This window comes from Coptis chinensis, chromosome 6, assembly GCF_015680905.1.
Source record: "Coptis chinensis isolate HL-2020 chromosome 6, ASM1568090v1, whole genome shotgun sequence".
NCBI lineage: Eukaryota > Viridiplantae > Streptophyta > Magnoliopsida > Ranunculales > Ranunculaceae > Coptis > Coptis chinensis.
In genome coordinates, this window is record NC_141461.1 from 48,535,547 (window position 1) to 48,607,635 (window position 72,089).

The following is a 72,089-nucleotide window of genomic DNA, read 5'->3' on the forward strand; positions in this document are numbered from 1 at the left end:
GGCGACTAGTGGAAATAATTTTATATAGGTTTGAATTTCTGGCTATATCGATCCAAAGAGAGCCTAAATTCTCGCTTAGGATATGGTATAATGATCAAGCAAGTGGACATGTGATTTCTCTATTCAGAATTTACTTCTCCCTTGTGTCATTTCTCAAATATTTCACTCATATAAGGTTTTAGGCTATATTCTCACAGGATTTGTAGAATAAGTACTCTAGCTTATATTTCAGAAACTTACTGTCAAACAATCATAGATACTCATGCAATATATTTATAGAAAGATGCAATGATTATTACCTACATATTAACCTAAATTTCTAAAAACAATTCTAATATAAGAGATACTGTGAAATATCTAGACTATTATCATTATAGAGAAAGAAACAATACTAATATTCCTAATTGTATAGCATAAACTTTTTATTTATATTTTTGAATTTTGAATTTTTTTTACTATAAAACAAGTGCATATTATACATGTATTATCCTAATCGGTGTATTAATTTATACGTGTTTCTATGTCACCCCCAAACAATAACATGCTTTAATTTGTCCTCAAAGTATTAAAATAAGAAGGGTAGGAAATACTATGGAAACGCGTGAAAATTGAAGAACACCTGCAAAACAAATTTAAAACATACTAATATAGATAAATAAAAACAGACACAACTCTATATGAGTTCCACCCGTTATGGGCTTAACAAGAAGTAAATTGCTTGGGACATAAGCAGACACTAACAAAAATAAAAACTTACCTCATATCTTGCATTTACTCGTCGTCGTCCTCCTCAATAAAAAATTGAGGTTCCTTGGCATCCTGCCACGCCATGATAATTTGTCAGGCCTCACGCCATTTATCATCTACAATTGCTAACCGGTTAAGCGCCACTTGGTCGGATGGGGTGTAAGGGGCAACCCAATTAGGTTGTAGCCTCCACCCCGGCCAAGTCATTGCATGGAATGAGCGTATAATGCAGTTGGTGGGTTGCACAATGTCAACCCCAACCTAATCCATGAAACGGGCACAAAAATCAGGGAAAAAGAAACGCATGATGCGGCAAACTAAAATAGGCATAAGAAGATACTTATGCCTCATACTGTGGGCTCGTGCTAAACTAGAAACTAAGGTCCGGGGAAGGTCATAGAGCATACGTCCCGTGGCTAAAGCAAGGAAGACGTTGCAAGTGGTGTCATTCACAGAAGAAAAACGCCATTCTCCTAATATATTTAGCATGATAAAAAAACATCACCATGCCTACATTAAGGGACAAGCTACAAAGGGATACGTTATATTGCCCTTGGTCCTCTATACGGAAAATTCTTGCCCCATAGGCCTCATGCAAAAATGCATAGGTGTAGACATACATATTATCTACCCAATAGCCCCATGGGTCTTGAATTTCAGTAGGCATGGACAGTCCAAGAGCAAACACCAATAAGAACTTGGTTATATCCATTGTTTCATCCTTAATGGTGACAGAGAACACATGCTCTCCATCTGGTTTTTCAAAGAACGTACAATGCTCATAAAAATAAGTTGTAAGTGCAGGAGAATATAGTTCATTAGAGCTTACCATTAGAGGCTGCCATCCTGCCTGTATAATCACTTCGCGGAACCAAGATCCATACGTGTCACTCGCGAATAAATCTTCGAATGACATCTCCGGTATGATTTGAGGAGACTTCATATCACACAACACACTCTAGAACTGTTGGAAATAACCATGAAAGAACCTACAAAAAATCAAAACTGGAAGTGGTTGTGGAGGTGAAGGACGTGAGCGTGGTCAACTTTGTTTGTGGGAGGACGCGGGCGCGCTCTTGCCTTGCTCGAAGTCCAGTGATTTGAGGGCGCGCGCGCTCTGAGTATAGGCAAAATAGAAGGCATGCACGCTCCGAGTATGATGAGTTCTATGAAGTGAAAATTCAAAGGCAAAGTGAGAGATGCAAAGTGAGAGGTGTGATGTGAACTAGTTTCTAAGTTCCACAAGCTTCCCAACTAGTTAAGGCAACATGACGGAAAAAGATATTTCTAAAACCAAAATAGAACTAGAAAAGAGGAATGCTCCAAAACCAAACCAATAACTTTTTGGCTGGAATTAAAATAGCAATTATCTAGTTATGACTCCTTGAGGTTGCACCAAACAACACTTGCTAATTCTAGCGACACCAATTTAGCAACATTCTCACATAATTCAATCATCATCAAGCCGACAATAATAATTTGACAAAAATACATGGATATGATTAGAGGTATTTCTAAATAAATAATTCCACCCCCAAACAAGTTGAAAGAGTGGGATTCACGATATAAAACATAGCATATGCCAAAAACTAAAATAACTTCAAATTAAATTAAAAAAAATATCAATTACAGAATCCAAATATTAACAACTTAACTAATAATTCGGAAATAAAATCTATGAAAAAAAAAAGTCTTAACCCAACAAGAATACAAAATAAACTAGCCATGCAAGGATGATAGGCCAAAGTCATCCGTCCTGCACCGATGACGCTCATGCCTCACAGAGGTATCAGAAGAAGAACCCTCATGAGGTGGCAAGCGTCGTATAACTTCCACTTGGAATCGGCGTTGTTGGTCCATAAATGCATTCATGGTTCCCCAACGCTCATCTTCACGCTGGACTAGAGTCTCCATGTTAGCCCGGATATCTCGTTGACTATTGCTGATCTTCTCAAAATTCTCATGAATTGTAACTTGCCTAGTCCGAAGATCCTCACAGATGGTATTAAGAGAACGCATGCCACGATGCAATAGGGAGGCACATGCTTCATCCGTAGTAGCCTTTTCCCAAACTCTGGCATCAAAATATGACGTCTCATCCTCATCCTCCTCACTTGATTCTGTCTCAACACCCCTATCCTCAGGCAATTTCCACTTCCTCTGAATATAGTCTTTATAAATCCGTAGATTTGAATGCAACTTCAACATAATCCTATCAGTCTTCGAAACACAGCCCCAATGCATCATAATCTTTGTAATTAAAGTAGGGAAGGGTGCATTATTATTACCAACGCATCGAATCTCAGCTAACAAAAAGTCGAGGACGCAAAAATCATACCTCTTCTCCTGCAAGATCCAGAGAACGTGGAGACTGTTCGCATTAATGTCACTGACTTTCGTAGTGCAATAACATTCCGTCCAATCCACTAAGCTACAACCAGCTGGTTGGTTCTCAGAGACGATTGTCGAACACAATGTGATTTTGTATTGTACTGCCCTTCTAATACAGTCTCTCGCATCAAAGCCTCGATTCCTCCAAACTGAGATTCTTGCAGTGTCAGTGTGAGGCGTCTTGTATCAATGCCAAGAATATTACCCAACACATATGTACACAATTCCCTCCTCTTACCATTCACTCTCACAAAAATCTTCCGTCCCTCAATCTCACTCTTCTTATAAAAACTTAACACCAAATGAGTGTGATAAAAATCATTTACCGAATACCACAACCCTTTCCACCTCCTACTAATCATCTCGGTATCATAAAATGGTGAAAATTGTTTAGAAATAAAAGCTTGTTCTGGAAGAATTTTTCGGTTTTGGGTAGCCATTGGGGTTTGGAATTCGAATTTGGGTGGAATGCAAGGTGGGGAAGAGTTCTAATTGAAACTCTATTGAAACAAATTGGAGTGGGTCGCGGTGGCTTTTTGGATTTCTTTATTTTTTTTAATTTTTTATGGTTCAAACTATTCTTGGAGGCGTGGAGAAGATGAAGAACATGAAGGGGTTTAAACGCGTGGGGTTTAACCAGTTCGGCCCAAGCCTAGAACAAATTTTGAAATACCCATTCCGTCCTATGCCACGTAAAATTAAAACTAAAATTCTCGAGTCGTTAACAGTTTGATTTTTGCGAATGAGCTATGAAAACGATCATCAAAGAGAGTACAATCCAATGATCTATAAAAAAAACTCAAATCTAACTATGGTTGACATATAAGAAAATGGAAAACGCCTCAAAGTACGTGTATGACATAAGTTATGTGAGCAAAATGAATTTAAATTCATAGATAGTGTCAACCCGAATCAAAATATGACTAAACAACATAAATAACAAGAAAAGGAAGTTGAGCGAACAAGAATGGAAAGACCAACACCCCACCCCCAAACAAATTTTGAAAATAGTGTTTAGAAAAATTTGTTTAAACACGTGGGTCTTTTAAAGTCAGATTTCCGAGACTTGCTAGATTACAATTTTTATGGTTTTCTTTATATTTTACTTTTTATGAATACGGATTAATATAAGGGAAAACAATAAAGTAATAAAGACATAATTTACACTATAGAGAAATATGACTCAAAAACTGAGAAAACATGCAAGAGTGGAAAACGTAAATTATGTTAAACGTGGACTTAGGATCTGGTACTTATAGCCACACACTCCAAAGGGAGGGCCCGGTTACCTGAATGGTGCACTCACCAATATATGGAAATGAAAGGAAGTACACTAACAACAAAGGTCAGTCCTCATAGATAGGGTCCTGTAAAAGGACATCCTCCACATCTGGGGACATTAACTCGTGAAAATGTTTTAATCGTTGGCCATTAACTTTAAAGGTATTGTTGTCCTTGAAATTTAACAAGGTGATTGCCCCGTAAGGGTGACTTCAGTGACCAGAAAAGGACCAGACTAACGGGTTTTTCATTTTCCAGGGAAAATGTGCAAACGGGAGTTGTAAAGCAAGACCTTTTGACCAACCACAAACTGCTTACGCAAAATTTGTTTATCGTGAACACGTTTCATGTTAGCTTTATAATCTTTCGCGAGATCATAAGAATCGCTACGGATTTCTTCAAGCTCATTTAATTGCAATTTGCGCTTGACACTTGTCGCATCATAGTTGAAGTTAAGACTTTTGATAGCCCACATAGCATGGTGCTCTAATTCAACAGGCAAGTGACAAGGTTTTCCAAACACAAGTCTAAAGGAAGACAGACCTATAGGAGTTTTAAAAGCAGTCTGATATGCCCATAAGGCATCAGTAAGACGCTTAGACCAATCTTTCCTATCAGGATTTACTGTTGTTTCTAATATTTTCTTTATTTCCCTATTAGAGACTTCTACCTGGCCACTAGTTTATAGATGATAAGGAGTTGCCACCTTATGGGTAACTCTGTACTTTTTAATTAAAGAAGCAACAACTCTGTTGCAAAAATTTGTTCCCCCATCATTGATGATAGCTTTAGAAATGCCAAAATGATAGAAAATGTATTCCTTAACAAAATACACAACTGTCTTATGGTCATTGCTACGGCAAGTCATGGTCTCTATCTATTAGAAAACGTAGTCCACAATAACAAGAATATAAACCAAATCATGGGAAATAAGAAAATCACCCATGAAATCAATGCCCCAGACATCAAAAATTTCTACCACCAAAATGGGATTTAAAGGCATCATATTATGTTTCGTAATACGCCCAAGTTGTTGGCAACGAACACACATCTTGCAATGAACTTGGGCATCTTTAAAAAGGGTAGGCCAATAAAAACCACACTGAAGAACTTTAGCCGCCGTTTTCATACCACTAAAATGGCCTCCAAACTCTTTGTCATGGAAGACGGATAAAACCTCATTATATTCCCACTGGGGAATACAACGACGAATAATCTAATCCGCACAATACTTAAAAAGGTAGGGCTCATCCCAATAATATAGCTTAACTCTAATCATAAACTTCTTACGTTCATTTATGGACCAAATATCAGGAATAATATTAGAAGCTAAGTAGTTCACATTGTTGGCATACCATGGTGCAGAAAGAAATAGAATAAAGATGCTCATCAGGAAAAGAATCATGTATGGACTCTGAATCACTAACACTGTCATTAGTAAGTCTAGATAAGTGATATGCAACCACATTTTCTACCCCTCATTTATCCTTAATTTCTAGGGTAAACTCTTGTAGGAGAAGAATCCATCGGATCAATCTCTATTTAGCATCCTTTTTGGCGAGAAGGTACCTAAGAGCTGCATGGTCGGTGTAGACTAAGGTCTTAGAACCAACCAAATAAGGGAGGAATTTATCTAAAGTATAAACCACAACTAAAAATTCCTTTTCAGTAGTAGTGTAATTGCGTTGAGCATCATTTAATGTTTTACTAGCATAATAAATTACATTTGACTTATCATCTAGTTTTTGTCCTAACATAGCACCAATAGCATAATCACTAGCATCGCACATAAGCTCGAAAGGTTTAGACCAATCTGGAGGCTGTATAATCGTTGCAGATGTTAAAGCGGCTTTTAAAGTTGCAAAAGACTGCTTGCAGTCAAAATTGAAATCAAAGATGGCATCCTTTAAAAGCAGATTAGTTAAAGGCCTAGTTATTTTCGAAAAATCCTTGATAAAATGCCTATATAAACTTGTATGGCCTAAAAAGGCTCTAATGTCATGGATAGTCCATGGTATAGGTAAAGACGCTATCTTATCCAATTTAGCCTTATCTACTTCTATGTCGTCACTAGATACAATATGACCTAGCATTATCCCTTTCTTTACCATAAACTGACACTTCTCCCAATTTAAAACCAGATTTTTCTTCTCACATCGTGTCAACACCTAGGAAAGGTTATATAAGCACTCACTAAAAGAGTCTCCATAGATAGAAAAATCATCAATGAAAACTTCCATAAAGCGCTCCACCATGTCACTAAAGATATGAAGCATACACCGCTAGAAGGTACCAGGAGCATTACAGAGACCAAAAGGCATCCGTTTATACGCATATGTTCCAAAAGGACATGTGAAGGTAATCTTGTCTTTGTCATCAGGATCGATAATGATCTGAAAATAGCCAGAATAGCCATCTAAAAAACAATAATAAGCATAACCAGCTAGACGTTTGAGCATCTAATCTATAAAGGATAAAGGAAAGTGATCCTTTCGTGTCATGGAGTTTAAGCGTCTGTAATCAATACAGATCCTCCATTTTATAGGAACACGCGTGGAAACATATTCACCCGCAAAGCATTACGAACAATGATAACCCCCGATTTCTTAGGGACTACGGTGTCACACCCCGAATTTTGGATGAATTGGGAAAACAATATTTGTTCCCGACTCTTCTTCGATCTTGAAGTGTGACGCACTCTCAACTCCCAAAAACCCATAAACAGTTTAAATATGCGGATAATTAAAAACCAATAAAATTTTTAACTTAAACAAAAGTCATCTTCATTACAAAAATTTACAAATGAAAATACAAATAACCTTCTCCCAACTGAAAATCTATATCACCTCAAAGGAAAACAAAGCCTATCTTGAAATGCGACGCTAACGCAAACCACAAGCAGCAACCAATCTTCTTCAACACTAAACCTGTCAAGACTTATCAACTATGTTCATTTAATGAACACACCCGATAACCAAACATGCAAATCGGGTCAGCATTATAAAAATGCTGGTGTGAGTAGCTTTAAAATACAACACATATTTATACATATACAAACACAACCCATAAGGCAGTTAGTTCCTCCACCGAGGCGCCTTAACTCCCAACAACTAATACGACATTCTTAACTACAATAGGTAAAGGGTGTAGTTCCTCCAACCGGTTTTAACTTCTAACAACTATTACAACAAACTATACGCATAATAAAATAAGGCATGTAGTTCCTCCATCGAGGCGCCTTAGGTTCTAACACCTAACAAATAACCAACCAAGCATATTATATACGTACCGCATTTCATGCTCAATTACAGAGTGGGTCGTCTCTGCCCAAGTAATTAGTTTGACCCACACTTCTGCAAAACCATATACAATCATCTATCTAAAGATACATCAATAACCCACATATTACCATAATTATATTATTTAAGGCTTTCTTTGCGTGTCCCTAAAATCACGTCGTATCTATGTCTTACCTAGTTTCCCTGGCTACCACAATCGCTTCCCAACGCCGAATATGTACATCCATATGCCTCCCCTTACATAATGAACCACTCCGTGTGTAACTACCCTGAGCGGGATGCCGCACACCAGGTAACCCTCACACGGAAGCCATTATGTAAGTACTGCCACTATTCGGCATAAAATATCGCGCGTCTCGTTCTATTTTTGCGAACGGAATAATCAAGCCATTATTCGGCTACGCCAGAAGGGCCATTCAGATTTACTGAAACGCCAGAAGGGCCAATCACATTACTTACGCCAGAAGGGCCAATCATTCAGATTCACTGAAACGCCAGAAGGGCCAATCAAATTACTTATGCCCGAAGGGCCATTCAGATTCACTGAAACGCCAGAAGGGCCAATCATATCATATGAGTTGTGGTAGCTAGGTTCTAGGATTTTCGTTACGTAATTTATTCAAGTGTCATACATTTATGACTCATAATAATTCCACTATATCACGTGCAGGTCAAATACCTTATTGCACTAAGCCACAATATTTAGAAATATCTCAATTATATCTTATAACCACTTTCATTCCTTCACGTGCCAATATATTATTGCACTACGCCACACTCCCGTGGGAAATATCTACGAATACTCTACTAGCATCTCACAGATAAAATAATGGAGTGTTTATACATTTATTCTTCCAAAATTATTGCATTTAATATATATATCCCAACATATTATATAATATCACAATATCAACGTCAAATCTTTTTTAGATAATGACAACCAAATTTATACAAGCTTCCACAGCATTTTAGCATTTGATTTGTCCATACAATTTACAACATAAAACGTAGCACAATTAAACAGTCCACAGTCCACAATCAAATCCCCAAAAATCTAAAGTCCATGAATCTAAGTCCGTATATAATTGAATACTCATAAAAACATATATATCTAAGTCTTGTTATCATAATTCCCCTCTGGTTACGTGCCAATATTTATATGCTTTACGCACTACTTACGTCAAATCTTAATTAGATAATGACAAATAAGATTATACAATTTTCGACAATATTTTATTACTATATTTGTCCATATTCTTAAATATGTGAAAATCTGGAAAAAGTCAACATTCCACAGTCAACTGTCAAAGTCAAAGTCAACACGTCATGGTCAAAGTCAACACATCATGGTCGAAGATAAACTGTCATTTCCATGTTCAACAGGTTCAGGGTCATAGCCATGGTTCATAGCTAAGAGCAAAGGTGCATGGCTCATGGGCTCATAACTAAGGTAATGGTTAAGGTCATGGTTCGGACCCACTAGCCAAGCCCAAACCCAAACCTTATAACCCAAAAGTTTCAATGTTGAAAGACCCATTTGGATCTCTATTTTAAGTCATATGGACTGGCCCCAAACAATCAAGCTAAACTGGCCCAACAACTTAAAACAAAACTGGGCCCAAAGAAAACTAATTGGAAAAGGCCCAAACAAAATTAAAAGAAAAGAATCCGGCCCAACCACTAAAGTTAGATTTCGGCCTAAACAAAACCAAAAGATTTAGGCCCAAAGCCCAACCGAAATAGACTTGCACTAGTGAGATGGGGAGCACTGGATCTCTCCCTCTGTCATCTCCTTCACAGCCACCACCAGCTGCCAAAATCGGCCACCACAACCTCACCTCCTCCTCACATCGGTTTGACTCCCCCTCCTAAACCAACCAACTTTAACAAAGGTAACAACCTCAAATGCTTAAATCTAGATTTCACCAAAACTAGATCTGGAAAGAATTTCGGGCCACCATTAATGGCTTCTCTAAGCTCCACTCGACAGCCCTCACGCACCCTCACTACCCCATCACCAACAATAACCAAACAAATCTAACCCCACCACAAAGAAGTTCAAAACCAAACGAGGAGGATGGGCGACGCCATTAACACTGTCGAAGCTTCAAGCTTCCAACAGTACCCAAATATCAATCCCGATGTCCAACCCTTAATCAACCAACAAGATTTAATATCTAACAGTTTCCAATCGTATACAAACAGTCCAAATCGTATACAGGGCGACTGTTGTTTTGGCTCGCCGCCATTAACGAAACTCCAAAGCTTGAACCGTTCCAACAGTTTAATGAAGGGCTTCAACAGCCCAATAATCTAACCGGTTTTAACAATAACCAGCGGAATGAACACAAACAATGAAGAGCAGAAAACTTAAACAGAAACCTTGTACTCTAGTAAAACTGTTATCTCTGTATAGACACTATATACTATAGACGAGAAAAAGAAGAAACCTAAACTACTCACCTGTATCGCAAATAAGAAATATACGATAAAACCACGCGAGAACCAATCCCAAGCTAACTCGCACAATCCCTCCTAGTCCGAATCGTCGCGCTCCAACGCTCTTGCAATCCAGCCGCCTCCATTTTTATTATATTTTATTCTCTAAAACCCTATTCTCTAGAACAATGTGATTATATACTTAAGTTTGAAACCCAAGCCCAATACAGACTCAGGCCCAAAAACCAGGCCCATGTATTCCAAACCCAATCCGATCTAATTTTAAATAAATAATTAATTAATTAATAAATATGTATTTTAAATACGGGCGTTACAACGTGAATAGGACTTACCCATTCACTATCGGAGATGGGATATATGATCCCCACATCGAGTAACCGTAAGACTTCCTCCCTGACCACCTCTTTCATGGTAGGGTTCAAGCGACGCTGAGGTTCGCATGAAGTCTTCGCATTATCCTCCAAATGTATGTGATGCATGTATACACCAGGGTCAAACCCTTTAATGTCGTCCAGGGACCAACCGATCACGGAAGGATGTTCCCTAATCACCTTAATCAAATGTGCTTCTTCATCAGCAAATAACTGAGAAGATATGATCACCGAATGACTACCATCTGGATCAAGCTGGATAAATTTCAACTCAGCAGGAAAAGGTTTGAGCACAAGAGTGGGAGGAATTGGCAAAAAGGATTCCGGAGGATCCTCATCTTGAGTAGTAAAGACCTATTTAGGTAAGAGGTCCTCAAACTCGGACGGTGGAAGGACAGAAGGATCTAAGATAGGGGCAGACTTGAAAAGGGCGCTGACTTCCTCTAAGTAGGAGTCATCGTTGAAGTCAGAACTACCGAAGGAAAGGAACTGGTGCATCTAATTTTCTGGAAACGTATTGTTGAAATAATCTTGAGCTAAGCTCTCGATCATACTGACTTCCCCATCTATAGATGAATCTGGTAACTGTTTCATCATCTTGAAAACATTTACCTCAATGGAAAAATGACCAAAGGACATGGACATCGAACCATCGCGGCAGTTTATGAGCGCGATGGCAGTTGCCAAGAAAGGACGCCCTAAAATAATAGGAACAGAGTCGTTAGCGACTTCTGTGTCTAGGATAACGAAGTCTGCTGGGTAGTAAAAATCTTGAACCTTAACCAGCATGTTTTCAACAACACCCTTAGGATACTTAATAGACCGATCAGCTAATTGCAACGTCATTTTAGTAGGTTGCATCTCCTGTAGACCTATTTGTTTATATAAATAATAAGGGAGTAACTTAACACTCACCCCCAGGTCTAATAGCGCAGTTGTCGTATAGGTATCCCCCAAGGTGCATTATACAGTAGGACGACCTTGTACTTAACGATTCCATTATGTTCAGATAGAGTTGGGAACTGTTCAGTTAAAAAGGCATCTTTTGGGGTAATTGTCTTCCGCCTAGTAGTACACAACTCTTTTAGAAACTTAACATGTTGTGGTAACTTTTTAATAGCGTCAAGAAAAGATAGGTTAATCATTAGATTTTTAAAAACTTCCCTAATCTCATCAAAGTTAGTACCCTTGTGTAACATGGCTAGTCTCTAGGGAAACGGTGGGTTCTCTCTATATTTAGCATATGGATCAATAGGAGTTATAACCTTGGCCATTTTCCTCTTGGGTTGAGGTTTAACTGGTACCTCTAAAGGAGTAGGATCATCAGTTACGACTTTGGTATATAGTAAAATATTAGGTGTAGGGACCACTGGTGGGGTAACAATAGGCATAGTTACGGCATTATCAACCACTTTGCCAGAACGGAGAGTGGTGACGACATTTAGCTCACCTACGTTGATATTTTCATTACTAGGATTATCGGTTACTTCAAAGGTTGTGTTTGGCATTTTAGGATTAGGTATGGCTTGACCTGGAAACACACCTTTTGGTGGGGCTTTCTCTTGGGCTAACTGTTGGATGGAATGATTAATGGATTGTAAAACCTATTGGTTAGAATGATTAATGGATTGTAAAAGTTGTTGGCTAACCTGTATGAAGGCGTCGAGACAATCAGGTTGTGAAGGTGTAGTGGGCACAAGTGGTGTGACTGGAACTATCTCACGTTGATTAGTAACTGGTGGGTTGCGATAGTTATTAGTAACTGGAACAATACCTTTATTAGCATTATAATTATTATTATAATTATTACAATTACCTTGTCCTTGTCTCGGTGGAGCTTGGTTGTAATTTGGAACTAGCCTATTAACATTTTGATTATTAAACCCTGGAGGTGTAACTTGATGATTATTTTTCCAACTGAAGTTGGGATGTTGTCTCCAAGGTGTATTAGGTTCGCTATTAATGGAATAAACATTGTCTGGTTGAGCGGATAATTGTTCATAGACTAGAGGACAATAGGAGTCGGGATACTCAAGGCTGTAACAGAAAGTACATGGAAGAGTGTTGACGTTCATGACAGAAGTAGGTTGTTGTTGGACAGAAATGGCTTCTACCTTTTTAGTGAGAGATTCGATTAAAGTTTTCAGCTCAGGATCAGATTTAACCTCAAACATACTGGCAGCCTTAACTGTGAAAGAAGAATTACTAGAGTGGGGATGTCATACCTGATTATTTTGACATTTAGATTGATCTTCCAAAAACCTATAAGCCTCATAGGCACCTTTACTAAGGAAACTACCCCCAGTCATTATGTCAAGAACCTCTTTATGGTGATGTAAAAGCCCTTTGAAAAAGACACGAACAAGCGTGTCTTTCGCAAGGTTATGATGTGGACACTCGATGAGAAGATCAGTGAACCAATTCCAAGCCTCTGAAAAGGATTCTGGCTAAAGAAATGAACCTTTTGAAGCATTTCATATGTCTTTAGCGGTGGGTAAAACTGTTCCATGAATAATTGAACAAGTTTGGCCTATGAGTCCACAGAATTAGACGCTTGGGCAGTTAACCAAGATGCTTCCTTATCGGCGAGGGTGAAAGGAAACACCCTCAATTTAATTTGCTCCGAACCAACGGCAAGATGATGAAATGTGGTAAGAACTTGTTCTATCCTACGCATATGCTGATAAGGCTTCTCATGGTCTAACCCATGAAAAATTGGTAATAAATTAAATATATTTGGGGGGATTCGAAAATCCCCTACTGGGTCTACAAGAACAATGAAAGACTTAGGGCTATCGTTAAGGGCCTTATAAAAATCAGAGAGAGGAGTCTCTGTTTTGTTAGCCATTGTTGCAGGTGCAGTGTGTGGTATTCTAGATAGGTGTGTGTGTTGATGTTTGCGATAAATAACAGAAGATGGTTTACTAGTACCGGACCTTAATCTTATACAAGGCTAAAGCCAATAAGAAACAAATTACGAACAAACAATCAAACAACCCTAATATGCTAGAAAAAATCCTCTAACAGAAAAGGCGAGGAGTGGAAGCAGGAGTACCTGAATGCCTCCTTGCTACGCGTTTGAATAGCGACTTGTATACACGATCATAGTGTATTCACGAAGTAGAAACACTGAATAACTTCAACGAAGTGAGTTGGAAACGAACCTCTGAAAATCGGGCTAATTCAGAAGTGGGCGCGCGTGCGCTTAAAACTAGGTGTAGAAAGGCACGGGCGCGCTTTTGCCTGAACCAATGTCCAGTGTTTTTAGGGCGTGCGCACTCTCAAGATAGCCTACTATGGGCGCGGGCGCGCTCCGTGTAGAATTCTGAAAAAAATATTTCGGAACCAAACAAACACAGTCAGAACCAAACAAGGGTGGGTGGGTTTAATGGGGTTTTGGTAGGGATGAATACTAAAGGAAACGAATTTAAACAAAATTAAGATGGCAACGACGCCATTTGATAGAACGTAAAACACTAGTTTTACCTACTCTTAACTATTTATGCTATGAATAAGTAAAACTAAATGTTTTTCTACTGCTAGATTATCAAAGTTATCTACTCTCGATTATTGTGAAATATATGGAGTAGAGAATTTGTTCCACTCCTAGTCCTTTAAACGTAAGTTTCCACTAGTTTAATCGATCTTAACAAAACAAATGAGAGTGATGAATTGAAATTATACTAATATGGCAATTGAACTTAAATAAGATGTATTAACTTATACTATGATAATTGAATATTAAAATGTGAATATAGAGAAGGAATTAGGGGGATTTGAATCCACTTGATGTACTCATAATATACTAGTGTAGATTATTGCAATCCTAATCAAATAAGATTAAGAGTTTGATCCCTAATTCTCATGACAATCTCTGCCAACTAATAATTAGCATGTGAGAAAGTCCAACCCATTCTCATGGCGAATCAACTATCCTACTAGAGTGAAACTCTTAAAAGTAATAATCATAACTAATACATCAAGTCTTCATCAAGTTTCATCAAACCCCTCTAATGGAGGTTTAGCTATAAGTCATTAGACTATCATAAACATATAAATAAGAATAAGACATAATGAAGAATAATAAATTTCTTTTATTAATCTAATGAATACTGAAGAACAATAACTAACTTAAGTTTAAACTAATAACTAAGTCTAAGTTATAACTATTTATCTCTAATTAATTATATCTATCTAAGTCTAAGTATATTGAGAGTTATGCCTTAGTCCTCTTTATATAAGAGAGGCTAGGTTTACAATTTTTTGTATGGGCAATCAAGCCCAAAACCTAATTACATAAGTCCAAAAAGGGTTTCTTTAATAGAAATTACTATAATAACCTTTTCATCCACTTTTTCTCCTCTGATTGGGTTAAGGCCTGGACAATTAGAAAGCTCTTTCCGAGCCAGTCGTTTTGACATATAATAGGCCCAATTCTAAGGTCTGAGTCCAAAGATACGGCCTGCGGAAGTTCTATTGACTTTTCTACTCTATTTCTGCTTGCATTGACTTTGACTTTTTGGCTTTGACCTGGCTTTAAAAAGGCTTTTTCTCCTTGAATCTTGGCCTTTAATCATAGAACTTCTTAGCAACCAACCTTTACTCCTTTATCTCGCAAAAATGACATGTTTCTTTACATATTTGATTCCAATACCTGAAATACATAAATGCACGTAAATAGTATTAACTCATATTTATTATACACATAATTGGTCTAAATGTAATGATATTAAGGGGTTAAAACTACAGTTTTGGGCTCTTATCATACATTTAAAGCTAGTGGTATTTTTGAGGTGATAGATGTCCTCACAACTAAGCAAGAAGACCAAACCCCTCATCCTGTCATGAACATAAATACCTCACCATGAAATTTTTGTCTAAGCTTAAATTATATAGATGCCACCTGTCCCTTGATCACAAACCTATCATCACTTCAATGAGAAGAAATATGTGTTTTCAATGTACCAACTGCACCATGGAGACAACATCCAAACTTCGCATGGACTAACATTCCACAAAACCACCCACCTCCAGGTTTCAACAAACCACCAAATACATTTAGACAAGGACAAGGACAAGGTACCTATAACAATCAGAACAGAGCATTGGTTCCATCCCATTTTAACTAGAACTACCGAAACCCACCTATCAACAACCAATGAGACCTAGTTTCCATTACACCATCAACTAGCGTCCAAACAGAAAAGCCCACCGAAATAATGCTATCTATCATCCAACAACAAACCCAAATCCTAGCATCTATGCAACAATCTCTGAACTTGTTAGGCCAAGATAAAACCCATAAAGGTGTGTTCCCAGGTCAAGTTATTCCAAACCTTAAACCAACAAACACAGCCTTTGAAGCAACAAGTGACGTGAACGAAGCTGGAGTGCTAAAAACTCTTTCATGATCATCCCATCTACAATGATTAAATCTTCTTTTTCGATGTATTCCTTTCCCATTCCATTTTATCTTTTACTTTAAGGGAATACATCAATAAGGTAACCAGACCCTCCATTTGGAGTGTGTGGCTGTAAGTGGCGAAGCCTTAGTCTATGTATATCTCACATATTCTTTGTAAAACACTTTTTACTCATCGTTTGAGTAAGTGTGAACCTGTGGAGCGAGTATACAATTTTTCTTTTCTTTATTTTACATTTCTTTTCTAAAAGTAGTTATTTTCTTTGTTCTATTAATGATAGATTCTCGATACATCAATAGTTATATGATTGTTTTTTTCAAAAACAAAATGGGCAATAGATTTTATACAGACCAAACCCCTAGAACAATGCAATCTAAGGGCGGTTTGAGATCAGTTTTGCTTACTAAGGGTTGCCTATATCACCGAGCTATTCGCCCGAGTCAGAACATTCCATGTCTTGCGCAGTAAATCCCCCAACTCGCGTAGCTGAAGCTCTGTCTGTCTAGATTGGGTTCGTTATAAAGTCGACACGAAAGTTGCCTGAGATTATCTGTTATGGTTTGTTTTCAAAAAAAAAAAGTATTAGCGTCTAGAATAATAGATTTTGAGTACGAGTTTCTTAAAACATCTCTCCATAGTTTTCAAAACAAGAGGATATAAAAATGAAAATTATACGCCCCAGAGTATCCAAAATGATACAGGATTCACATTTAATTTTATCTTCTTGTCAAAACCTCTATATGTTTAGAGATATATTTTGCTTGAGAAAACCAACTGGAAAAAAAAAAAAAAAAAAAAAAAAAAAAAAAAAAAAAAAAAAAAAAAGGCTTCTCCAAATGAGAATTAAACAAATAGAGTAACCCAAAGTGATACTATTCTCTATTTAATTCTATCTTTTGTCTCCACCTCTCTATTTTGTCTCGAGAATCTGACGTTAAAAGACTTAAACTTGTACAAATTTTCAAAATTTTCCTTTCTTAAAAATCTTTCCCCTTTCTTTTAAAAATCTTTTCCCCTTCTCAATCTCTCTTTCTAAAAACTGTTAAAAACTTTCAAAAATGTCTCTAGTAACGAACCAAAAACCCTCCACCTACCAAGCCAAGATGGATAAGTTTCAATGATCACGTGCAAGCACTTCCTAGAGAACTACAGCTGAAGATATGGACACATATATCGAAAATCATTCTTGGTTTAGGTAAGAGTTCATACGCACATAAGAGACGAGCTATGAGAGAAAGCTGGTGCTCGAATTGTCAAACAACAACTTGCCCTGGTCTTCAAACTTATAGTGAAAATTCAGTTTTCAAAGTTTTCATGTGCCAACCATCTGCTCATTGAGCACAGCTGAGGAGAGTAATCCAGCTATCTGGTTGGGATTGACTCAAGTTTTCAAAAATTTCAAGTCTTGGGAATCTTACTTAAAACGACTCACCTTTTTAAAATTTCTGACAAACTTATTCAAAACCCAAAAAAATTTACTAAAATTTTTCTTATGTTGTTTATACATATTTCCCTACAGTTCCTTTTCATTTCTTTCCATCATCTGATTTTCATCCACCATTGGATATGAGAGTACCCTATATCTTTGCGTGAAATTTTTTATGCTGATCATTTTGGTACCTCATGGGTCAAGATTGCACGAGTAACGAAGCACGAATTGGCTCTTGAAGTTGGCAAAGCACTGAGGACAAGATCGGAATTTCTTGATTTTAGTTGGGCTTGGGCAAAAATTTCATTTTCACTTAAAAGGCACGTGCCATAAACCCTATTTAGCCCATGCGACTACCCAACCTCCCATCTTCTTCCTCACAAAATTCTAAACTAACCCTAGCCGCCCAAACTAACTCGCGACCGCCCGCTCACCCATACACACCACCACCTAATTTTTTCACAGCCTTCTCCATTTTCAACCCCCATTCCAACTAGAAACCTAATTTATCAATCTCTACTTTAAATTGCTCGAGTTCTTAAAATCGTGTCGAAGCAAAATTTTCAAAACCTCTTCAATTCCGATCTATTTGAAGTGCACTTCAAGACTGAGATTAGTAGAAGAGGATGGGAACCCTTGGTTTTGTTGGAAGGTGCAACTTATTCTCCATCTCTTACCCTTTCATTTTATAACTGTATGCTTAGAGGGGAGGATGACAGCATCACGATTGTTAAGGATGGTCGCTCGCTTGAGCTCACCAAGGATATGGTGAGTGGAGTTTTGGGGATTCCTCTTAAGGCTTATGTTCAGATAGAACAGTCCCCAGACAACAAGATCATCGATGTGATGATGGTAGAGACACTTCTCAAGGGGGTAAAAAACCCCAAGTCTCACTGCGCGTTTCAGAGTTCACTACGAAGGAATCAGTTGGCAATATCTCAGTGGACAGCCTACAACCTGCTAGGCTTAGCCAAGCCTTCTGACATTAGAAAGGCGATGCTCCATAATCTATGGATTCTTCAAGAGCAGAAGAATAGCTTCTGCATCGTCACCTTCGTTTGGGAGCAACTCTATAAACCCAATAAGTCAACCGCCACTTTACCAATGCTGGTCACCAAGATTATTCAGCACTGGGGGGGTTCGAGGCCACAGATGCCCTAGTGGAAGTCAAGGACGCTACCACAGGTCCTATCTATGCCCAATGCGTCCAGAAATTCTTGCTTCCACCTGCCGCCAAAGCCGCCGAGCAAACACGCCCGACTGAGATAGTGGATTACTTCGCTAAAGATGCCACTCAACAGTTCACTCAACCTATGGATGGATTCACTTCCTCCATGGAGGCCAGAGAATTTTTCATTCGTACCTCCACTAGCTCAGGCAAACACAGGGAGTCATCATAGCAGAACAACAGACCTTCAGAGAGGCACAACAGACTCTCAGAGAGAAGCAGCGATCCTTCCAGCAGGAGCAGCGATGTTTTTAGCACAGTGTCACTAGAACACAGCAGAGCATTAGAGATGCACTCCCATATAGTGATAGACACGTTAGGACCCAACGCCATTAAGGAGAAGGATCTTCTCAACGTCGAGACGAGTCACGCATGGATTCTGACTAGGCAGCTCCCTAGTGTCCATATAGATAGTTTATAATCTTTAGCTGTTGTTTTATTTTTCTTTATTATGACGTTTAGTATATGTTTAATTATATATCAGGAACTTCTCACGATAGCAAATGGTCTTCAACTTGCGATAGCGCAAGGTATCTCCAAGTTAGAAGTGAACTCGAACTCTTTAGGAGCTATCCACAGCATTCAGGATTCAGGCCAAAGCCCATGGTACTGTGCAAACATTGTGGCCCAAATAGCTTTTCTAAGCAGGCTTTTTGTTAAATGCACTTTTAAGCATGTATATAGAGAGGGTAATCAGGCAGCTGACTATCTTTCAAAGTTGTACAAATCTCAGGATGAGCTTGTCATTTCTTTTACTCCACCTCTTGATCAAAAGTTACATAGTATTGTGGAGGAGGATAGAAAAGGAACGATGTACTTGAGATTTTCTTCTAATACAAGTTGAGGTCTGCCATAACCTCTAAACTTTTGAAAAAAAAAATTATATGTTTAGTATTATATATGTTTGTTTTATTGTGGAATTTGCTATATGAGTATAAGGTAATATAGATACATCATGCCAAATTTTTCCATTTTTCTTTCATGCATTTCATATATGTTTTCAAAAATATAAAAAACCCAAAAAGATTTCATAGTAGAATAATTATCACTAGTATAATAAACCATGTATTTCTCGTTCTATATCAAACAACCTACGCCCCAAACTTATTTGGGGGTGGTGTATTTTCATCATGAAGAACAAAATACAGGTATATCGCCGTTTTTGCTCATGTTCCTATGGTAATATATTTCCTTATCTCTTCATACTTTGAGGGCAAAGCATAGTTCTATTTAGGGGTGGTATAATAACATTTGGCAAAATCTAGGCATTTTCAATATAGTATATTTCTTCATTTCTAAAAAACAATTTCGAAAAAGACCAAAAATATTTTTCTATTTAGTTTTAAAAAGTCTTGTTTCCTTTTCTATGATGAATAAAATGTTAGAAGTCTCATTATAGCAATAGAGTAAGGACTTGTTCTTCGTACTTAGACTAATATATGTACAATAGTTTTTGCATCTTTTCATGAATGACATACATCAACATTTGTTTGTATATAGCAATGAGTTTCCAAGACCAAGGTTAGAACAATTAAGTTCCATATCCTGTGAGAATCTAGCCAAAAGCCTCATTTGAATGATTATTGAGTGATGATACAAATGATGTCCGGATAGAAAGACCACACGTCCACTTGCTTGATCACCGTGCCATATCCTAAGAGAGAATTTAGGCACTTTTTGGATCGATATAGCTAAATAAATGTTAAATTCCCAAAAAGATAGTTTTCCTCTAGTTACCCCCCTTGAGCCTTCACCATTTTCTAAAAGCCTTTTTATTCTTCACCAAAAATTCATAACCCGTTACAACACATAATAAAAAGCTTACCCAACTGACGAGTTGAGAACTAGATGGATATTAGAAAAAGAGAAGAGAACCTTGTACAAAAACAGATCAGTTAATTGCTTTGAAAAGAACAAAAAATAAAGACCCATCAAAAACCGAAACTCCAAAAAAATCGAAGGAATAAAAAATCGAATCTTCTTAAAGTTCAAGATCAAAAGGAGACGATATCATAAACAAAAACAAAAACAAAAAGAAACAAAAGAAAAGTTAGAACTCTCAAAAATTTAAAATCATATGGAGTCACAAAGCCAAAGGGCTAAAAGAATGTATCACAATTTGGAGGCAAAAAATAAAATGAGGTTATTCTCTGGTTACAAGTATTTTGAAGACCCAGTTTCTTAACTTATCAGATTTTGGTTTTCCCTTCTTTTTTCTTTCTAAACTATCACCCTAGCCCCGTAACTCATAATAAAAGACCTCTCGCTCAATTAGGAATAGGATGGTGTGATAGTAAGTGGCAAGCGTGATCAATCCCCGGTTTCTTTGGATGTCAGTTGAGTATGTGAGGAATATAAGTGCTCGTTGCACTTGAGAGAACGAATCTTGAGTGAATCTATCAAAGAGTTGTGATTGCAACATGCCCTGTGAGAACCCACCTTAAGAACGCTCTCCAAAAGTCTCGGAAACGACTTTACTTTTGCATTTCATTGCTCATGTTTTGGGTATTCATCTTTAGATGATTAAATTACTGTGCATATGTTATTCAAAGTTCAAAGGAGTTTGTCCTTATTCCCCGTTAATGAGATGTATGGACTTCTAAGAATAAATAATTAAGGAAACAAGACCCTTTGTACTAAATAGAAGAAGTTTGTGAGTACTTTCACTGGAAAACTCTCACGAGGCTTAAAGCTCGTCTACTAGGGAATTCCTAGTGGTTTAAGGCCTTGTTGCATATGGTCAATGCAATCGCACTTAGTTTTTTCTCTCATCCTTGCTTAAGGACAAGTAAGATGTTATTTGGGGGTGGTGATCAGCTCCTAAATGTGTATTTTATTACCCTTATATTACTACATTACAGCCCTTCTTATATTTAATGAAAAGACAACTCATAGTTTTTATTGTCTTTTTCAGGTTACAGAGAATTTTAGACCACTTATCATAAAAGCTACGTCTTAGCACTAAAAGGAGCCTTAATCACACTTATTATGAAAACCAAAAGCTGCTATGAAAAAGTGCTGAAAAAGTCAAAGTCAAAGGTCAAAGTCAAATGTCAGTGTCAAAGGTCAAAGCCCTCAACTCAGAAGACCAGAGATGGAGGTCCTTATCACTAAATATGGCATTCTCTAAAACCTATCTTGATCAAGAAGAAATAAAAAAAAGCAAAAGCATAAAGTAAAGTGTGAGGTGTCTCAATTGTAATGGAGAAGGGCAAATCAGTAAAAAACTAAGTAGGGGTATATAAACTATAAGTTAGGGAGAGAGAATGCACCTAGACTTAATCTAGTGTCATGTAGGATTTATTTTTCTAGTCTTTTTTCTTTCAAGTCATTTTACTTTATTGTTCTTCATTTCAATCTTGTTATTTTGCTTTGTTATTCAATCAATCAATCAATCTTCTTTTTGTTGTTCTTTGTTTCAATCTTCATTTCAATCCTTTCTTTCAAGTTTAAGTTTCAATGTTCTTCATTCAACTAGAAACTAAACAAGTTCTAAACTAAGAGTCTACCTTCCTTTTTTCAACTCCTAACATTCAAACTCTAAACAATATAGGATGAACCACATCAAAATCTTTGAGATACTCTTAACTAGTCAACTTCAATAGCTAATATTATTTCGAATAGGATTAAGATTGTCATCAATGACTTAGTTCATGTTAATCAATCAGCTTTCATTCCTGGCAGATCAATTCAGGATAATATTTTGTTATCACATGAACTTCTCAGAGGATATGACAGGAAGCATGGAACTCCGAGATGCTCAATCAAGTTGGATATAAATAAAGCGTACAACATGGTCAGTTGGGAGTCTATTATGGATATCCTCAAAGTCTTCAAATTTCCACCAATAATGAACAAGTGCGTTGTAACTCCTACCTATTCAGTTATGATAAATGGAGCTCCTTAAGGATATTTTGGTGGTGGGAGAGGTCTACGTCAGGGAGATCCGCTATCCTCCTTTCTTTTTGTTATAGTGATGGAAATCTTAAGTTGTGCTCTAATTCAAAGAATCTCACAAAGATCAATTTCATACCATTCAAAATGCAGGAAGGTGAAACTTTCACACCTCTCATTTGCGGATGATGTGCTTATGTTCTGCAAAGGTGAAAGTACTTTAGTCCAAGCAATCAAGGTATGTCTAGAAGAGTTCGGCAAACCTATGGCAGTAAAGATTAAAAACATAAGACTTCTCTTCTGGCCGGTTCCTTAAATGACCAAGATGCATCTGCTCTTGCTGCCATTCTAAATGTTGAATTGATTAAACCTCCAATTAGATACCTCAGACTTCCTCTCATCTCAACAAGATTGGGTATTCGAGAATGCCAGCCTCTAGTAGAGAAGGTCACACACAAAATCACAAATTAGAGGTCCAAATTGCTATCCCATGCAGGAAGGCTGATCCTGATCAACTCTGTCCTATTAGCTTTTCATATATATTGGGCCAGAAAATTTATTCTCCCGAAGACAGCTCTCGAACCGGTGGAAAAAATGTGCGCTCAATGTCTTTGGACATGCACTATCATGAAAAAGGGGAACCATCAAGCTAGTTGGAACTCTATATGCCTTCCAAAAGATAAAGGAGAACTGGGAGTAATGAATTTACACAGATGGAACATAGGAGCTTATTGTGGTCTAATCTTCAAGTTAGTTACAACTTACAAGGGAGGACACGATTTTGGTAGATTGGACATGGAAGCAACATATCAAGGATCAATATTTCTAGTCGATGAAGATTCCCAAAGATTGCTCGTGGACATGGAGAAGTATTTTGGGAGCTAGGAGGGAAGCAAAAAAATTTATCAGATACGCAATTGCAAATGGAGAGGATACCCTTTTATTGCATGATATCTAATGTTCTCGTTCCCCGTTGATTGAAGACACAGAAGCCAAGGCAGAATGGACATTTCCACTGAATTCTAAGGTGAGTGCTAGTATCTCTCAAGGAAAATGGAACTCTGCAGTAACTGATATGAGGTTTCAAACCTTGAAAGAGGTAGTTATGGCTGTAGAAATTAACAGGCATCTTTCTTTGGACAACATTGTATGGACCCCTCATCAAAGTGGTCGATTCACATCAAAGAGTGCATATACAGCCCTTTCTCAGGTAAAAGAGAAAACAACATGGCACAGTATGGTTTGGGGGAGATGGGTTCTACCACGCTATTCATTCACTACCTGGCAACTCTTCTCTAATAGTATACCCACCCAGGATAGGCTGGTCCAGAAGAAAATCATTACCCAATCTTCTTGTTGTTTATGCAGTAACAGTAGAGAGTTTTCTTCTCATCTGTTTCTGAATGTTCTTTTTCGAGGGTTATCATCACTAGAGTCAAACAGTTGCTTGGAATAGTAACAGACAATTGAAATGCCAATAGAGAATGGACTTCACTAATGAGGGCATGTAAAGCAACATATGTGGGGGATATATACAAAGTATTCATTTGTGCAGCAGTGAATTGTATTTGGCAGGAGAGGAATGCACGTAAATTTCAACAAACGAATAAACCAATTGAAGTCGTGTTTAACAAAATGGTAAGAGACTTGAGGAACTATTTGCAGGTGCTGAAGCCAGATGTTAGAGACACTCATACATCGAGAAATCTAATGCACAGACTAAATATTGAGTTTTAGCTAAAGCAACAGAGTATCTCAAAGTGTTCATAGATGTCGCCTCAAGAAGGAAGAATCAATGTGAACACAGATGGGTCTTTGAATAGTAAAGTCCCAAGACATGGTGGGGTGATGACAAACTCTGAGGGAAGAGTGCTGGCTTGCTTTAGTGGGAGTGATGGGCTCAAATCGGTGATTTTTCAGGAGCTAAAAGGGATAGAGATTTTCCTAGGCAAATGCATTCTGGAAGGATTCAAAGAAGTTGAGCTAGAATCAAATTCGTTGAGAGCTATAAATGCATTCAACAAGGTCGAGAAACCCCCGGTACTGCAACGATATCCTTGCTACCATAGAATTAAAGAAGTCTGAATTTTGATTCATTTCTTTTGCCCATGTATTTTGTGAGGTCAATAGAGTCGCATATTATTTAGCTAGTCTAGTGCAGGAAAATAGTCTTTGTACAGTCCAATTTGGTCATCCTCTCGATAAAGAATTACAAGCCTATATAAATGAGGATGCTAGTGGACAAGTGATGTAATGAGACATTGATATATTAATACAGGTGACGGACTGCCTAACCCTAGCTTATTTGTGGAAAAAAAATGCTTCAATCTAAGTTTGTTATTCATACAAGTTTCCATTCAAGTTTGTCATTCAATCTTTAATCTAAGTTTTCATTCATCAATATAAGTTTTTCCATTCAGGTTTTAGTCAAATTTCAATACAAGTTTTCATTCCTTGAAAACGAGTCATGGACTTTAAGAATACTACCTTCTCACCTTTATAAACTCCCATCAATCTATCTCTAAAAATCTTTGGTGAACCTCAACTAATCCCTTACCACTATGAAACAAACTTTAAGTACCTCTTGGGGAAGAACTGATTCTTCCCGTTCATCTCATAATGCTACTCCAAAAGCCACATCTATGTTTGAAGTCAAACCTGATCCAGAATTACAAACTCTGATCGAGTCCCTGCCCAAGAAAGTAGATGCTTTTTCCATACAAGTGAATGATAAAAAAAAACTACAGCAAGTCATGAACATCAACAATTCCCCATGTTACCTTTGTTAGAACCTTGACCATGCTGAACTCTCTTGCCCGTTGCTCTATGAATCCAATGAACATCAACCTGAAGAAGTTTGTGCCTTCAACATTTTTAACGCACCTTAGTGACAACATCCCAATTTTGCTTGGCATAACAACCAACAACAGCTAGGACCTCCAGGTTTCACCAATCAACCCGTTAGGCCACCTCCAAACTTCAATTCATATTTGCAAGGATATAATCAGCAATTCCAGCAAGGGCAAGCCCAATTTCCGAGCTCTTATAACTCTAATATCAACCGCAGCCTAGTGCCCGTCAATCCAAATTTCTCATATCAACAACCCATCAAAAACTATCGTTATCTCGTTCCTCCAACACCACTAGTGCATTCGTCCATTGATAAAATTAGTGAAAATTTTCTGACCGGCCTACATGAACCAACAATCTCAAATCCTGACATCCATTCAACAATCCCTTCAGATGTTAGCCTAAGACAAAATTCAGAAAGGCATGTTTCCTGGACAAGCGATTCCAAACTCGAAGCACACCAACACAACCTTTGAACTTAACAATGCACCAAGTACCAGTAATCAAAATCAGGGTGAAGTGAGCACAGTCTACACTCTTTAATCTGACAAAACTGTAGACAATCAAATCCTTATGCCAGATATTCGCCAAACTGAAGCTGAGAAAGAAACTGCACCTGTATCTGAACAGGACCCTAGAAGATACACCGTTCCATACACTTTGGGAGACAAGTATACCACTACTGCACTTTTAGACCTGGGAGCAAGTGTCAACTTACTTTCCTATTATCTGTTCCAACATCTAGGTTTCCATGATCTCAAACCTACTACCATGAAATTGCAGTTAGCAGATTGCTCCATCAAACACCCCAAAGATGTTGTGAAAAATGTCCCCGTCAAGGTCCAAGATTTTTCCTACCATGTTGATTTTGTCATTCTGGATACCACAATTGTTTACGATTCCATTCCTATCATCTTAGGGCGCCCCTTCCTCACAACTACAAAAAGCCATCATCAACTATTGCGATGGATCAATAATATTGTCTTTTGGGAATCAATATGTTGAGATTAATGTCTTTAAGCTGATGACCCAATCACTAAGTGAAGAGATAAAAATGGTCGATAGTTCGGACAATGTTTTAACTCCATCATTGGTTTCAACACCGATGGTGGACGAAGATAAGGATCACAAGTTTTATGATGACATGACTGAAGATGAATTTCTTCACCTCTATCCAATTAATTATTCTGATCCAACTATTGAAGATTGCATCGAGTATCTATCAGTTTCTAATGATATGGATCTCTGTGAACTAGCTAAGTGTTATTCCAACATGTTACAACCTCTCGAAAACTCCCATTTCCTACCACCAAGGTTTCACATCCTCCGCCATTTAAAAAGAACCTTGCGGTTGGACTCGACTTTCTCACCTCTCCCGTTCTTCACGAGTTTCTCAATCCTTCTGGCGAGAACGTCATACCCATGAACGAACTACGGGAGCATTTCATTTTCAAATGCAAAATAGTAGAGCCCCACTCATTCAAAGAGTTTAGTGTTAAACCCATTTGCTCATTCCTTCTGAAACCTCTACATCCTAAGTGTTCATTCTGAGCATCATTTTTCTCATCGTCATTTACTCGAATATCATTCCGTTTGAGAAAAACAAAAGTGCATGCTCGTTTAAGTTCTGACTCTATATACTAACCCTTGAGGTAAATAATCTTGGTGTCTGAATCCGTTTGGGGGTGAAAAACATGTTAGTTAGACAGACCCACAACTTTTTCAGTTGTTGATATATGATAAGATGTGTAATAATTTTTTAGGACCCACACAGTTTGATTAAAGTCTTGAGAATGTGACTTTAAGTGACTCATCTTTTACTTTCGGTGTACTCCTTTCCACTCTTATATAAAGGGAGTGCACCATTTTGGTACCCAAGCCCCAATTAATTTCTTTTCTTCTCTCAATATTATCTTGGAGTGTGTGGTTGCAAGCGCCGGAGCCTTAGTCTACAATAACTCTATTTCAAAACTGAGTATAATTGTCTTTTGATGTTCGAGCAAATGATATTTTTAGCACATGATGGGTGCCCAAAATTTCACCTCCTTCATTCTCTACTATTTTCTACTCTCTTCCCACCGACTTTCAACTCCTCATTTGGTGTAAATCATACCAATCAACTTGGTTCTAAACTTCTTTGTCAATTAATCTCAAGAACACTAGTTACACTCATTTGAAGCATCAAATGAGTATGACTTGGTGATAAAGTTATCTCATTTCCTCTTATTGTCTTTCATGTTTTAATCCTACACAACTTCATTGTTTTCAATGTTTTTCCTCTCTTAACAACTAGTCTTTCAATAGTTTTTTAGATTTAGAAAAGGTGAAGAAGAAAAGTTGACAAAGTTCTTGTTTTCATTCATCACCATTCCTCCCATCTTAAGATTTATGATGAACTTCAATCTCCTTACCAATACATACTCACCACAATACTATTACTTCAAATGGCACCACCATCATGGATCTAAGCTTGGGAAGAAGATGAACACAAACAACCATTTCTAAACTCTTCTTCTTCATTTTTTTTCATTTCTTTTTAAGTTTTTCAAGTTTTATGTTTTAGGATTTACTTATTCGTGTTTTCTTGTTTTATTGCAGATTCAATCAAACGGAACCAACCATTGGAACATGGCAGAGATCCGGGAGAAGTTGTCGAAAGCTCGAAACAAAAGGTGAACAAAGACCCACGCCCGCGCCATTTCATGCTGCGCTCGCGTGCCGCATCCGCGCTTTCTCACTCCCACGACCGCGCCGGACTACAACAATTTTATGTTTTTACATCACCGGAAAAGTGATGTTATAACTATTTCACATTACTTTCAAAAGTGATGTTAATAGCGGTGACGTTAAAAGTTTGCATGTTTTAACTTTTAAATTGATGTCTAGAAGTGATGTTGTAACAATTTAAATCACTTTTGGAAAGATGTCGTAGGGGAAAACATAAGACATTACTTCTTAAAGTGATTTCAAAAAGTGATGTTGTAAGAATACAAGTCACTTTTATAGTGACGTAATATTTATCAATTTGACATCACTTTTAAAAAGTGACGTTAAAGAATGACTATTGACATCACAAAAGAACTGACGTTAGAAAAGGACTATTGACATCACTTAAAAAGTGACACATCATTTAAAAAAGCACATCACTTGAAAAGTGATGTGAAACACTTTTCGAATCACTTTAAAAGTGATGTCGTATTGCTCAGAAATTTCAAAAAAAAAAATTATATATTTAGCCTAGTATACCATTTTCCTGCTCATTAATCATCAAATAAAAATGAAATGTATACACCACTGTACATCTACATATATCACCTAAACTCATCCCCAATTACAAATACATATGACACACTAATATAGTCCTCCATTGCTGATGATGTGACTCAAATTCTTTGGAAGGAGTTAAATCTTTAGCTGCACTCTAGGAAATATACTTCTAAGCTCGAGCAACCATGACATGTCATATGATTCTTCCCAACTACGATGTTGTCCAGTAACGATTCACAAGCATCTTCAAGTAAATCTAATACCTGCAACAACTATTAATATCAAGTTTACTGTCCAATTCAATTGGTTTCAGTTCTACCCTAGGGACTAGTTCATGACACACAATGTTCCAATTCAACATTGTAAGTAAATCTAATACCTGCATGCTCATATATACAATGCCCATGGTACCAAGTGATTTCTCTTATGCTCAGAGCTAGATTGTGTTTCCAAACAAAGTATATTCAAGCAATATACTTGTATATATCAAGCATTGTCTCTCCAGTGCGCCAAGAAAAGAACAAATATATTCACTGAATTATAAGTGGTCACAAGGCAAAAAGCAGCAGTGGTCTAACATATCAGCAAATAACTATGTATATAGGTCACATACTTAACAAACCATAAAAGATGTCTGAATCCAGAAATACTAATATCACAAAGGCACCAACTGTATTTGTATCCCGCTGTTTAAGCAATCAAGCCTAGCTCGCAAGACGAATATACTGCAAACGCCCTTGACAAGTCAGTAGCTTCAGATGTAAGTGTCCATGTTGCCTAGACAATGATAATCAGTACAGTAGTAAGGGTAGACAAAAAATTCAAGAAATGCTCACTTCATCTACTTAAAACAAGCAAATGGGTGATGGGGCAATTCAAGTGAAAGTAACACTAAAATTAATGGCAAACAAAAAAGCTTACGGATTCAGCTCGCCATCCATGTCCAAATAAAAAATGCACTGGTTCCAGGCCCCTGTAGCTGAACACCATCAATGGTGCAGAAATCCCGCCATGGGCAGTTGCAAGCATCAGCGGATGACCACGGCATAGGATCCTCATAATAGTCCCTTTCCTCGAACACTTCAAAATGAATAGATTAATTAATAGAGTCAGACAGTACCAAACAAATATGTAAAGATAGCTATGTTATCCTTAAAATTCATGACTGCAGTCATAACAGGGAGTAGTAGCAATAGAAGCATAGCATTGACATGAAAATTCTTATTGTGTGGAACCATTTACATGCACGAAACAAAACTTAGCTTTAGTTTAACCAATATCAGTTTATAAGTTGTAAGGAAACTCATAAGGAAGATCTCCTAAAACTTGAACTTCCTTTTTGCACAATGGTAAGGACTACTAGTTACGTATCATTGTCGTGCATTCACTATAAATCAGCTGCGATGCAAGAATCTGGAGGTTCGTAAAACACAAGCAACATTGACAGAGAAAGAAGCAAACCTGCACAATTATATACATTAATTTCCCAAGAGTCGAGATATGTCTTTCATGCAAGACGCATGTTAAACAGCTTGAAATGTATAATATCTTTATAAATCCCAAGCAAACCAAATCTGCATATCATTATCGTGAAAATGTACATCGCTATTGCTTAATGAACAGATTTTAGACCAGTACTATCAGACTTCAGACTCCGCAAGACACGACACATACAGAGCACAACCTTTTATTGCTAATTCTCTATCTTGTATACCGTAATGCACTCACTAAGGAATCACTCACCTGAGTTTTTCTTATCAAAATACCACACTCAACGACAAAAAATATTAAAGTAAACTAGTTCATCAGATATATTTGCACATTGCAGACTATGAGCCACAAGTCCACGAGACGAACACATATATGCTATCAGTGTGAGCTCACGCGTGTATTGGTAACTAAAAACATGTAGAGAACAACTTTTTTTTTTTTTTTTGGTAACTAGAACAAACATGCTCCATCACCAATATGAAATATCCACCCTCAATATTCAAGATAAAATTTCATTTCCTTTCAGTGCAATGATTTCATATCCATCCTGCCTTTCAGTGCAATGATTTCATTTCCTTTCAGAGCAAAAGAGAGAGAGCTAACCTTGTACTTCGGTAGTTGGCGACTTGGCGGTGAACTGGTGAAGGAGCTCTTCTCGGGTTCTTTTTTTTGGGGTAAAGTTCTTGACTTCTCGCCTTCTCGATTTTTTTTTTGTTTTTTTTCCGAACAAAAGTGACAAAACCAAAAATAAGAAAGTTTAAAACGCGATCTTTTCAAAATCTCGCAATATATACGGTTTTTACATTTAAATCGCGTTTTAAACGCGATATTTTGAAAAACACGAGTTCAAAACGTACAAGACACCTTGGCAATTAAACGGGTTTTAAACGAGTTTTATTAAAAAAAAACGCCGTACTTGGTGACAGTGGTCCTGATATCATCTAATTCAAGATTTCTCAAGCATCCAAGATAGAAGGAACAAAATCATGGTGGAACCACCCACCAAGTCCTTGAAGCAGCCCTGTTTTAAGTAAGACCCACACCGTAAAGTTTCCCAAACTTGGAAAGTAAAGAAGCATATCCTTTATGACAGTTTCTATGACACTTTAAAACAAATTACAGATTGACTAAAAAATGAAGAAAAATCATCTCTTAAAAGTTGCAGAATTGAATAGAGTGTTTATACTTTATAGCATGTCCTAGCATATGAAATGAGGATTTAACGATAGCAAGAAAATTAGATCAACTGAGTTCTAGCGATCAAGAAAATAGTTTATATATATGCCAAGAGCAGAAATCAAGCACAAATGTTTTATGACTTCTAGCAAAGAATGATACAACCTAGTAGCCTACTCCATTTAAGCATGAGGGCACTAGAGCAAGTACAAGAGAAGGAAAGGAAAGAGGAGCAAAAGAGTACCTAGAACAACATAGAAACCTTCACGGCAGAGAGCAAACACAGCTGCCTTACCCAAACCAGTTGTGGCCTACAATAGAATTTATTCCATTTCAGTCCACATATAAGCTCATAGAAATCAGCATAGAAAAATAGGTAAATAATACACACACATATCGGATATTTGTGGTGATTCCTACACTTATAATTAAATGTGGCTACATATTTTCCTAGATATCAGTATCATGCAAAAAACTATCAAATAATGCACAATGCATGCAGAACATCCAATACTATGAAACATATATAACAAGTTTTTTGTATTCAACGGAGCTGAGGGATTCTTACACCAGCTATTATACAAACAGGCCTGCCTGCAGAAGAAAACACAAGATGAAATTCATTATTTTTAGTATAAAGAACGCCTAAAACAAGAAAAAGTTATCTATAAATATTTCCGTGTTTTTCCTCATTGTATTCACTAATCACCTGATCCGGGGATATCTTTTTGAAACCAAACTTGTCAGTCCATACTGATTTTGATTCTTCAGCAGATGGGAGCACTATGTTTTTCACATTAAGGAACCCCAGCAGTCTCTCAACACATGTAAATATTTACAACTAAGGTTCCTAGTTGGGTTGGGTACTTGGGTCATCATACTAACACAACCACACTGCGCCTGCCAGTTACTATTCAGTAAAACAATCGAGACAAATAGTATATGATAGCAAGTATTTTCTGATAATAAACTCAAAAGAAATGATGTTTGACATCCCAGGTTCCCAACGGGGAAGAGATAAGGTAACCCTCAACAAGTAAATCCAACATTCATTACCAAAAAAGTCAGACATCAAAGAGGAACATATGCACTGAGAAGCCTTGCTGCAGGTTTGGGTCCTGAAAAAAAATAAAGTATAGTATTCAGTAGTGATTTCAAGAAAGCTTATTACCTGAGGACCCTACATAGGTGACTAAGTAACAGTCTTTCATGCGTTCTATTTATTAGAGGAAATCCTAGTCATTTAAAGAATGATCTGGACAACTCTCCATGAAATTAATTAGAATGGAAATATACTTGTAAAAAACTGACAAAAGACAAATAGAAATTCTAGGAAAGATATTGAAAATTAGTACCCGGCATCTGAGTAGATTCCTAGCTTCAGTCCCTTGATATATATGGACATAATCTGCAAACGCCTTAATGCCCAAGGGAAGGCTGAAGCTTTAGGAACTAAATTTCCCTACAGCCAAACATAAATTTAGATCTTACTCTGTTAAGTTTTACACGTGGAATGTGCAATAAACATAGTTAGACAAACTGACAAAGTACTTGAGAGTCCCTATCAAGTTCACCCCAACAATCATCTGATCAAATTAAGTTATTCACCTGACATGATATGTACATATATAGATTAAGCTAATATTACAGTAAACCAGTGAATATACTAACAAAGGAATATAAAAATGTACTTGATTCACTTACATGTTTACGCTGTCCTAGAATTCCGTTTTCTCTCCTCCTTTATCCGGGCTTGAGACCGGCAATGTAAAAGCTAGACAAGCTAAGCTTTCACACAGGCGGAGTTAAAAACGGTTTCACCTGCTAGAAACAATTCAGAATAATCGGTTAAGTAAACAATTATACACAACAACCACAAAATATAACTAAGGAAATAGTAGTTATCTACATCATTCACCATAGATCATCAAGTCACACAAGTAAAGTAAGCAACAAAAGTAGTCGTCTACATCATTCACCATAGATCATCAAGTCATTTCCATAATAAATTAATTCCCTAAACATAAATCTCCAAGGCTTAGGTAGTGTTTTGAAGCATCAAAAGTCAAGCTCTTGAGATTTGTGTACATCACAACTTAAGAATAGAACTTGTTGGCCAAGCCACAAAACAAGACACAGCATCTTCTATTGTCTTTAATTCTGTATTCCCCCTGACAAGCAACGCATCTTTCTGAATTGCAACATCAATAGAAACCTTTGAAAAATCAGGGCCTAGTGGCACATGATGCACTTTAGCTGTTGGATTATCAGTGTACCATGAACCTTCTGTGACAACATCGTCTGGAACAAGCCTAAACAATTTGCACTTCACTACTTTGGATTGAGCGCCTCCCTATACAAAGACACAAAATAATATTAATACTAAGTGTACGAGTATGCAAATTAAGTAAAATAGCTTTCAGCATTTTATACATACAACTGAATTCATATTTTGTTTGCTTTGCGCTGATAAACTTTGATGGTCACGTTGCGCCGTAGGAGGTGTTTGTAGATTTTGATTGCTTTGCACTGATAGACTTCGATGGTCACGTTGCGCCGTAGGAGGTGTTTGCAGATTTTGATTGCTTTGCGCTGATAGACTTCGATGTTCATGTTGAGCCGTAAGAGGTGTTTGCAGATTTTGATTACTTTGCGCTAATAGACTTCGATGTTCATGTTGAGCCACAGGGGGTGTTCGCATAGGGCAAGCTCAACCATCGAGAGAAACTTGATGTTTTTTTGGCAGGTCGAGACAAGGTTGAAAAGGAGACTGGTCTGACTAAAAAGAATTTAGGTATAAGTAAACACAAAGATTAATACATACACGTACTCATCTTAGAATCTTATAATATATTACAATAAAATATTTACCTCTTGATTATTCAACACTTTAGCAAGAGTTTCTTTAACATCAAACAATTCTTTCAGCACATCAAAATATTGGTGCTCTAGTTCACACATCCTCCCACTATACTGTTGAGTAGCATATAAAGTTGAAGCAGTAACTCCATATCCCACTCCTCTCAGACGCCCATTAGGATCAGGACCTAAAACTTGTGAGAGTGCATCATCTTTTCCACAGTCCATACTAGGGCTCATTTCATTCAGCTTGTCCTATAAAATAAGTAGAAAAATAGAGACAAATAATAATAGTAAAACTTAGCCACAACTATGAGAGAACGATGCAATCTATATTTAATTTTTGTTCTTAATAACGAATGACATACTATCTTTCCTTTCGCCAATTCATTAACCGGTTCTCCATTTTTCCTTCTATATATGGCCTACAACCCATACAGTGGATCTTGTAATAGGCACAGCACCATCGCTTTTATGATTCTACATATATATATCATAATTAAATAGAACATAAGTAAAACTTAATCAAATTTCAGACAAAAAATGTACTATTCAATAAATGTAAATTATTTACCAACTTATCTTCCAATCTACCAAAGCCTTTACGACTAGTAGTGTGGGGCATCTTGTGGTTAGCCGCTGCCTTCTTTCCAATTTCCCTTAATCTCTACATAACAAAATAAAATAAAATGATATTATATAAGTCTCAAAATATATTATACAATGGTTCAATAAAAATTGATACCTTGTATTCATCGGTCGAGGTATATGCGACAAACGCTCTCCAATCAACTAGCATTACATCAGGTGGGCAGTGTGCAACTCTATCCTCATCATTATCATAGGCGTCATAAAATGCACTCCTCAATTTTGTTTTGTATTCACGCCAATCTTTCCCAATCATTTTAAGAGTTTGTTTTTTAACATACTCTGGGACTACAAATCTTTGCTGTAAAAATTAAATAAAGAAAATCATTACACTTTTTCAATCATAACAAAAGATATATGGAATTGAAATAAACAAATTAAAATTATTACCTTTATACAATCCCACATTTTGTCTTTAATGCCTCTAAAACTGCCTTTGCTTTCGGGTACTTTATGCCAAGTATGAAAGCTAATAGGAACACAATTCCTTGCAAGCTTACCCAAGTAGCTGCTGAAGAATTCTGAATTAGGACCAACAGGTTGACCTTTTATATTGAAGCCGACAGACAACTTCTGACCACGTGGAATAGTTTTCAAGAAGTTTAGTTTTGTTGGTCCCCTATGTTTTTTTTTTCTTAAGATGGTTTAATCCTTCCGATGTATCACCCTCTCCTTCAAAGCCGTCTTCTTCCCAGTCAGTTTCTGGTTCATTCAATCCTGGTTGTTCCCCTTCCATTTCTGGTAGATCCCTAACCTTTCTCAGGTTGTCCCTTTCCACCTCTTGGCTAACAATTTGTTGTTGGCTTGGCATCTTTTCAATTTCCTGAATTTTATTCCAGTGCGATTTGGCTGAACCTCAAGTAGTTTGTACATAAATCATTATACACTAATAAGTATAATTAAGAACATTACATGGGAGACATGGGAAGGAGTTAAATATACACAACGACATAATCATACCTGCATGTACGCGTTCATTCTTGTTAGTTGTTGCTAAGCCAAATGCTCTCTTAAACTTTTGAACCTTAGCTCTTGTACTCTTCTGATACTATATTTTTAATGAAAAAAATAAAATTAGAATACTAAAGAAAACAAATTAGAACAATTAAATTGAGATAACTATATATGAATATGAAACAACTTACTGGAGTTAGTTCTATTGCTTTCTTCTTCGTCATTTTTCTTCACATGTACAATGAAAGATTAGAAAATAATCATCCTCAAAGAATTAAGAGTATTATGGGGCTTACACAGTTCTAAAAAAATTATAATTATTGCTAGTGGCAAAATGCTAACTCCATTATTATATACATATAACGATGCACAATGCTCAACAATATGTATCAAGAAATCAGTGTCGTCATTCAAGAAAAATGCATCTAGCATAACATAATAAATCAAGAAAACTATAGTAACATTGTCTAAACACACTGAATCAACAAATTAAAAAGAAAACTACAAAATAGTTCTAATAATCCACCAACACCCAAGTGTGGGATTAAAGTCCTAATCAACCCGTAAAACCAATCCAACGTTGCAACATTGTCCACCACCACAACTCCACCCTTCAACGATACTGAAAAAATGAATACACAAAAATAATAGTAAACTTGCTAATAATTATAAAAGATAAGCAAAAAATAACAAAAAACAATCTAACTAGGGAGAAAACACACAAGCAGAACTGGTTAAGTTTTATTAATTTCTTTTCCTTTTGTTGAGTACCCAAGTTCCCTCACAGTCTCGATGCTCATACACTTCATCACCCTCATCACCTTCCACTTCATCAACTAACCCCGCATTTGCAAAAGGTGGTGGAGTGGTCACATTGCTAAGATCTTCCTCACCATTACACTCGGAGTCACGAAATCCACGAGGAGGTGCTCTCAAAACCACATACCAGTTGCTATTACTTGATTCTCGAGCATAAAAAATAGGTTCAGCCTGGGATGCAAGAATAAAAGGGTCATGCTTGTGTGTTAAACCCTGATGCAGATTGACTAATGTCAATCCCTCTTCAACTTTGACCCCACTTCCTACGTTTGCCCAATCACATTTGAACAATGGATATTGAAATGTACCATAATCTAGCAAAATTATTTCCTTGATCACACCATAATAGGTCACAACTTGCTCGATTTGCCTGTTGTCCTTAGCACTTGCCCTACATAAGCTACTAGCGGGCAGTGATACTCCGGAGTTTTGAGTTCCTTTCTCACCATCCTTAGTGTGGAAGCGGTAACCATTTATCACATAACCTTTATAGCTCACAACATCGGGATATGGACCATCAGAAAGTGAATCCAACAAGCTAGATACATGTTTCACTTTCTTCTCATTTTCAATCTAAAGGCACATTAAAAAAAAACACATAGTCAAGTACTCGCAAAGAGTAAAAAAGTTTATAAAATGTAAATGTAAAACAGATCCTCACCTCTTGCTTAAACCACTCATTGAAACATTCGACATGCTTTGCTACTAAAGCACCTTCGTTTCTCCATAAGCGAGGTTCTCTACGGACAAGCTCTTTCTTATATTCTCTGCTTAATTACAAGGTAAGTGTTAAGTATTTTGACTTCCCATGTATACTTTTAAGTGCTACATTTAACAAAGTTACTTACTCAATGTACGGCTGAACTTCCTCAAAATTGAGTAAAATGCAACGATGTGCAACTTTGACCATATCTCTTTCTTATGTTACAACTTTCCCTTTTAATAGTGGTTTTCCTTCTTGAATAATGGATTCATCATCATAGTTTTCATTTCTACTTTCTGGGTCGTTATTCATTTCAACTCGTTTCATATGCTCAGTGAAAAATGCCACAGTCTCTTCAGCCAAGTTAGACTCAGCCATGCATCCCTCAGGCCTTGCGTGATTTCTAACACTTGCTTTCAAATCCTTCATGTACCTATATTTGGTGAATAATTGAACTTTTAGAACCCAATATACTGAAAACATACTTTATAGATTTTAGCTAAATTAAAACCTATTAATAATGACTTAAATAAATTTAATACCTTTCAAAAGCGTACATCCAACGGAATTGTACCAGTCCTCCAAGGCACACCTCTCGCATAAGATGAAGTGTTAAGTGTACCATGATGTCAAAAAATGATAGAGGGAAATATCTTTCTAGTAAACACATTGTCACAACCACTTCATCCTCTATACTCTCCATCTTTTCCAGATCAATAGTCCTTTGACAAAGTTCATTGTAAAACGAGCAAAGTCTGAAAATTGCGTTTCTTGGCCCTTTCGGTAAGAGATTCCGCAAAGCCATAGGCAATAGTTGTTGCATTAAGACATGGTAATCATGAGACTTCAAGTCATAAATAGCATAGTCAGTTAAGGAAACGCGGCTTGATATGTTAGAACAATACCCATCAGGCAACTTCAATGCCTTCAACCTTTCACAAAATATTTGCTTCTCACTCTTTGACAAGTTGCATCACGATGCAGGAAGCAATGTTCTATCCCCATTTTGCTTAGGATGCAAGTCATTTCTTATTCCCATTTCCTGCAAGTCTTTCCTAGATTTAATGTTATCCTTCGATTTTATTTTCATATTCAACAGTGTCCCAAGCAAGCTTTCACAAATGCTTTTCTCTATATGCATAACGTCTAAATTATGATGTAACAAGTGAAATCTCCAATAAGGCAAGTCAAAAAAGATAGATCTCTTTTTCCACATAAGGCCTTTTCTTTTTATCTGTTGTGTTGCTTTTCCATGACCTTTTTTCAATGGCACACCCTTTCCACGTTTTCTTTTCTTTAGTGATATAGGTTTTCCCCAATCATCTCTCAAATCTCTTACCACAGATTTTCCCCAATCATCTTCAATACCTTTTACCTCATCAAAAATCATTGTTCCTTTCAAAGGCACCGGCTTCTCTCCAAGTTCTTGTTTCCCATCAAACCAACTTTTCTTCAAACGAAATGGATGATCAGCTGGAAGGAACCTTCGACTTCCCATGTAAGAGAATTTCTTGCTATGCTTTAGCCACACCGCACATGTATTAACGCCACACTTGGGACATGCAAATCTACCCTTCGTTGCACATCCAGCTAGGTTACCAAACGCTGAAAAATCATTAATGGTCCACATTAAAATAGCTCTTAATGTGAAAGTTTTTTTCTCGTATGCATCATAAGTTTCCACACCTTCTTTCCATAAAAGCAGTAGGTCATCAATCAATGGCTTCAAGTAAACATATATGTCATTGCCTGGCTGGCTAGGACCAGGAATTATCAAAGTCAACATCATATAACTCTTTCGCATGCACAACCACGGAGGTAAGTTATATATCGCTAAAATGACTGGCCAACAACTATGCCTTGAACTTAGAGTTCGGTGGGGATTGACACCATCAGCTGACAATGCCAAACGAAGGTTGCGTGCTTCTTCACCAAAAGATGGCCAACTTCTATCAATATGCTTCCACGCAGGACTATCAACTGGATGACGCATGTTTCCATCACTACTTCTGTTCGATGCATGCCATGTCAGTTGCTTCGCTTTGTCGACAGACATAAACATCCTCTTGAACCTTGGTATAATAGGAAAATACCTAAGAACCTTTGCTGGAACCTTCTCCCTTATTTGCTTTGTATGCGGATCAATTTTCTATCGACTACCATGGCACTTTGGACAACTCACAAGATTTTTATAATAATCACCCCTATATAAAATGCAATCATTTACACATGCATGAATTTCTACAAAATCCAAATCAAACTTCCTTAACATCGACCTTGCTGAATTATTTGATGTAGGAATAACATTATCCTCCGGAAGAATATCACTAAGAATCTCCAGCAATTCAGTAAATCCTCTATTGGACCAGCCACGCTTTGCTTTTAGACTATACAATCTAACAATCGTCTCCAACTTGCTGTACTTACAGGCTTCATACAGGGGCTTCTCAGACTCCTCAACTGACTTTCGAACTTTGGCTGTGTTTTTTGCATCATCAGGAAAGTCCTTCGCATTACTTGCATACATCGCTTTAAATATTTCATATGTCTCTATCTGGTTGACGTTTGTATGTGCAAATCCTTCATTTTCTAGAGGCACTTGCACTTCCTCTCCGTGCAAAATGAACGGATCATAAGTCATATCAATACCCCACTCTATCAAATGGTCTTTTACGACATCTGGACTCAAAAGTTCAAAGTTTAAGCACTGATTGCATGGACATCTAAGGATTGTTTTGTCTTCAAAGGGAGCTAAAGCGATTCTAATGAATTCATCAACAGCAAATCCATACTCGTCCCCAGCTCTAGTAATTATAAAACAAATCATCAATATAACCTTTAAGTACTATATATATATATATATATATATATATATATATATATATATATATATATATATATATATATATATATATGTTTTTTAACTAAAGTAATATAAATAATGTAACGTACTGAACCTGTTTAGAGATCTCCACGACTTGTCCATAACGTTGTTTATATATTCTGCCTACGAACGAGGAACTGAATGTCACGGCCTACTTTCCTTCTATAGACTAAAATAGGTAAATCTAAAAAAATTAAAGGTTAAAACCACACCACATACAATTATAACTTAAAAAATTAGATCATAGATTTAAACTTTTTAATTTGTACTTGGAATATTCACCACAAGACTTAACATCTTACAACTCAAATCGCACATTAAATACTAAGAAGAGACACACCAAAAAACCATGCAACGAAAATACAGTTATTTCACAACAAGAAAAAGAAGAAAATAAGGAATGAAGCATTCATCATTAAAACCCTCGCAAAAAAAAAATGTAACAACTAGGCAGTCACCAATCAAGATAATCTCATAAACATACTTACAAACACCTAGCAATATAAAAACACATCTTGAATATATGGCCAAGTTAGCCACTCAAATCAGTAATTTTAAATGTTCAACTAGTCCAGACCACAACTATGGATGCACAAGTCGAGGGTACATCTACACACAATGCCCACTTAGCAGGCCAAAAACCCAAAAAAAATAAATAAAACTAAAGAACTAGAATTATAAGATATATATATTTCTAATCTGTAATTAAAAAAAATAGTACAACAACATATTCTATGATATTAAGGACGAAGCATTACTTTGTAAGACTTGCCGACTTCATATATAATATAGGATATCACATATTGTTAACGCTATAACACTTGAATCACACAGAACACATATATTGCTTGCCGACTTTTTAATTATAGCAGAAATTGAAAACCTTTAAAATGTTAATAGAACTAACAAGTGATTTATGATAAATTTAAATGGAACCGTAAAGTTTTGAAGGAAGAAAAATTGTGCTTTAATGAAAGAGACAAACCTGGTTACTTTGTTCTTTTGATTTTCAGAAAAATCCACCGAAAAAGATTGTGCTTTTGTCACAAAAATAGAGAATATTAGTTTTCTACGAGAGGGCTTTGAAGAGAAAGAAGTAAATAGTTGATAAGTACTTGAACCGACCGGATGAGTTGTATTTTTCATAACTAACCTAGCCGCCCTAGGTTAATGAGTTCTAATCGCAGCGGGAAAACGAAATTTTATTCGCGGTTAAGATTTTATTTTCAAAGTTTTTTAATTTCTTCGGCCGCTAAAACTTAACTTAGAGTTTTTCGTTTAATTAAGCTACTACTAAAAAGCCCCGCCTATCTAATGGGCCTAGAGCGAAGCAATGTGTCCATCAAATAGCTACCACTAGACATCACTTTTGAAAGTGATTTGCTATTCCAATCTAGACGTCACTGGTAAAGTGATTTAATATTTCAAATTTTCACATCATTTATAAAGTGATGCAAAAAGTGATTTAAGAGATTAAACGACATCACAACGTTTACATCACTTCTAAAAGTGATGTTGTAGACCTTTTCTAAGTCACTTTTGTAGAAAGTGACGTTAAAACGATATTACCACCAACTACTAACATCACCTTTGAGAAAAGTGATTTCTAATGTTATGTACGACATCATATTTTTAGAAGTAACGTTGATTAAGTGATGTCATATCATAAAATTGTTGTAGTGGCCCCAATTTTTACGAAACAAGATTTTTTAGGTACAAGTTCTTTTTCGTGTTTAGTAGATTAATTTCGCAAGATTTGATTAATCAAACTGTTAGCCATTTGAAACAAATTAGATTTTGAATGTTTAATGTTTAAAAAAAAACTAAAAAAAAATATATAGATATAAATATTTTAAAAAAAAAATTAGTTTATTTTTAGTCTTAGATAAATAATAGTTTTAGGATAATATCATGTTTTTACTTTACCATTATTATTTTTCAAAAATATAAAAAAAAAATAATTAGGATAATATCAACTTAGATAAGGTTTAGGATAACTAGGATATGGTTTAGGATAATACCAACCTTTTTCCTAAAGTGAAAAGTCACTTGTCTTTTGGTTGAAGTTTAATAACTTACCAAGTGTTAGAAGTTTGATCAACTTGGACCATTTGGACGCGTGAGGCGAGTAGTGCAACAATACGCTCACGCATCTCAAATCAACTTAAAGATTAAATTTCTAATCATTGACATTTTCCTTTTCATTAATCTTGTTAAGTAGTTGTATAGTTAAGTAATTAGTTTTTTATTTACATTATGTTAAGTTAAGCCCACGAAGGACAAGTTATAAATTATTAATTGGTTGTGCCACATTTTCAACCCGACTTGTGGGTTTAGTTAGTCAAAATTTGTAATCGAACAAAACGCTCGAACGATTGGGCTTGATTCTCAGATCACGCGCCAACAAATGTCGACTACACCTCAAGCAGCATGTAGGCACGACTTGAGAGGTAAACTTTCAACCTCCTCACAACTCCTAGTCAGAGGATACTTGCTATTTACAAAAGCATGTTTGTGTAACTTCGTATTTAACTTCCACATTGTATTTACTTTAATGAGCATAATGCTAAACCCGAGCCAAATAACAACTAACCATTGGGAAGTCATTACCTAATGTAGATAAACCGGACGATGCTTGTTACTTGAGGCCCAACTAAACAATAATTAAAATCAATCAACTAAAGTCAAAAGTAGTCACGCTCCTCCATAAAATGACAAAAATATAGCCACGATGATTTAGAGTAATTAATTACCATATTCCATTGGACCAACTACCTTCCTTACTCCCCTCCCCCAGATTTACTATGAGCGAGTTTCTTGGTAGCACACCACTTGGTGAAGTGATTGCTTACTTTTCTGAGCCGTGTGGTAGATCCCACCTAGTTTCATGCCCAACTATTCATTTGAATATGGAAAAGTAATCTATAGACCAAACAAATATTTTCAAAATGCCAAAATGCACAAACGCATTTCAATTAATTGTGCATCATCTTTGTTTGAGCATTCATGGATTATCAATATGCATCACAGCCACCATAGAATTACAATGCAAACCTAGAACATTGTTCTGTTTGCGGTAGTCCTTATCACTGGTTATCTCATTGTCCATCATATACCGAATTCGAGTCTACTACAGGAAATCTTTAAGATTACGAACCTCAATTTTCAAGCTTCCCTAGTACTCAATGCACTCAAGAGTTTTCTAATCATGCAAATAATTCATGGAATTCCACCACAAATAGTCAACCACCATTCATGTATCTATATGGTCAGTCAGAGTGTGGTGTAAACCAAAGTCCATTACCATTCATATCACCATCCATGTCAAATTCATATCCTACTCTACCATCTATCACATACCAACTTTAACAGGTAATGGCCGAGCAAGAAATACAACTTCAACAAATAGCAACGACATTATGTTTTCTCCAATCCAGTTCCAAAGATACCACATCTGAGACTAATATTCTTCCCACCAATCCAGGACCCATCTAACAAAAGGAACAAGGTGTTACTATAACAAAACAAATTGCTAATGCCCAGCCTGATATTTATGACCAATTAAAAACCCATCACCATCCACCTAACTATCGTGTGAATTCTGGATCTTATGATGATGACTATATGCTTGAAGTCACAGTTTCTCTCATATGCCTTAATGCATCATCACCCATAAATGAGAAACTTCTGCAAAAGAAACTCAAGAACCTGTGTTAGAGATTAACTCGACGCACTTGGATGATGACATTGAGAAAATTTATGAAGTTTTAGGAAGAGAGGACAAAGAATGAAGTACCTGGAAAAAAGGAAATAAAATCTATGGTGGAAAGTGGATCTGAATTTTGTTTGGCCATTAAAAACTTATCGATGGAACAAATTTGTGACATCCTTACTATTGCAGGTATGAACCACAATTTTGTGGATACGCCAAAACTAGATAAAGAATTCTCTTAGTTTTCGAGATCATATGAAGAACCACCACCCAACCATCACCATCCCACTTTAACACCTCTTGGAAGCCAACCTCCATTCATAAAAAATCCACCAATTTCTGAGCACTGCACCACTAAACCATTAAAAAGAAACTTCCAATTCGCACTTGAACCAATTGCCTCGGAAGTCCTTAATAATTTTCCCAACCTTCCCAGTAAAAAAACTTTGCCCAACATACAAACTCAAGACTCTATCATTTCAGTAGTTGAGAACCCTAGTATGTCCTATTTCGAATCATCTGAGTTTCATGAAGGACAACTACTACCACACTCACACTCTCTTGGACAATTTAAACATGATGAGTTATTACATAAGTTCCACGATGGGTTACATAAGTTTTCTCGTATCATTCTGCATATTACACTCCAACTACATCATTTCATTTTGTTTGGGAGTACTTCAAAAGATATTGAATGAGGTTCACCATAAATATTTTAGAACTTGGATGAAAGGCAGTTTTAGAAGGATGGAAGGTAGACTTCTTTTGCTTTAGAACCTATTTACTAACTCTAGTTAATTGAAAGCACAAATATTGAAAGAAATACTTTGATTGAAATGAAACACAACTTGAAAGAAATAACTTGATTGAATGAAGAACAAAAATTTGAAGAAATAACTAGATTGCAAATGAAGAACAAAAAATAAATGACTTGAATGTAAAATGACTTGAAAATAAAATCCTACATGACACTAGAATAAGTCTAGGTGCATTCTCTCATCCTACTTTTGAGTTCCCATACCCCTACTTTTATAAAAGACTGATTTGTCCTCTCCCATTACATTTGAGACACCTCACCAAGTTGTTTTATGCTTTTGCTTTTTGATTTCTTCTTGATCAAGATAGATTTTAGAGAAAACCTTTTTTTGTGTCAAGGACATCTATCTCTGGATTTCTGAGTTAAGGATTTGACTTTCATCTCTCTGGTTTTGAGTCATTGACCTTTGACCTTTGACTTTGACTTTGAATTTTTCAACACTTTTTTATAGCAGCTTCGAGTCTTCATAATAAACGTAAATAAGGCTCCTTTTGATGCTAAGATGCAGCTTTTATGATAAGTGGTTTGAATTGCTCTGTAACCTGGAAAAGGCAATAAAAGCTATGAGTTGTCTTTTCATTAAGCGTAAGAAGGGTTACAATGCAGTAATGTAAGGGTAATAAAATACACATTTGGGAGCTGATCACTTTCATATGTTTTTCTATAAAGATCCCTAACTGTTTAGACTATTAGTTTATAGCTAACAACATATCATATGCATAGTTTTGGAGAATCTGACTTAAAACGACCCCACATATAGTCTTGAACATCTTACTATAAAAGATTCAGATTATGTTTTCTCGATGCATTCCATGGGATTGCATCCTGAAGGTAACCGGGCCCTCCTCTTGGAGTGTGTGGTTGTAAGCAGGGCCGGCCCTAGGCCTTGCATAGGGCAGCCAAATGTTTGCTAAATCTAAAGGCCCCGTCCGCCACTTAAACCCACTACTGTGTCAACTTAAAAGTTGATTTAGCCCACCCAAAAAAAAAGTCCACTTGCACAAAAGTCCGATTCAATGTAAAATAAAACAAAGGGTTTATCCTTCTGCGTATTATCTTCCCTTTTTTTGGCCTTTGTTTTCGCCTTTCTAAATTCATAAAGGGTTTTTTCATCCGGTATTTGATATTTCTAATTTCGTTTTTTTTTATAATCCAAATCAATCCTTTCTTTTTTAAGTTCCCATGTGCTTTAGTTAGGGATTATTTAATATGAACAAGGCATGGTTCGTTGGTGCTTTCACTGCTTTTTTTTAACTAGTAGGAGGGATTATTTAATTCCTTATGTTGTTTTTTCAATTGGATATTAAATTATTTGAACAGGTTATCCGTTATCATTCATCAAGTTTCAAGTAGACAAGTGCCAACCCACTTTAACGGAATTGTGAAAAAGACGTATTAGACTATTAGGTTGTTATTTTTCTTAGGATTTTTCTAATGGCGGGGACTAGAGCGTATCCATCTGGTAATGAAAAAAGGAAAAAGAAACAAAATATGGAAGCATTGGCTCAATCTCAAGCAGGAGCTATAAAAAAATTATTTACGACTACGAAACAAGTAGAGAGTTCAAATGCAAATCCTGCTAACGAGATACATGAGAATGACAATGGCAATGGAGAAGAAGTAAATGATGAACAAATGCTTGAGGAACATCAAGGGTTGGTACATAAAGAACAAATTAATGAAAGGCATGAAGAGTTGATAAATGAGGAACGAATTAATGAAGGGTGTGAAGAATTGGTAAATGAGGAACTGGTTAATTAAGAATTGGATAATGTGGAATCTAAAAATGTGGTGATTTAATAACATGTACAAGCCGATAATGATTATGAAGAACCGGTGAATTATTATGATCCAGGAAATTGGAATAAGATTGACCAAAAATTTAGAGACTTACTTGTACAAAAGGGTCTAGTAAGAGATCATAGTCGTACTTTTCCTAGAAATTATGAAAAGAAGCAATTTTCTTCCTCTTATTACACTCGACATTTGGAGAATGGGGAGAAGCAAGATAGAAGTTGGCTCGCCTATTCACATGCTTTAGACAAGGTATATTGCTTTTGTTGTAAATTGTTCAAGCAAAATGGAAAGTCTACTCTATTAACTGATGAAGGATATGACAATTGGAGAAATCTTACAACAAGGCTTAAACAACATGAGAAACATCCTGAGCACAAAAGATGACTTAATAAATATTGGATTAAATTGGTAGATCGACTAGACAAGATTGAAACTATTGATAAACATATTCAGGATCAGATTTCAAAGGAAAGAGAACATTTGAGGGATTTTTTACAGAGGGTACTTGTTGTTGTGAAAACTCTTGCTAAGAATAATTTGTCATTTTGCGGGAAGCATGGTAAGATTTATGAAGAGAACAATGGAATTGTTTTAAGTATAATTGAAATGATGGGTAAATTTGATCCGGTTATCCAGAAACACCTCCAACGTCCAAAAGCATGAAATTCATCATCATTATCTTGGTCACAAGATTCAAAATGAATTGATAGAAATGTTGGCAGGTGAGGTTAAAGGGGCGATAGTGAAGAAAATCCAAGATGCAAAGTATTTTTCAGACATCCTTGATTGTACACCTGATATAAGTCATGAAGAACAAATGTCTCTTATTATACGGTGTGGATGTTTCAACAAGTCCAATGAAAGTGGAAAAATATTTTTTAGAATTTTGGAAAGTGGATGACACATTGGGTCTAGGACTTTTTAATAAACTGAAAGATATGCTAGATATTCTTGAACTCGACATTGGGCCGAGGTTATGATAATGGATCCAATATGAAAGGGAAACAAAAAGGTGTACAAAATAGATTGCTTGAAGTTAATCCTATAGCATTCTATACTCCATGTGGTTGTCACACACTTAATCTTGCTCTATGTGATATGGCGAACTCTTGTCCAAAAGTTGTATCTTTTTTCAGAGTGGTGCAACGTATATATTCAGTGTTTTCTTCATCTACAAAGCAGTGGCAAGTTTTTAAAGATAGGTTCAAGGTGGTCTTACTCTTAAGACATTGGCACCAACACATTGGGAAAGCCATTTGGACAGTGTTGCAGCGATAAAAGAGCAGGCTCCACAAATTCGAGATGCTTTACTTCACTTGGTTGATACAAGTGATGATCCAAAGACAAAGAGTGATGTTGAGTCTTTAGCAACACATGAGCTGGAAAATTTTGAATTCTTGGTTGGCATGATTATTTGGTATAATGTATTGTTACAGGTTAACTTTGTTAGCAAACTCTTGAAAAAGGAAGACATGCATATGGATGTAGCTATAAAGAAGTTGGAAGGGCTCATTTCGTATTTTGAGAGGTATAGAGTAACTGGATTTGATGAGGCTATGGTGGAGGCTAAGGAGATCGCGACTGCCATGCAAGTTGAACCTGTTTTTCGTGAAAAACGTATCATTCGTAGAAAGAGACAGTTTGATGAGAATTCTACTGAAGAACTGCCACAATCTGCTGAAGAGTTGTTCAAAGTCCACTACTTTATATATATATATATAGTTGACCAAGCTCTTTCTTCATTAAGGAGTCAATTTGAAGAATTTCAAAATTTTGAAGGAACTGTTGGGTTTTTGTATGATTTGGAGAAGTTGAAGTTTGCAAATAATACTAGTTTAAAAGCTTCTTGTGATAACCTTGAAAAGTATCTGAAGCACGACACAGTATCTGATATTGATGGGAAGGAGTTATTTTCTGAACTACATATATTGAGAGAAGATTTGCCATAAAGCATAAAGAAGGCGGTTGATGTGTTGGATCATTTGAAGTTAACAGCTAGTTGAATTGTTTTCCAAATGCATGGATTTCTTACAGAATATTAGTAACCATACCAGTTACAGTTGCATCTGGAGAAAGAACTTTTTCAAAGTTGAAATTGATAAAATCTTACTTTCGGTCAAGCAAGTCACAAGAAAGATTGAATATGTTAGTTATGTTGTCCATTGAGAAGGGATTGGTGGAGAAAATTGACTATGCAAGCGTAATTAGTGATTTCGCAAGTAAAAATGCTTCAAGATTTATTTTTGATCAATAGTAGTGTACCTTTCTTTTTAAGTTTTATTGTGTTAAGAGTACTCTGTGATGCTTGGTCCATGTCCTCCATATCCCCTTGGACAGTCAGAAGTGATTTGGTAAGAAAAAAATATTTTGCGAGTTTTGTTGATTTTTTTTTTATTAATATATAGGCCCTATTTTCGGGAGCTTGCATAGGGCCCCTTGAAACCCAGGGCCAGCCCTAGTTGTAAGCGTCGGAACCTTAGTCAGCATATGTCTCGTGCTTTCTAGTATATCTAGCATTTTTTACTCGTAGTTGAGTAAGTGTGATCTTATGGAGCGAGTATACAAATTTTATTTTTCTTTCTTTTACATTTCTTTTTCAAAATAGTTGTTTTTCTCCATTCTCATTATGAAAGATTCTCGATACATCAATAGTTATGTGATTTTTCCAAAAACAAAACAGGCAATGGATTCCACCTAGACCAACCCTTAGAAGTACGCAATCTCCATTCTTCTAAGGGTGGTTTGAGGATCAGTTATGTGTTACTAAGGGTTGCCCATATCACCATGCACTTTCTGTCTCAGCTTAAACCATATAGATACCAATTGTCCCTTGCTCAACAACATATCATCACCTCAACCATAAGAAGTATGTGCTTTCAATGTACCAAATGCACCATGGAGGCAACACCCAAATTATATATGGAGTACTAATCCACAAACCCAACCACCTCCAAGGTTCGTTCACCAATCACGACAAACCACCAAATACATTTAGATAAGGACAAGGTAACTACAACAATCGGAACAAAGTAATGGCTCCATCCTATTTTAACTAGAACTAAAAAAATCCACCAATCAACAACTAAAAAGACCTAGTTTTGCATAGTAAATCCCCCAACACACACATAACTGAAGCCACTGTCTGACTGGATTGGGTTTAATAAAAAGCCGACACGAAAGTTGTCTAAGATCACCTATTATGATTGGTTTTAAAAATTTAGAGTTAAAGAATCACTGTTCTTGGGTACAAGTATCTTTATAACATCTCTACATAGTTTTCAAAAGTTGAGGATATAAAAATGAAAATTATATCCCCGGAGTAACCAAAATGATATCGGATCAACATATAATTTTATCTTCTTGCTAAACCCTCTATATGGTTAGAGATACCTTTAGATTGAGAAAAACAATTACTCCACACACACTCACACACACATTTCATGTGTCTGTTTAGATAGTTGTTTATGCACTTTACATTTCACAGTTTTTATTTCTTCACTTGTTAGTGTAATAATAATCATGTATGCATGTTAGATTTTCTTATGCGGAATTTGGTATAGGAATAGAAAAGAATATATATACATTGATAAGCGCATAATTGCTACGCATTTATGCCCATATTTATATTATATTATCTAGTTAATTAGTATAAGTTCTTTTGATTAGTCTGTTTCACTGGTTTTGCAGGAATGGACATGAATACGACGAAAATGGTTGAGACTGAGGACTTTACGAGGTTGTAAGATCTTCACGACTTGAATCTATAGAGAATTCATGAAACAAGGTGGGGAATAGCATGAAGGAGATAAAATAAAGCTGTTGTGAAAAGTTGAGGTACTGTTGTCAAGAGGTCAAATCGCGCCCACGCCCTAAGAAGCCTATGTCAGAGCACGACCAACGCCCTCTTCGAAATTTTTCAGAATTACAATGTTTTCACAGCACCCTTCGCAACTTTCCTCCACTGCTTCAACTCAATTTGGATAGTTCCAAAAGGAATTAAAACATGGAAAGGAAGCTTTCTAAAGCAGTTCCAAAGCTTGTACGCCCTAATCCATCTTTATATATACGAAAGAGAACACAACAGCCTCTCCAGAACACCAAAATAGAGAATAGGAAGAGAGAAAGAGAAGAAGAAGAAAGAGAGCACGAAAGTAGAGTAGAGAGAACTAGAGAGAGACTCAACCCATGGTATAAACAGGTGATATCTTGAGTGAGGTTGAGGTTTGGAGCAACACAGGAGTAGAAGAAGAAGGCAGAAGCTTGAAGCAAGGAATAAAAGAATTCACTATCTACATGAGTTTATCTATCCCTTATTATAGTTTGTGTCTAATTAATATTATGTGTAGCTAAATTCCAAGTTAGAGCTTAGAGGAAGCCCTAGACTTGCATAGGCTTATACTGTTTAATTGATTAATTGTTCTCGGAACTTAAAGATTCATTGATTGCTTTCATATTGATATTAGTGGTTTACCTTCATTGATTATATCTTGCATGTTATGCCATGACTTGACTAGTTACTAGTTGGATTAATATTCTGTTCTTATCAAAGCATCGTTTTTATCGTTTACATAAACTTGTGAGAAGTCGTGTTGTAAGAAGATGATTTTTGCTAGGAGTTTATATTCTCGTTTGCTGAAATTCAATCAAACCAATATATATATTTATATAAGAGCTCAACGTTCACATCTTCAAGCAAGCTAGGGTTACCTTTCCCTCGTGTCACTCGTAATTAAAATAGAACTTTAAATTAGTTTAACTAAGATAATCTACAACGGTCTAAAGTGGATTCGAATGCCTTAGTATTCTCTCCATTAATAGTATTTCATATAAGTATTATTATTTGCATAGTTTAACTAGCTTTAGTTAATAATTACTATTCCTACAAACCAATATAGTTCGGATAAGATTAAGTAGTATTTTAATATTCAATTGTACCCAACACGCATTCTTTGTGGGATCGATATCTGATTTGCACACCTACTACAATAGACCTCGTGCGCTTGCGAGTATTATTATAAGTAAAATAGGATTTAATTAGCCTGTTAATTTAGGTCGGTTAAATCTCTATCATACATCATGCCAAAAATTTTGATTTTCTGCATTATACATGTTTGTCAAAAATAAATACAAAAACCCCAAAAATTTCATATTAGAATAATTACGTAACTTACTATTATAATAACCCATGTATTTCCCATTCTATATCCAACAACCCACGCTCCAAGCTTGTTTGGGGGTATATTTTCAACACAATGAATAGAATACAGGTGTACTACCATTTTTGCTCATGTTCCTATGATAATCAATTTCTTTATCTCTTCATATTTTGAGGACAAAGCATATTTCTGTTTGGGGGCGGTATAGTAATATTTTGCAAAAACTATGCATTTCTAATTATATTAGATATAGTAGTACATTTCTTTCTTTCTTAAATTTTTTTCGAAAAAGTTGATGTATATGATTTGATAGTGTTGAGAAGGGTTTTGTTATTCATCTTAGATTCTTTGTTTGGAGGAATGGTTTTGATGGATGAAACACTAAACTTTGTAACTCTTCTTTCCTAGTTTCTTATGGCTATTTGGAATTACTCTCAATCTTAAACTATTGGTTGACTTGTAAAGGGATGAAAACTAGCTTTTAACTTGTTGTTGAATCAAACATGGAATGAAAATGGTTCTTATGGTTATCTTACTACTCACAAAGTAATACTTATTTGAACTAGTCAAATGAGTATGACTTGTGTTTGTGGGATTAAATCACTATAAAGATAAGAAGAGAAAACTTGTATGGAAGAAAAGATGTAATGAAAACTTGTATTGAAAGATGTAATGAAACTTGTATTGAAAACATTAAGAACTTTTATTGAAAACACTAAAGCTTGAAAAACATGGAAATGGAAAATTAGTATATAACAATTTAAATTAAAACATTTAATCTACTCCTAATGACCAAATATTAGCTCTAGGGTAAAATTCTTTTTCTACAACTTTGGTTTATATAGGACACCATTTACAATTATACCCTTCCTTCTAGAAACAATCTTATGGGATTTTGACCTAAGCCCACATAATAGAAGTCTTGACTTTGGTTTTAGGTCCCTGGTTCAGTAGCTTTCAGTCTTGATTCCTTAAGTCTTTGACTTTGACAATTGACTTTGACTTTCTGGTAACTTTGCTCCAAAGCTGGAATCTTCCCAAGCAGCGTAAATAGTCATCATTTTTGTGCCAAAATGCACATATTAGGAATATACATCATAAATGGCCTATATCCTGCAAATGGTAGTAAAAGCTATAAGTTGTCTGTTCATTAAGCATAAGAAGGGCATATTTGAAGTATTGTAAAGGTAATCAAACGCACATTTAGGGACTGATCAACTACCTCCGAATAGCATTTTGCTTGTCCTCAAGCAAAATATGAGAGAGAAAAAACTAAGAACACAAATGTGTGATTTTTTATATTAATCTCGTTTCGCGGAGTGCGATTGCATTGACGATATGCAACAAGGCCTTAAACCATTAGGACTTCCCTAGTGGATGAGCTTAAGCCTCCTAAGATTTTTCCAGAGAATGTACTCACAAACTTCCTTTATTCAGTACAAAGGGTCTCGTTTCCTTATTTATTCTCAGAGGTTTATACATCTCGTTAACGGGAGAATAAAGAAAAGCTCCTTTGAACTCAGAATAATATATATACATTAGTTTAATCATCTAAAGATAAACGTGCAAAATATGAGCGGTAAAATGCAAAAGCAAAGTCGTTTCTAAAACTTTTGGAGAGCGTCTTTAAGTTAGGTTCTCACAAGGGTGTGTTGCAATCACAACTCTGATAGATTCACTCAAGTTTCATTTTCTCAAGTGCAAAGGGCACTTATATTCCTCACATACTCGAATGACGTCCAAGGAAACTAGGGTCGATTGATCACAATATCCACTTACTATCACACAATCCTATTCCTAGTTGAGCTAGAGGTCTTTTATTAGGAATTACAGGGCTAAGGTAGTGGTTTAGAAATAAAGGGAAGGAAAAACAAACTCTAATAAGTTGAGAAATTGGGTCTTCAAGATATTTGTAACTCAAAAAGAACCTCGTTTTGTTTTTTGATTCCGAAATTGTGATTAATTATTTTAGACCTTTAGCTTTGTGACTCCATAGGATTTTGAATTTTTGGGAGTTCTAACTTTGCTTTTTTTTTTTTGAAATCGACTCCTTTTGATTTTGAACTTTTGGGAGATTTTGATCTTTGAATATTTTCTTTCTTTTCTCTTTTGATGCTTCTAACTATTCTGTTTTTGTACAAGGCCTTCTCTTTTCTTTTTACATATCATCCAATTATCAACTCGTCAGCTGGGTAAGTTTTTTATTGTGTGTAGTAACAGTTCAGGGATTTATGGTGAAGAAATAAAAAGGCTTTTAGAATTTGGTGAAGGCTCAAGGGGGGCAACTAAAGGAAAGTTTACCTTTTTGGGTTTTAACGTTTATTTGGCTATATCAATCCAAAAAGGGCCTAAATTCTCTCCTAGGATATGGCATGGTGATCAAGCAAGTGAATGTGTTATCTTTCTATCCAGACATCCTTGTGTCATCACTCAATAATGATTCAGATGAGGCTTTCAGCTAGATTCTCATAGGATATAGAACTTAAATGTTCTAACTTTGGTCTCGGAAACTCACTGCTATATACAATCAAATGCTGATGCATGCCATTAATGAAAAGGTTCAGAAACTATTGTATGTATATTAGTCTGAGTTCTAAACCATTTATTCATCATAAAAAAAGGAAAAAAATACTTTTAGTACTAAACAGAAAAATATTTTTGGTCTTTTCAAAATATTTGAAGAAAGAAAGAAATATAGAAAATCTATCTAATATAAGAAATGCTAATAAATAAATGTCTAGTTTTTGCAAAATGTTATTATACCACCCCCAAACAGAAATATGTTTTGTCCTCAAAGTATGAAGAAAAGGAAAGAGATTCCCATAGGAATATAAGCAAAATGGCAAGAACATGTACTATGTTCTTCGTTATGAAAATATACCACCCCTAAATAAATTTGGAGCATGGGTTGATAGATATAGAACGAGAAATACATGGTTTATCTATAAGATAAAAAAGCGTAATTATTCTAACATGAAATTTTTGGCTTTTTTGAAATTTTATTTGGAAAAACGTGCATAGTGTAGAAAAATAAGAAAATTTGGGCATGATGTATTTGTATGTCCTTCTGCTCATATACCACAAATCTTCATACATTCCACAAAACACAAACATACATAACAGATAATACTAAAAAATCTAGAAGTGCAGAAAGTAAAAACAGATAATACAATGACAATAAATTACATAACTATGCGGCCACTAGGGAGTTGCCTAGTCAAATTCTGTGCGGGATAAATAACGACGTCGAGACGAACTCGAGTTACTCCTGTCTCTTCCCTCTCGTCGGACTCTCTCAGGTGTAGAAACCTATGGAACTAACTCGTCTCGCAGCTCTTGAAGCATCTGGAGAGTGTTGTCTTGAAAGGTGTGCTACTCATGTTGAATACTAGTCAAGTGTTGATGTAGTAAACATTGACCCTCATGCATGAATTGTAAAGCTTCCAAGGGATGTGTGAACTGGGACAGAGCTCCTGGAGCAAAGTAGTCGACAGGAGGTGGAGGTGGAGCTTCGTCATTATCGAAACCGTGCTCGATCTCTTGTACAGCCTCTGGGGATCAGTCGTGCTGAACGCAATGAAGGTAGATAGGAGTGAATGTGGCAAACTTGACTGCCACAAAGTCACTCGGAACTGCTGCTCCCAAACTAAGCATGAGCTTAGTTACAAGGATAAGAAAGGGAGCAGTACTCCGTCTACACTGAGATAGTTGGTCCCACAGGAAAGAAGCAATACACAACCCATTATTCCAGGTTTGTAAAATCCAAAGAATGTGAAGGATCGACTTACTGATATCTTAAAGTTTCATTGTCCCCACAAGGTTGTGCGCAATCCATGTTGCCACTACTAACTGGTTCTTTCTCAGAGAAGTCTGCCTCGCGCAAGTGGAACCAACGACATACTCGCCCTCTAACACAGTCACATGCATAAAATCAAACATTGTGCCATGAAACTACTGACTCTCGGGTACCTCGTGTCGTGCTTCGATACCCAAAACTGATCCAACTGCCTGCTTAGTGAACAAATGAGAGCAACCCCCAAACGAAACGGTAACCAAGCCTTCGTTATCGCGAGCTAAGTCGTGATAAAAAGCTTGAACAAGAGAAAGGGAGTAATGGGCGGTGGTTTCTAGCAAGAGTGGCCTCCAACCTCTTCTAAGGATTTATGCTCTGAAGAAAACATCAAAAATCCCCGAATCAAAGAGATTAGAAAAATCCATCTCGGGTACAATCTTTCGATTGGAAACCATGGGAGGATGTTTTGGTTAAATTGAATGTGGATATGAGGTGGGGTGAAGGTGGGAAAGTGGCAGTCGAAACTATTTTGGAATTGACAAAGAAGTAGGCGCGGCACGGGCGCGTGTCGGCTTTTGTTTTGTGAGCTAGGGTTTTGAGTGGAGAAGATGGTATGTCGGGCGGTCACATGGTTGCGTTATAAACCTGCGTACAACCATCAGTTGTTGGGTTTTTAAGTTTTGAAATTTTTTGCCCAAGCCCATATGAAATGTGGAAATACCGAAGAGGTCCCGTCTTGTCTCGTAATGCGTAAAATGCAAAACCCCGCTGCGTTGCCGGTCTGATTCAGTCTAACGAACTATCAAAATGATCAGCGCAAAAAATCCTATCCAACGGTATATCACGTGCTTTGATCGAAGGTTCTATGACACACAAGATGATAGAGGAATGACTTGAAGCGTGAAGATGACATAAGTTGTATACACGAATGAGCTCTAAAAAAGTATAGAGTATGCCAACTTGAAACAAAGCACACAAATAGCATAATGAATAAAAAAGAGTGTTACGAGAGCAAAGGGAACGGATGGTGGAAAGAATATACAAACTTGAAATTAAAGACAATTTTTTTTTTTTTATATTTTTGAAAAACTGTAAAAACGGTGGGTCGTTTTTAGTCAGATCCCCAAGACTCGAGTCAATCCTAACCAGATGGTTTGATGACTCTATGAAGCTGAGCTCGGTGCTTAGGTGTAAGACACATGTAGACTATAAATACTGAGCCTTTGCTTATCGGTTGAAGCCCAGGGCAGTCTAGTGTTTGACATCGCAAGCACCAGTTCTCCCTGCTTGCACGTCGTCTACGGGCGTAGGAACTTTTTCCTACACCAGGTGTGGTGGTGTGAATTATCTTCTAGATATCATGTTTTATGTCAATCGGAATAGATGCAAAAACTTCTAAATGTCTCCATTGAGCCTTTCTCGGTGGAGAGGAACTGTTGTTAGACATTTTGAAAGGTTTGCAGAAGGGGGGGAGAAAAAATGTTTTTGAAATTTTTGACAACTGGAAATTTTGTAGAGTTTTAGAAAATAGGGGGAAATTTTTGAAGTTTTTATTCAAAATGAGTCTTTAAACGTCAGATTCTCGAGACAATAATGGATGGGTGCATAATAGAATTAAACAAATCATGGTTTCACTTTGGGTTACACCATTTGTTTAATTCTAGAATTCAACGCCTCGTCGAGTTTTTTTTTTTTTTTTTTTTTTTTCTTGTTTTTCTTAAAAGATATCTCTAACAAGATAGAGGGTTTTTGCAAGAAGATAAAAGCATACGTTAATCCAATATCATTTTGGTTACTCTGGGACTTAAGATTTTAATTTTTTATATCCTCAAGTTTTTGAAAACGATGTAGAGATATATATAAAGGACTCTTACAAAAGCAGTGATAAAAACATACCATAACAGCTTGTCTTAGGAAACTTTCATATGCATGAAAGTGAACCCAACCCGCATGCATGAGCTTCAGATTATAATGAAGTTGGAGGATTTATCAGGCAAGACATGGAATGTCCTAACCCGTGCGAATAACGCAGTGATATAGGCGACCCTTAATAAGCAAAACTGATCTCAAACTGCCCCTAGATTGCGATTTTCTAGGGATTGATCCGTGTAGAATCCATTGCCCGTTTTGAAAAATAAACACATGACTAGTGTTGTATCGAAAAACCTCTATTATAAAAACTGGAAAAATCAAGAACTTTTATGAAAGGGTGAGAGAAGGACTTTTCTTTTTGGCTTTTTAGATTTTTGTTCCTAAATTACTATGACAAGAAAATATAAACTGTAAAACTACTAAGAAAAATCATTATGCTGAAAGTGATCCTCTCAATAGAAGGTGTTTGAAATTAAGTGATTTTAATTGAGAACCTGTGTGGGGTTTGGCTTACATTGGATTGTGCACTTCCTTGTTTTGCAAGAAAGTGAATCTAGTGAAGAGGACTAGCTCTATTGCTAGATAATCTAGTCTTTCCTCTCCTAATCTCTAGTTAGCCCTATTTTGTAACTATTTCAACTAGAGAGAAAGACGAAGCTCGAAACAATTAGAAATCACCCATTGAAGGAAAAAGTTTCAAAATCAAGGACTATAGTTATCAACCATCCCACAGTATGGCATGCCTATGGAAGACGAGACATGCTAAACAACCATGAGAGACAACCGTAAGACACCTTCACTCAATCCCTATCACCTTTTGCTTTGTTTCACATCTCTTCTTTGTAGAGGAAAGACTACTGAGCGTCAAAGGTGAAGATTGAATGAAAGAACTTATGTAAGATAGAAAACTAAGAAATAACAAAAAGCAGAAAATGTAAAGTAAATGACAGGAAAAGAAAGCTATTTTTAATAAAAAGAGTGAAAAATAAAGAAAAAAAAATTGTATACTTGCTCCATAGAGGTGCACTACTCAAACTACGAGTAAAAGTGCTAACAAGGAATATGCAAGTATACATGGACTCAAGGCTCCGGCACTTACAACCACACACTCCAAGTGGAGTGGCCTGGTTATATTTTTCGATGTATTCCAAAGAAACAGATGTAAGGGAATGAAAGGATTGGAAATATATCACAGAACAGAGAATTTAGGTGCTTGTAGTTTCCAAAGCTGAGTTCGCTTGTTTAGGATTAGGAACTGCTTGTCCAAGGAACACACCTTTCTGGGCTTTCTCTTGAGTTAGGTGGTTTAGAGATTGTTGTATGGACACCAAGATTTGAGATTGTTGATGCATTAAAGATAGCATCATCTTGGATGTTTTATCTAATGGGACATTAGTAGGTTGAGCAACTGGAACTAGGTCTCTTTGGTTGTTGATTGCGGTGGATTTTGGTAGTTCTGGTTAAATTTGGATGAAACCATTGCTCTATTCTGATTGTTGTAGGTACCTTGTGCTTGTATGAACTGATTGAATGAAGTTTGTGGTTTGACATGATTTGTGAACCCTGGAGGTGGTTGGTTTTGTGGATTAGTATTCTATTGAAAATTTGGGTGTTGCCTTCATGGTGCATTTGGTATGTTGAAAGTACAAACTTCTTCTGGTTGAAGTGATGTTATGTTGTTGAGCAAGGGACAATGGGTAGATAAATGATTTAGATCAAAACAGAAAGTGCATGGTGCCATATCGATGTTCATGATTGGTTGAGGAGTATGGTCTTTTTGTTTGGTTGCAAGGGCATCTGTCTTCTTTGTGAGGGTTTCGATTAGTGTTTTCATCTCTGGATTGGATTTCACCTCAAAGATACCATTGGCTTTAGAAGTACTGGGCTGGGATGTTCTGGAATTGTTTGTGTCACCACAATGAGTACTCTTTTCTGCTTGTCTTCTAGAAAGGTTAGAGCTTCTGTAACACCTTTATCTAAAAAAATTCCATTACTCATGATATCTAGTATGACTTTGTGTTCTTGAAGAAGACCTTTGAAAAAATATTGGGCAAGAGTAGATTTTTTGAGTTTATGGTGAGGACATGAATGGAGCAGGTCAGAGAATCTATCACATGCTTCAGAGAATGTCTCACTCAGACTCTATCTAAAGAACTGTATCTTGCTTACTATCTCCTCTGTTTTCTTCGGTGGAAAGTACTTCTTCATGAATGAGAACACTACCTTTCCCCATGTACCAAATGAATCGGCCTTCTGCGATAAAAGCCATGTGTGGCTCTTGCCAGCTAGAGTGAAGGGAAACACTCTCAATTTAACTTGAACATTAGAAACACCAGGATGATTGAATGTACTGCAGACCTCATATATTTAGCATAGGTGTTCATATGGTAACTCGTGTTTGAGACTGTGAAATACGAGTAAAAGATTGAACACGTTAGGTAGGATACTAAAATCGCTATTGAGCTGTGTGAGTCGTATACAAGATGGAGGTCCATCTTGTAATGGTGTGTAGAAACTAGAGAGAGGCTCTTCAGCTTGAACTACTTCATCCGCCATCCTAATAGTTGGGGGATGAAAAATAGGAGAATGTCGAGATCGACGTGCTCTCCTTCGTTGGTAAGTTTTAAACATGCTAAGCTTTGTATAGCCTGAGTGTAGTCTCATGCACGATTGCGAGACTATTTTAGAATATACTTACATAGGCACACAAATGTGTTGGATGCTCAAACAGCGAAATTCGTTTGTAGCTTTGAAGTTTTTGAAAAAGTTGCATGCAATGTCTGTAGATTAGATACTATGCCCTATTTGAATTTAACAGTGGGCACGAAACTGGGTTTTAGGAACTACACGTGTCGAGGGAGAAGATCACTACTTCACCAAATGGTATGCCACCAAGAATCTTACCCACGGTATTTCTGAGAGAGGGGAGTGAGGAACGTGGTTGGTCCTCTGGAATCTGGTAGTTTACTACTCTCTTTGTTTGTGCTAGATGTTTGTCCTGATGGACGTGACTAAATTGGCTCTTCTTGGTTGATTTTATCTTTTTAATTTGGTCTATGTAACAAACATTTTCACACAACGTCCGTTCTAAAGTGGGTCTTAATCCCACTTTTTGTTCTTTTACGGCTAAGGTTTGGCCTTTGCGTTAAATGTAAAGACGAGACTGAAATATAAATCACACAATCATCCAAGTATGCTTAGTAACACACAAGTATCCTCTTACACTTTGTAGCGAGGAGGTTTAGAAATTACTGCCCAAGGTGTGCGTACACGACCCTTGGGGTGAAGCCTACGTGGTGGGGTTAACGAAGTGTTTGGTGTCTTGCGTGTCAACCTACCATTCGAGCTTTTCCTTACGGTTACAAATTTAATCTAACTAAGACCCACAAGTCGGGTCAAAATGTTGCCAAAGCCAATAAATTACAATTGATTGCCTTCGTGGACCTAAAACAAATTTGCCTTCATGGGCTTAAAACTATGAAAGCGGGTAAACACGAAAATTAACTACATTTAACTAATTAACTATTTACTTAATTAAACAAAATACGTAAAAGTTTGGAAAGTGTTCGTCAAATATTGGAACTTCAACCCCCAAGTTGGGTCATGATGTGCGCGCGTGGTACTACTCTTTCGTGCTGATAAACACACTCTTTTTACACGAACGTTTATTGGTTTTCAGTTACTTATTTTCTTAAGTCCGAGGTCCACAGTCCAAAGTCCGAAGTCCAAAGACCCAAGTCCAAAGTCCAAATTCCAACGTCCGTATAGTCATACGTTTTAGTCAAGTTACCTTACTCACGTGGGTTTGGTAGGATAGGTCGAGTAAGAGATCGTCCAAACCTTAGGGCTCGGATAGGTTCACAACTAGAATTACAACTTTTGGTGAGTATGATTTTTAGGTTTTCTTTTTAGTTGGTTTTAATTAAATTAACGGTAATGCAAATAATGTAAATTACTACGGCGATTATATGTAGGTAAACAAAAATAGAGAAACAGGGAGAGAGTTAATCATGCTCATACAAGAATCATTTTTTAACAGTTTATATTACCAAGTCACTACATCTCTACTTCGTCTCATTTTCGGAGACGACGTCGAGTATTGATCCCTAGCGCATGCCCACATCTCTAGGTCGCATTTCACTAGCATAAGGAGTTTCAATAATACCTCATCTCTGGTATATTATTTCAGCTCCTGGCTCGATTTCACATCAGCTGGACGAATTGGAGAGTCGCCCCCGACACTGCAGAGAGTCGCTACAGACCGTCTGGAGCATCGCTAAATCCAACTTTGTACAGTCTCAGTCATTTTGGGACCGGATGTCAATTCTATGCCTAATTCCTAAGTAGTGATTCTAGAATATTAACGAGTCAATCCGGATTTTCACACGAGCAGCATAACCCTCCCCCTGAGGGGGGGGGGGGGGGATTAGCTCATGGTCATAGAAGGAATAATAAAACTTGATGTATACATTAAGTAAATAAATGCAGGACAGAAATTAAACTAGAAAAGAAATGACTGTTATTAAGGGTAAAATAACTTACAGTATTTAAGCTGCTGGAATGGAAATGGCAGAATGTAAGTACTGAAGGAAAAATCTAACTAAGCGGAAGCTAAAGCATTAATATGCTGAAGGGGTAATAATGAAGGCGACCCCCTCATATATATAGGCTGATACAAGAAGGCTATCCGTGAATGTTTTAGATTTTGGCTTTATGCTAATTGAATGGTTCGAAACAAAATTTTGTTTTAACTGTTTTAATTTTTGTCTTTTTGCTTTTAAGGTTTTGTTTGTTAGCTCATTTCAATTCAAACCACCGGTTTGAATTGGTGCGATGTCTTCTCTCTTGCCGGTGGTATCAAATTGAAACCATCCTTTGCCACCGCCTATCTTGACTCATCATGCCTTCCGGGCCCACGAGTGGATCCACCTAGTGTGTCCAGTTGGTTGCGCCCGATTTTGGCGTTTTATGACTTTTGTCCTTATACTGAAGTTCGCCGCCGAATTCGCTATGGCAGCTTCACTAGCCAACGTCGGCATCTAGATTTATCCGATTTGAGCTTCGGAAGTTTTTGCTTCTTTATATGTGGACCCGCTCGCGACTTTGGTTTTGTTCTTTTGGAAACTTCGCTCTAGTGGGGCTTTTTGTTGGGCTTCACGGGATTGAGTGGGAAACTCCAAATATTCCCGTATTCACAGATTTGGCAGCTTCACTAGCCAACGCCGGCATCTAGATTTATCCGATTTGAGCGGAAGTTTCTTTGCTTCTTTATATGTGGACCCGTTCGCGCTTTGGTTTTGTTCTTTTGGAAACTTCGGCTTTAGTCAGCCTTTGTTGGGCTTCACGGGGGTCGAGTGGGAAACTTTAATTATTCCCGTATTCCCGTACTTCGATGCATGTTTTATCACTATATTTATTTTAATTGCGGAATCCTGTAAAAGTACGAAAATATAATTATTACATGATTATTAAACACATAATCGATCAAAATGCTATGTCTCTCGGGGTTTAATATTACAGTTTTGGGTGCTTATCACGTTCCACACACATCCAACCGGTACAAGTTGGTTGAATCCCCAACTCTTAGTAAGTAAACTTAAACCAAATGACAAAACTTTTAAAAGCTTAAACTTTTTTTTGTTTTATTTAACCTAATTAATTTTTGTGTTTTGAGTTTCTTAAATATTCTAATATTATCTTAATCTAATCATTTAAATAAAAAAACAATTTTAAAATGAAATCTAAGACCTAAACATGCTACTAAACTAATTCTAACATTTAACCTTACTGATGATGATTACTAATTCATTTTAAATAATAAAAACTTTTAATTTTAAAATGCTTTTTAATTGAATTTTTGGTTTTCGAAAACTCAAAAACTTGTAAATCTATCTAATTTTTATCTACTAACAGTTGAATTAAAAATACTATGGTAAATTAAAGTTGACTTACATATGAAGATTCCTAGCCAACGGAATATTCATTTGATAAAAACGAGGCGCGGTCGTGTGTTATTTGCGTGTGCGGGGAAATGGTTCGCGGGTGCATGTAGTATGCGGACGCGTGTTTGACATACGCGGGTGCATTTCATTCGCGGGCGCACGTGTGACAGGCAAGATGTGGGTTCATTTTCTCCGATTGCACTCTGTTTTCTACCACAAGTTTTGGTGACTCGTCTCATGCTACTGTCGGGCTCTGTTTGTGTAGAAATGTACTGGAAAGACACAAAAACAAAACATTAGTAAAGCCCAGATGATTGAACGTACTACAGACCTCATGTATCCGGCGTAAGTGTTCATATGGTAACTCATGTTCGAGACCTTGAAAGACGGGTAAGAGATTGAACACATTTGGTGAAATGTGGAAATCGCTATTGAGATGTGTGAGTTGTATACAAGATGGCGGTCTATCTTGTAACGGTGTGTAGAAACTAGAGAGTGGTTCTTCAACTTGAACTACTTCATCCACCATCCTAGTAGTCGGGGGATGAAAAATATGAGAAAGTCGAGATCGACGTGCTCTCCTGTGTGGGTAAGTTTTAAGCACGCTAAGCTTTGTATAGCCTGAGCGTAGTCACATGCACGATTGCAAGACTATTTTAGAATCTACTTACATGCACACAAAAATGTGTTGGATGCTCAAACAACGAAATTCGTTTGCAGCTTTGAAGATTTTTAAAAAGTTTGCATGCAATGTCTATAGATTAGATATTATGCCCTGTTTGAATGTAACAGTGGCCGCGAAACTGGGTTTTGGGAACTACACGCATCGAGGGAGAAGATCACTACTTCACTAGATAGTGTGCCACCAATAATCTCATACACGGTATTTCTGAGGGAGGGGAGTGAGGAAGGTGATTGGCCTACTGGAATCTAGTAGTTTACTACTCTCTTTGTTCGTGCTAGATGTTTGTCCTGATGAACGTGACTAACTTGGCTCTGCTTGGTTGATTTTTTCTTTTTAATTTGGTCTATGTAACAAACATTTTACGCAACGTCCGTTCTAAAGTGGGTCTTAATCCCACTTTTTGTTCTTTTAAGGCTTTGGTTTAGCTTTAGCATTAATGTAAAGACGAGACTGAAATTTAAATCACACAATCATCCAAGCATACTTAGTAACACACAAGTATCCTCTTACACCTTGTAGCGAGGAGGTTTAGAAATTACCTCCCAAGGTGTGCATACATGACCCTTGGGGTGAATGTGACGTGGTGGGGTTGACAAAGTGTTTGGTGTCAAGCGTGTTAACCCACCATTCGAGCTTTTCCTTACGGTTAAAAATTTAATCTAACTAAGACCCACAAATTGGGTCGAAATGTTGGCAAAGCCAATAAGTTACAATTGATTGCCTTCATGGGCCTAAAACAAATTTGCCTTCATGGGCTTAAATTATGAAAGCGATAAACACAAAAATTTAACTACGTTTAACTTAATTAACTATTCCCTAATGATTAATTAAACAAAATACGTAAAAGTTTGGAAAGTGTTCATCAAAGATTGGAACTTCAACCCCCAAGTTGGGTTGAGATACGTGAGCGTGATGTTACACTATTCGCCTCGCACATCCAACCTGGTTCAAGTTAGTTGAATCCCCAACTCTTGGTAAGTAAATTTAAACGAACAGACTAAACTTCCAAAGCTTAAACTAATTTTGTATTTATCCTAATTATTATTTTTTGTGTTTTGACTTAATTATATGATATTATCTTAATCTAATCATGCAGAAACAACAATTAATGAAAACTAAAACCTAAACATGCTACTAAACTAATTTTAATATTTAACATTGCTGATGGATTACTAATTCATTTTAATTAATAAAAACTTTTAATTTTTAAATTTCTTTCTTAATTAAATTTTTAGTTTTTGAAAATTCAAAAACTTGTAAATCTATCTACTTTTTATCTACTAATAGTTGAATTAAAAAGATTATGGTAAATTAAAGTAGGCTTACCCACAAAGATTCTGAGCCAGCAAAATCTTTGTCTGCGAAAATCGAGGCGCGGCGCGGGTTAGGTAAGGCGCGGACGCGTGTTAAACGCGGATGCGGGGAAATGGTTCGCTGGTGCGTGTCTTACGCAGACGCATGTCTGACATACGCGGGTGCGTTTCATGTGCGGGCGTGCGTGTGACAGGTGCGGCGTGGGTTCTTTTTCTCCGTTTGCGCTCTGTTTTCTACAACAAGTTCCGGTGATTTTTCTCGTGCTACTGTCGGACTCCGTTTGCGCAGAAATGTACAAGAAACATACGAAAATGAAACATCAATAATGAAAATTAGAAAAAAAAACTAAAAAAAAAAAATTGAAATGAAGATTGAGAAGAAGGGTTCAATGAGTGTTGCTTTTCTCCATCTTCCTCTTCCCATTTGAATCCATGATGGCGGCACCATTTGGTATATATGATTTGATAGTGGTGAGAAGGGTTTTGTTGTTCATCTTAGATTCTTTATTTAGAGGAATGGTTTTGATGGATGAAACACTAAACTTTGTAACTCTTCTCTCCTAGTTTCTTATGGCTATTTGGAATTACTCTCAATCTTAAACTATTAGTTTACTTGTAGAGGGATGAAATTAGCTTTTAACTTGTTGTTGAATCAAACATGGAATAAAAATGGTTCTTATGGTTATCTTACTACTCACAAAGTAATACTCATTTGAACTAGTCAAATGAGAATAACTTGTGTTTGTGGGATCAAATCACTATGAAGATAAGAAGAGAAAACTTGTATGGAAGAAAAGATGTGATGAAAACTTGTATTGAAAGATGTAATGAAACTTGTATTGAAAAGATTAAGAACTTGTATTGAAAACACTAAAGCTTGAAGAACATGAAAATGAAAAATAAGTAAATAACAATTTAAATTAAAACATTTAATCTACTCCTAATGACCAAAGATTAACTTTAGGGTAAAGTTCTTTCTCTATAACTTTGGTTTATATAGGACACCATTTATAATTATACCATTCCTTCTAGAAACAATCTTATGGGCTTTTGACCTAAGCCCACATAATAGAAGTCTTGACTTTGGCTTTAGGTCCCTTGGTCAGTAGCTTTTAGTCTTGAGTCCTTGAGTCTTTGACTTTGACAGTTGACTTGACTTTTGACTTTAACTTTCTAGCAACTTTGCTCCGAAGCTGGAATCTTCCCAAGCAGCATAAATAGCCATCATTTTTGTGCCAAAATGTACGTATTAAGAATATGCGTCCTAAATGGCATGTATCCTGCAAATGGTAGCAAAAGCTATAAGTTGTCTGTTCATTAAGCATAAGAAGGGCATATTTGAAACATTGTAAAGGTAATCAAACGCACATTTGGGAACTGATCAAAAGTCCAAAAATATTTTTCTATTTAGTACTAAAAGTATTGTTTCATTTTTCCATAACGAATAAATAGTCTAGAAGTCTCATTATAGCAATAAAGTAAGGATTTGTTATTCGAACTTAGACTAATATACGTATAATAGTTTCTATATCTTTTCATGAATGACATGCATAAGCATTTCATTGTATATAGCAGTGAGTTTCCGAGACTAAGGTTAAAACAATTAAGTTCCATATCCTGTGAGAATCTAGCCAAAAGCCTCATCTGAATGATTATTGAGTAATGACACAAAGGATGTCAGGATAGAAAGACCACACGTCCACTTGCTTTATCACCACGTCATATCTTAGGAGAGAATTTAGGCCCTTTTTGGATTGATATAGCCAAATAAATGTTAAAAACTCAAAAAGATAATTTTTTCCACTAGTTATCCTTTTTTGAGCTTTCACAAATTTCTAAAAGCATTTTTATTTTTCACCATCAATCCATCACCCGTTACAACACACAATAAAGAGCTTACCCAGCTGACGAGTTGAGAATTAGATGAATATCAGAAAAAGATAAGAGAAGACCTTGTACAAAAACAGATAAGTTAGTTGTTTCGAAAAGAAAGAAAAGAAAAGAAAGACCCATCAAAAACCAAACCTACAAAAAATTCAAATAAGTCAAAAATCGAAACTCCCAAAAGTTCAAAATCAAAAGGAGTCGATATAAAAAAAAAACAAAAACAAAAGAAAAGTTGGAACTCCCAAAAATCAAAATCATATGGAGTCACAAAGCCAAAGGGCTAAAGAATTAATCACAATTTGGATGCAAAGAACAAAACGACGTTCTTCTCTAGTTACAAGAATCGAAAACCCAATTTCTCAACTTATCAGATTTTGTTTTCCTTTCCTTTTTCTTTTTAAACCATCACCCTAGCCCAATAACTTCTAATAAAATACCTCTAGCTCGATTAGGAATAGGATGGTGTGATATTAAGTGGCAATTGTGATCAATCGACCCCGGTTTCCTTTGGACGTTATTTGTCTTCTGATGATCGAGCAAACGATATTTTTGGCACATGATGGGTGCCCAAAATTTCACCTCATTCATTCTCTACTATTTTCTACTCTCTTCCCATCGACTTTCAACTCCTCATTTGGTGTAAATCTTACCCATCTCGGATAGGTAAAGGTCGTAGTTTTTTTGCTCGTAAATGACTTGCCTGCGATATGGAGTGGTTGATCAGCTCCCAAATGTGTATTTTATTACCTTTACATTACTGCATTACAGCCCTTCTTATGCATAATAAACAGACAACTCATAGCTTTTACTGCCTTTTGTAGCTTACAAGCCATTTTAGACCACTTATTATAAAAGATGCATTTTAGTGCCAAAAGGAGTTTTATTAATGCTTCTTATGAAGACTCAAGCTTCTATGAAAAAGTGCTAAAAAAGTCAAAGTCAAAGTCAAAGGTCCAAGGTCAATGGCTCAAACCCAGAAGACTGAAATTTATGTCCTTAACTCAGAAGATTGGAGATGGATGGCCTTGCTCAAAACCTAGCTTGCTCAAGAAGAAAGAGGAAAAGCAAAAACATAAAGGAAAAAAAGAAAAAGTAAAAAGCAAATATGTGAGGTGTCTCAATTTTAGAGGGAGAGGGCAAATCAATTATTGTAAAAGTAGGAGTATAAAAGCCAAAAGTAAGGAGAGAAAGCATTATCCAATTTTTGGTTTGACAACCTGATCAGCTCCTAAATGTGCATTTTATTACCTTTACATCACTGCATTACAACCCTTCTTATGTATAATGAAAAAACAACTCATAGCTTTTATTGTATTTTTCAGGTTACAGAGCAATTCAGACCACTTATCATAAAAGATGCATCTTAGCACCAAAAGGAGCCTTATTTACGCTTATTATGAAGACTCGAAGCTGCTATAAAAAAGTGATGAAAATGTCAAAGTCAAAGGTCAAAGGTCAAAGACTCAAAACTAGATAACTGAAAGTCATGTCCTTAACTCAGAAGACTACAGATGGATAGCCTTGATACAAAAGAAGGCTTGCTCTAAACCTAACTTGATTAATAAGAAATGAAAAAAAAGGAAAAGGAAAAATGAAAAGCATAAAGCAACCATGGTGAGGTGTATTGATTGTAGAGGGAGAGGATAAATCAAACTTTTGTAAAAGTAGGGGTATAAGAACCCAAAAGTAGGAGGAGAGAAAACACCTATACTTATTCTAGTGTCATGTAGGAGTAGTGTAGGATTTATTTTTCAAGTCATTTATATTCAAGTCTTGTCTTTACTTTTTGTTCTTCATTTCAATCAAGTTATTTCTTCCAAGTTTATGTTCTTCATTTCAATCAAGTTATTTCCTTCAAGTTTGTGTTTTCAATCATTCAATCTTAAGTTATTTTCAAATTTTCTTTAATCATTCAAGTTATTTCTTTCCAATGTTTATTCAATACAAATAGAGTTAACAAAAACAAGTCCTAATTAAAAGCTAAAGATTTCTACCTTTTCTCCTTCCTAACTCCCTTTCATCCAAGTTCTTTATGGTGAACCTAACTCAAATACTTTGAACTTACCACTATATTACAGCTTCACAACCCAAAAATTGAGATCAATTTTATCATGCTTTCTTAAATAGATTTACATTATTGCAATTTATTTTCTTGTCTTGTTATTTCTTTATTTCAATCTATTTGTTTTTCTTGTTTTCATGTTCTTCATTGCATTCAATACTTGTTTTCAAATACTTGTACATTTTCAATACTTGTACATTTTCAATACTTGCTGTTTAATCTTGTCATACCAATCAACTTGGTTCTAAACTTTCTTGTCATTTAATCTCAAGAACACTAGTAACACTCATTTGAAGATATCAAATGAGTGTGACTTGGTGATAAAGTTATCTCATTTCCTCTCATTGTCTTTCATGTTTTAATCCTACACAATTTCATTGTTTTCAATGTTTTTCCTCTCTTAACAACTAGTCTTTCAATACTCTTTTAGATTTAGAAAAGGTGAATAAGAAAAGTTGACAAAGTTTTTGTTTTCATTCGTCATCATTCCTCCCATCTTAAGATTTAGGATGAACTTCAAACTCCTTACCCCTACTACCACCACCACCAATTCTAACTACTTCAGTGGTGTATGCATTGTCATACACCTACCTGCCCCTGATCTTCAACCGCTTAGGGAAGCTTGTTCTTACATGGTTTACATTTGTCTAACACAAACGGACCAAGATCGACTCCGCCACATCGTTCCTCCCACAGGATGGGACTAGTCTCGAGAATTTGACTCTAAAAGACTCAACATGTATACACTCGTGTCTTTTACAATTCATATTGCGCTATTGCTATGCACATAAAGGTTTCGTGTAGGACATCATATGTTACCTACTAAGAACATGGACAATGGATTCCCCCCAGACCAACCCCTAAAAGTACGCAATTTCCATTCTTCTATGGGGCAGTTTGAAGCTATAGGCCATATATAATAAGGGTAGATTAGTTCTCCTCACTCCTCGCAAGGTCTAGGACAGTATTGTCCTGAGTAGTAAAACCCCCAAAACATAAATATGAAGCCACAGTCTTGCTGGATTGGGTTCATCATGAGCCGACACAACAGTTGCCTAGGATCATATCGACTAAAAAAAAGTTTTATAGCTGTAACAGTGATGTTAACACATTAATCTTCCCTTGTATAGTTCAAAAAAGCAAAAAAAAAAACGGATAAACGGTTATCTGCTAACAGTTGTTTGATAACGGTGGTATTTTAATGTCCGTCTGCAAACATTCATCTGTTGGTTTTTCTAACTCCTTCTCTTATCCTTGGCATCTCCTCTCTCGGTATAACATCTGCACGCATTATTCTAGAACAATCTTTCCAAGCTATGATGGATTCTCCTTCTTATGGACTTCATTTTTGTGACTACATTGCCGACAACGATGCAGAAAAGTCGTGGAACTTCTAACGATTATATTTTCTGATTCTGGACTCCGAATTTGGCACATGAACTGTCAAAATGATCAGTGCGTCGAGCTTTACCTAAAGACATGAAGTTGTAAAAATCACCAGGGCCCACATGGACCCACCATTGGTCAAAGCACATGGGCCCATGACTTAGTGGTTTCTCCATTATTTGAGCACTACCAAAGTGGATTACTACCAAGTGGAGCAATACCAAAGTGGAGCACTTGTGATTTGCACTCATTCCATTTTTTAATTCATAAGTTAGTTTTTGAAAACATTGGTTTTTTGGTTTTTGTTTTTGTTTTAGATAGCTTGTAACTCATTAATGGAGTCTCCTCCACTCTTGAAATAAAACTTATTATTCTTCTTCTTCTCTTTTATGTTTTTAGCCCTTTGATCTCCTAGGATCTTGAGCTAAAACCCTCCTTGTGGAGGGTTGATGACGCTCTTGTTAGGATTAGATTTAGTTCTAGGATTTACATTTCATTGCTCATTATGTTTAAGTCTATAATTGCATCATACTGTAATATGGTAGCACCCGTTCAAATTAAGAGTATGTATCTTCAGACATAGTAGGGTGCATGACTAAATTAGTAGCGTGCGCGACTCTATCTTAGCCAAATCAAAATTCTAGTGAACGCCAGATGAGCTAGCAAACTATGAGTTGAATGGATACGTCAAAGATGATATATCACTTCAATTCCTCATGCTAATAGGTTGTTCTTAGAGGTAACTTCAACATGTTATGAACCAAAACTAGAATGCATCTTGGGTTTGTCTATGAACCTAAGAATGATTAAAGATGCAATAGAAATTAATTCAAACAGTAAACTTGATCCAAAAATGAGTGGATTTAGCTCTCCACAATATAATTTTTTCTCTCACTTAAGTCTTTTTGTGTAATTGTTTAAAAGTTGAGTTTACATAATTTGTAAATTAAGGTAAAAAGAATCCAAGTGTAGTGTAAAAACTTTCAAACAAAATCCTTCTCTCATTAAGTTCTCTCTTGAGTTGTCTAGCAAAGGTGTGAACAAGTTCTCTAGTGTTTAGGCATGGGACAATTACCTTACTCGAACTAAATTTCAACATGAATTGAGAGTAAGGAACTTGACTTAAGTGTGAGTTAAGAGTAACATCTAATAAACACGTACTTATCACGAATCACTTATTTTTTTCTTTTTCCGTTTTTTTATTTAACTTTCTTCTAACTCAACATGTAGATCAAAATTCATTGCTTCCACATGGATACCATTATACACACTTTTGTGGTTGGGCCAACCAACTAGTAGCATACGGTCTACAAGGCCCAAAATATATATATGAACCAAACATAAAAACCGGGATAATGCACCCTAACCAAGGCTATACGGGCTACCAAACAGGGCCTTAAGATTTTCTACATCATTTTCTATGTGAACAGGTAAAGTAAATATATTTTGAGTTGTTTTACCTCAATAACATTTTTTGATATTAAAGTAGGAGA

The 72,089-nt window shown here is 36.4% G+C and overlaps 1 protein-coding gene and 2 long non-coding RNA genes across 6 annotated transcripts; 1 reads left to right on the plus strand and 2 right to left on the minus strand.

Moving 5' to 3' along the window:
• Nucleotides 1-28,582: 28,582 nt before the first annotated feature.
• LOC147493347 (uncharacterized) lies at nucleotides 28,583-31,596 on the minus strand. 4 transcript variants are annotated; one of them, XR_015200108.1, is made up of 4 exons: nucleotides 31,552-31,596; nucleotides 30,735-30,826; nucleotides 29,562-29,720; nucleotides 28,583-29,417 (listed from the first exon to the last, which is right to left on the minus strand). It is a non-coding gene; the product is annotated as an uncharacterized LOC147493347 (long non-coding RNA). The 4 variants fall into 4 exon arrangements; XR_015200106.1 differs by lacking the exon at nucleotides 31,552-31,596 and having other exon boundaries at nucleotides 28,583-28,903; nucleotides 29,020-29,417; nucleotides 30,735-31,488; XR_015200107.1 differs by lacking the exon at nucleotides 31,552-31,596 and having other exon boundaries at nucleotides 28,583-28,912; nucleotides 29,020-29,417; nucleotides 30,735-31,488.
• Nucleotides 31,597-31,724: 128 nt separating this feature from the next.
• On the minus strand, nucleotides 31,725-32,765 carry LOC147493348 (uncharacterized). The gene is made up of 2 exons (XR_015199242.1): nucleotides 32,663-32,765; nucleotides 31,725-32,425 (listed from the first exon to the last, which is right to left on the minus strand). It is a non-coding gene; the product is annotated as an uncharacterized LOC147493348 (long non-coding RNA).
• Nucleotides 32,766-46,137: 13,372 nt separating this feature from the next.
• LOC147493349 (uncharacterized) lies at nucleotides 46,138-48,449 on the plus strand. The gene is made up of 3 exons (XM_086567831.1): nucleotides 46,138-46,440; nucleotides 46,954-47,127; nucleotides 47,727-48,449. The coding sequence occupies exons 1-3, from the start codon at nucleotides 46,138-46,140 to the stop codon at nucleotides 48,447-48,449; spliced, it is 1,200 nt and encodes a 399-aa protein (XP_086423957.1).
• Nucleotides 48,450-72,089: the final 23,640 nt, after the last annotated feature.

Bases quoted from the DNA above. Each gene is read 5' to 3' on its own strand.
- LOC147493349 (XM_086567831.1), top strand. From the start codon at position 46,138: ATGGCGGGGACTAGAGCGTATCCATCTGGTAATGAAAAAAGGAAAAAG. The intron at 46,441-46,953 runs GTAAATGAGGAA...AAACATATTCAG, and splicing joins ATGAAGGGTGTGAAGAATTG to GATCAGATTTCAAAGGAAAG. The intron at 47,128-47,726 runs GTTATCCAGAAA...CTTACTCTTAAG, and splicing joins TGATGGGTAAATTTGATCCG to ACATTGGCACCAACACATTG.